The sequence below is a fragment of the Schistocerca serialis genome, chromosome 8 (assembly GCF_023864345.2).
Source record: "Schistocerca serialis cubense isolate TAMUIC-IGC-003099 chromosome 8, iqSchSeri2.2, whole genome shotgun sequence".
In the NCBI taxonomy this organism is placed as follows: domain Eukaryota; kingdom Metazoa; phylum Arthropoda; class Insecta; order Orthoptera; family Acrididae; genus Schistocerca; species Schistocerca serialis.
In genome coordinates this window covers 74,688,717-74,760,805 of record NC_064645.1, presented here as the reverse complement: position 1 = coordinate 74,760,805, position 72,089 = coordinate 74,688,717, and positions in this window count along the sequence as shown.

Genomic DNA, 72,089 nt, shown 5'->3' with positions numbered 1-72,089 from the left:
CGTTTACTGGTAGTCGAAGAATCATCTATATCGTAGAATCATTATTTATTTTACCATAATGAACTTCATAAACGAAATCTGCATCTACACCTATACTCGGTTGTTCAACGTGCGGAGATTGCTGAAGATTGCTTTGTGTACCACTGGCACTGTCTCCTTTTCCTGTTACAGTCGTGAAAGGACAACTGGATGAATGATGGCTGCTAAAAAAATGGTTCAAATGGCTCTGAGCACTATGCGACTTAACTTCTAAGGTCATCAGTCGCCTAATTAAACCTAACTAACCTAAGGAAATCACATACATCCATGCCCGAGGCAGGATTCGAACCGGTGACCGTAGCGGTCGCGCGGTTCCAGACTGTAGCACCATAACCGCTCGGCCACTCCGGCCGGCTTGATGGCTGCTCAGCCTCATATAATGTCACCTTCGTGGTCCTTACGTGAGATGTGCATAGGAGAAAGCAATAAATTACTGAACTCTTCTAGGAACGTACGATCTCGGAACTCTAGTAGGGGACCACATTGTGAAGCCGAACGCCGCTATTGAAGTTTCACCCGCTGGAGTTGGCTGAGCATCTTTCGCGCTTACAAAATAGAGCTGTAACGAAACGGTCTATGCCCCATTCGATCTTTCTGTTTCCCCCATCAGTCCTACTTCTCCACTTTTTCCTTGCTTTATCCCATGTTATTCTGAATTTTCGATGTCCTTCCTCCTGGGACGAAATTTGTGTAGTCCATCTGCCTGCGCCTTTTGTTATCACAATTATGCGTGACTGTGACGACTTTTTCGAAAAGTTTGGGAATCGTCTAGCTTAGGTGAAATGTGGGAACCAGCCTATAATTGACCTACTCAAATGTGAGAAACAGCCTAAAAACAACATCCCGACTGGCTGGCACACCGGTTCTCGTTGAAGATTCGCCGCGCCGGGCTCATTCTGTCTGCGGCAGGCGCGCCTTTTCGAACCCCAGAAGGGGCGTGCGAACTCGCTCTGTTATCCGCGCAGGTCGTGCGTATCTCAGAGTGGCGAACAGTATTCAAGTCCTGGTTGAACAAGGGTTTGTAAGCTACCTCCTTTGTGAATGAAATACGTATTATGTGGTTTCTTATAACGATTCTCAGTATTTCATTTGCCACATTTGCAGTTTGTGTTATGTGGTCGTTCCGCTTTACATCGCTCCGAACGCATACTTTAGATATTTTATAAATGTGATTGCTTCCCGTAACTAGAAATGGACGAACATTTCTCAAAAGCATAGTAGGAAAAGCAGGACAGAGACAAATAAGCACAAGAAACGTCAATGCGAAATAATTGATACTTTGATTCATAGACAATAGACGTAAATAAAAAATACTTAGGGGCGAAAATTAGGAACACAGTAAGACAAGTAACTTAGAAATTAGATCAATAGGGAATTCTGAAGTGTTGGCAGAAGAGCCAACACCGTGTTGCTAGAGGAGGCCGAAATGCACGCTTTTAAGCTCACGCAGACTGGCGTGAGGTCTGGAACAATTAAAGGAGTTTATAGTAGCAAATAAAGTACGTAGTTGATGTAATACTTAACTTTAATCCATAATTGGTGTACACCGCTCTTGACGGTACATTAATAAGAATCTCAATATAAACTGGTAATGGCGCCTTGCTAGGTCGTAGCAAATGACGTAGCTGAAGGCTAAGCTAACTATCGTCTCGGAAAATGAGAGCGTATTTGTCAGTGTAGCATCGCTAGCAAAGTCGGCTGTACAACTGGGGCGAGTGCTAGGAAGTCTCTCTAGACCTGCCGTGTGGTGGCGCTCGGTCTGCAATCACTGACAGTGGCGACACGCGGGTCCGACGTATACTACCGGACCGCGGCCGATTTAAAGGCTACCACCTAGCAAGTGTGGTGTCTGGCGGTGACACCACATTCCTCCCCCGCAAATCGGCGTACGGTTGTGGTATAAGGCTTCCGCCCGCCGTGGGGAGGACCCCATGTTGACGTATGGACGAGGTGGGGAGCCTAACAACAGGCGAGGCTGTGCCACCCGCACCCTCCCATTCGGTCCGAGGGGAGCTAGGAAACGCCTGAAAACCTAGTCCACGGTGCACGCCAACATGCGGTGTATGTGCCCGCAGAGAGACAGAAGGGGCCGAAGGGTCGACCTCCATCAGAACGGGGCACCCGACAGGCGAAGACGACATCTGGTCCGGAGCGGGCAAGAGGTCCATGTCGGAGGACAGCTGATCGCGGGAAGCGATCCGCGGCGCGCGACCCAGGGAGGCGCTTGGCGGCTGCAGCGAAGCGTCCACTGTGGGCGTCGCCGGCGGGAGAACAGGCGGCGGCGGCGGCGGCGCGTCGCCATGGGGCAAAATGGAAGGCAGCGTCGGCAACACCTGGGGATGAGGCGAGCCAGTAGATGGGACCCAAGGGCGCTGACCGGACGGCACTGTCGCTGAAAGCACACGGGGAGCGGCAGAACCCGTGCGACGAAAGAGGCGCAGCTGATTGAGATGCCGACGCACCTCACCAGTGGCCCCCAAAACCCGATACATAGCGCGGCCGAGGCAGCGAAGAATGCGCCCTGAGAGCCAACGCCGTGAACCTCGTTAGTTGCGATAGTATATAACGTCGCCTGGGGCAAAAGCAGGTGTCTGCCGCTGCACAGGAACCTGATGCGGCGGATGCAGCAAAGACATCAAGGTTCGATGAGGACGACCGTGGAGCAACTCAGCCGGCGAGCGACCATCTCGGGGCTGAGAGCGATACGAAGACAAAAAGAGCAATAACGCGTCCTCCCGAGAATGAGACTCTTTCAACTTCAACATCTGTGACTTGAGAGTCCGGACCAATCGTTCAGCGGCACCGTTTGACTGAGGCGAAAACGGCGCGGATGTCAGATGGTGAATACCATTTGCCTTGCAGCATGACTGAAATTCTGCGGACATGAATTGTGGGCCATTGTCAGAAACAATAGACTGTGGAAGACCTTCAACACAAAAGATAGCGGATAACGCTTGGATGGTGGCAGATGACGTCGTGGAAGACATCCGGACAACAAAAGGAAAATTACTGAATGAATCTACCACAACCAACCATCGAGCATTCCAGAATGGACCAGCAAAATCGATGTGTAAGCGTTGCCAAGGGGAAGTGGCTTTCGGCCATGCAAAGAATTTCCTCGGTGGTGCGGATTGTTGTTCGGCACACGCCATGTAAGAAGAGCACCTATTCGTAATCGCAGCATCGATTCCGAACCAAGTACAGTGCTGACGAGCAAGTTGTTTCGTTCGCACTATATTCCAATGTCCTTGGTGGAGAAGTCGTAAGACAGAGGACTGTAACGAACGTGGGACCACGACCCTGGACTGATCATTATCAGAAAGCAACAGCAAAACACCACGTCGTACAAAAAGTCTCTCCTTGTGTGCAAAAAATCTGCGAACCAAAGGATCCTCGATCCGTGACTTTGACAAGGGCCATTGCATAGCAACAAAACGCAGAACGGTAGCAAGGACAGGGTCTGCAGCTGTGGCTGTAGCTACACGACGAAAATCAATCGGAAACGATTCGACCACGTCATCGGTTTCCGAATCAATGAACAGGCAAGCAAGTTCGGAGGAATCGAATGCTCCATTCTCAGCAACAGGCAAACGGGACAACGCATCGGCGTGTCCGTGCTTAGCAGTGGACCGATACAAGATATCGTAGCGGTACTGCGAGAGGAAAATAGACCAGCGAATGAATTTATGCGCTGTACGTGGAGGTACAGGCTTGTTCGGATCAAAAAGCGATGTCAAAGGTTTGTGGTCTGTGATGATGGTAAAGTGACGACCATACAAGAAATCACGAGTGCAATTTGGACGCAAAGGCAATAGGGCGATCATGTGATCCATCTTTGTGCGCAAACACAGCACCGATCCCGAAATCCCTTGCATCTACCATCAACAAAAGGGGTTTCTGGGGATCGAGTGGCGTAAGGCAAGTATTTGAAAGCAACGCCGATTTCAACTGGCGAAAGGCGCGTTCGCATTCCGTCGTCCAGACGACCGGAACACCTTTACGGCGTAAGCGATGAAGCGGAGCTGAAATGGAAGAGGCATGTGGCACATATCTGTGGTAATAATTAATTTTTCCCAGCACACTCTGTAGCTGCTTCAAATTCTGCGGCGATGGCAAGTCTTGTATGGCACGGAGGTGCTCTGGACTCGGATGTATGCCTTGGGCATTGAGTACATGGCCCAGGTAGGGGAAGTCCCGAGCACAAAACACACACTTGTCCTTCCGCAAGCGAAGACCATTTTGTCGCAAGACCTGAAATAATGTTCGGAGATTGGCTAAATGTTCTTCTTCCGTCTTTCCGGAGATCACAATATCGTCCAGATAGTTTGCTGCAGTAGGGACCGAGGCACAAACAGTTTGTAGATATTGCTGAAACAATGCAGGGGCGGATGCACACCCGAATGGCAGTCTTTCGAATCGATACAAACCAAGATGCGTATTAACCATCAAAACTCGCTGGGATTCTTCGTCCACCGGTATCTGCAAGTGCGCATCTGCTAGGTCCTACTTCGAAAAATATTTACCCGGGCACAGTTTGTCAAAAAGATCTTCCGGGCGGGGTAAAGGAAAAGTTGCAGTCACTAGTTGGGGATTCACTGTTGCCTTGAAGTCCACGCAGAGTCTCAATTTTCCGGAAGGTTTTGGCAAAATTACTAAGGGTGATGCCCAGAGAGAAGCCTGCACACGTTCAATCACACCTTGTGATTCCAAATCGTGTAATGTTCTTGCGACCTTATCACGCAATGCGTGGGGAACATTGCGCGCTCGTTCTGAAAAATTTCGGTTGCGCGTTGACTTTCAGTTCCAAATGTGCTTTATAGTTTTTAGCGCAACCTAGGCCTGGTGCAAAAATGTCTGCAAATTCTTCAAAAATGTCTGCAAATTCTTCACATAGACGACAACACTGGCTGAAGGCACAGTCTGGTTCACTGATAGGACCTGATTTACTATAGACAAGTTAAACAACTGAAATAAATCTAAACCAAACAAGTTCACTGCAGCAGAAGAACGAATGACGTAAACAGACACAAGTTTTGTTGGTCCCTTGTATGTTGCAAGAAGGCTGCACTGTCCTAACACAGGGATATTCTGACCGGAATAGCTAGTTACTTAACATTTGCGGCACGCAACGGAGGTGTGCCTAGCTGTTGGTACGTGTCTTTATTGATCAATGAAACAGCAGCTCCGGTATCAAGCTGGAATGGTATCACGTGGCCATGAATGTCCAAATCTACAAAAAGTTTATTGTCCTGCTGACGACAAGAGCGACTGTCTCGTGCAACGTGAACCGACAGTGGTACAGAATCACTTGCGACTTGACGCGCAGCTGCCGCCAAGCCCTCTGCTACGTGTGCGGTGCCAGCAAGCAAATGCAGTGCTAAAATCATGTCCGCGGTGTGCAACTAGACATTCGCGTGAGAATTGCCTGTCTCGCCAAGCTATTTGCTTTTCCTGTAATGAAAAAGGACATGTTCAGAGTGTTTGCCAGGAAAAGCTCAGAACGGACACTCACAACCATTCCAGGCCCTTTGTTTCGCGCCGGAATCGGAATCGAACAAAGAGTACTCAGGCTCGTGAACCTTCGCCCATGGAAGTTCATGTAGTTAATTCCACTCGGCCCAGTGTTACTCTCTCTCACGGTGACTGTGTTCGTCCCAAAAATAGTGTGCGTCGACGTCGCCGGAAATCCCATCCTCGTCGCCATGTGAAGTGTTGGCAGAAGAGCCAACACCGTGTTGCTAGAGGAGGCCGAAATGCACGCTTTTAAGCTCACGCAGACTGGCGTGAGGTCTTGCTAGGTCGTAGGAAATGACGTAGCTAATGGCTATGCTAACTATCGTCTCGGCAAATGAGAGCGTATTTGTCAGTGTAGCATCGCTAGCAAAGTCGGCTGTACAACTGGGGCGAGTGCTAGGAAGTCTCTCTAGACCTGCCGTGTGGCGGCTCTCGGTCTGCAATCACTGACAGTGGCGACACGCGGGTCCGACGTATACTACCGGACCGCGGCCGATTTGAAGGCTACCACCTAGCAAGTGTGGTGTCTGGCGGTGACACCACAAGTTCAATGAAGCAAAATCGATTTGTTCCAGGAAAAAGGCGAAGAGAAGGAAAAAGAAATTTTCTGGAGGGATAGTTGTAGCACGCAGAAAAGTAAAATTATCGGGCGGAGAACAAGGACATGTAGTATGAATATTAAGACTGTACTAGGAATTCCAGCCTTAAACACTGAGTAGACAACAAGCAGATGAAGAGTGTACACTGACTGTCACTATGAATGGTAGGATCCGTCTGCTAACGCGACTGAGCGTAATGGGTGTTGATTTGGGGATCGTAGGGGATACAGCACCAGATGCGATATTCGAGAAGGGCTCGCGATGAGACAAGGCAGAAGAAGCGTATGGTATTCGTTTGAAAGTAGTAGCAACACTGAAGCAAGATGCTGCTAATCTTTTATACAGTATAGCGTGTGCGATCAATATAACTTCGGAAGAATTGTCAACTACACATTTATGAGTAGATAAATGCGAGAGTTATAGTACCGTCAGCATGGTAATGACGCTTGTAAGTGGCGAACCAGAACTATGTGCAGCAGAATCAGCAAGAAAATTAAGGATGTGGATGAAGGGCAGCAGACAGATTCCATATCTCTAGATTTCCGGAAAGATTTTGGCACAGTGTAAGCTGTTAACGAAGGTACGAATATATGGGATAAGTTCACAGATATGTGAGTGGCTCGAACACTTCTTAAGTAATAGAACACAATATGTTGCCCTCGACGACGAGTGTTCCAGACAAGGGTATCAATCTGCGGCTGCTGGCTGATGACGGTGTGGTGTACGATAAGGTGTCGAAGTTGAATGACTCTAGGAAGACACAAGACGACTTATAAAAATTTTCATCTGGTGTGATCGATGGCAGCTAGCCCTAAGTATGGAAAAATATAAGTTAATGCCGATGAGTAGGAAGAACTAACCTCTAATCTTCCGATGCACTTGTTCAAATATCTGGGCATAACTCTGCAAAGCGATATGAGATGGAACGAACTGTGGTAGGGAATGCGAATGGTCGACTCTGGTTTATTGGGAGAGTTTTAGGAAAGAATGGTTTACCTGTAAACGAAACCGCATATAGGACGCTGGTGCGATTTATTCTTGAGTACTGCTGTGTGTTTGGGATCCGTACCAGGTCGGATTGAAGGAAGACATCGAAGCAATTCAGAGGCGTGCTGCTAGATTTTTTACCGATAGGTTCGACCACACGTACGTGTTGAGGAGATACTTCGGAAGCTAGAGTAGGAATCCCTGGGGGGAATGCGACGTGCTTTTCGAGAAACAATTCTGAGAAAATTTAGACCATTTGAAGCTGCCTGCTGAACAATTCAACTACCTCCAAGATACACTGCTCTGGGTGCCATGAAGATACGAGAAATTAAGGCTCATACGGAGGCATACAGACAGTCGCTTTTTCCGTCGCTCTATTTGCGAGTGGAACAGGAAAGGAAATGACAAGTAGTGGTACAGGGTAACCTCCGCCAGGCACCGTAGCGTGGCTTGTGGAGTATAGATGTAGATGTAGATGTAGATGTAGATGTAGATGTTAGGTCATGACCAGTTTAGCTTTAGGAGAGGAAGTTTGTAGTTGAAAATGACGAAGGAGCAAAGTAGTAAAACAAAATGGTAACATCTTGTTGGGATTTATTGGTGTAGGATAAGTACTCGACAATGCATAGTGATGCAAGATGATACAGACCTCATGAAATAGAAATACGCAGCAGCGAATGATGGGTGCCACTCCTCTACTGCCATGAGTGTCAATGTCTTATCGACTGGAGTTGGTCTTGGGCACACCGTGATTTTGCGGCACGTTCATGAAGAGCCACGTCGACTTGACTAGCACGTGCAGAGTTCCTCCAGACTCCCTCAGCGTACTCTCCGGCAGAGCGAGAGTGGATGAGCGGGCGTCGCTCGGCTGTGCTCCCCACGTGATGATTTTTTAGTCCGTGGATGAGTTTGTTCTTGGTTCCCACCTTCTGTCTGGTTCCTATACAGTGTCGCTTGTTAGTTAATCGCAGTCTATTTTTAATCCTAGGTACTGGGGGTGAATACAGTTAGTAAAATTGCATTCTTTCCAAGTGATGTTCGGTTTTCTTCTTGCCTCCTTTGTTGCGTAGGTGATATGCACACACTTGAGTTTTATCGAGATTGGGTTTCATGTGGTTGTAGTTACTATTGGCAGGGTATTCTTCCGGAGTTAATGTTATTTTGGTTTCTACACTACTGGACATTAAAATTGCTACACCACGAAGATGATGTGCTACAGGCGCGAAATTTATCCGACAGGAAGAAGATGCTGTGATATGCAAATGATTAGCTTTTCAGGTCATTCACACAAGATTGGCTCCGGTGGCAACACCTACAACGTGCTGACATGAGGAAAGATGCCAATCGATTTCTCAGACACAAACAGCAGTTGACCGGCGTTGCCTGTTGAAACGTAGTTGTGATGCCTCGTGTAAGGGGGAGAAATGCGTACCATCACGTTTCCGACTTTGATAAATCTCGGATTGTAGCCTATCGCGATTGCGGTTTATCGTATCGCGAGATTGCTGTTCGCGTTGGTAAGGATCCACTGACTGTTAGCAGAATATGGAATCGGGGGGTTCAGGAGGGTAATACGGAACGCTGTGCTGGATCCCAACGACCTCTTATCACTAGCAGTCGAGATGACAAGCATCGTATCCGCATGGCTGTTACGGATCGTGCACCTGAGTCAACAGATGGGGACGTTTGCAAGACAACAACCATCTGCACGAACAGTTCGACGACGATTGCTGCAGCATGGACTATCAGCTCGGAGACCATTGCTGCGGTTACCCTCGACACTACATCAGAGACAGGACCGCCTGCGATGGTGTACTCAACGACGAACCTGGGTGCACGAATGGCAAAACGTCATTTTTTCAGATGAATCCAGGTTCTGTTTACAGCATCATGATGGTCGCATCCGTGTTTGACGACATCGCGGTGAACGCACACTGGAAGTGCGTATTCGTCATCACCATACTGGCGTATCACCCGGCGTGATGGTATGGGGCGCCGTTGGTTACGCGTCTCGGTCACCTCTTGTTCGCACTAACAGCACTTTGAACAGTGGACGTTACACTTCAGATGTTTTACGACCCGTGGCTCTACCCTTCATTCGATCCTTGCGAAACCCTACATTTCAGCAGGATAATGCACGACCGCATGTTTTAGGTCTCGTGCGGGCTTTTCTGGATACAGAAAATGTTCGACTCCTGCCCTGGCCAGCACATTCTCCAGATCTCTCACCTATTGAAAACGTCTGGTCAATGTTGGCCGAGCAACTGTCTCGTCACAATACACTAATCAGTACTCTAGATGAACTGTGGTATCGCGTTGAAGCTGCATGGGCAGCTGTACCTGTACATGCCATTCAAGCTCTGTTTGACTCAATGCCCAGGTGTATCAAGGCCGTTACTACGGTCAGAGGTGGTTGTTCTGGGTACCGATTTCTCAGGATCTATGCACCGAAATTGCGTGAAAATCTATTCAAATGTCAGTTCTAGTATAAAATATTTGTCCAATTAATACCTGTTTATCATCTGCATTTCCTCTTGGTGTAGCAATTTTAATGGCCAGTAGTGTACTTCTTGAAAAGTGAAAATCAAATATATTCATGAAATTTCTAGACGCGATTTTATTTGTGACACTATGTCGTTCCGGTCATAGTTGTTGGCCGCCCATCTTCATTCCTCGTTTAACCTCATTCTCATCGCCATTGTAAGTCCCTGCAGGACATCGATGCGGGGTAGTCTACTTTAGAGGAAAGGGCATGTCTGTAGCTGCATCTTGTTTAGCCACACGGCGTATGATCCAGCTTAATGGGACCCCGTTTAGATTTTGCAACTACTGGACCATCGCAAAATTTCGTAAACGACTGTGTTGTTCTGTCTCTATACAAAATGGTTTTTCGGGCTCATGACTGATGCTTGGAAGTTGGTTAAAACAATAATTTTGCTGTCAGAGAAGTTTAATGCGTGATCGAGAGCTTCTAAAATACTTACAAGTTCCGGAGCAAACATTTCTACCGGTAATGTGCAGCATCTTGTGTTCTTCTGTCGGTGGAAGCACATCCGGTGCCATTTGCTTTCTTCGCCCTTACCGTAATATACTGTCTGCCTTGAAGATTCAGAGAAGCAGTTTACTTCTGCTAAAGTAATTACTCTCCAGCTGCGTTATTGGCAGTTGCTAGTTACTGTGGAAACAGACGCGAACGTTGAGCCATCAGCTGCTTTCGACGAGACCTTCATTTAATTTATCGCTTCAGTATACATGCATCCACCTGCTAATCGATTGTGCATATCTAAAAGTTCCCGAATGACGAAGATCACTAATACTCGGTAGGTCAAACGGAAAAGTTATTAACATAACCGCCATTGATCCTTCATGGATAAGTATGTATTTTCTCACTGCAGACGTGTGTGCAAGTTGGGTTTGCGTGAGTGTGTGTGTCCGTGTGTGTATGTGTGTCTACTGCCGACAAACGCCTTAATGGCCGAAAGCTATAATTGTATGAATCTCTTTATTGAGTTTATCGCGACTCAGCATCTCCGCGATATGGTGAGTAGCAACTTTCCTTCACTGGTATTGTTACATTACAACCTGGATTTTCCATTCTTCGTTTCCACTTTAGATGAAATTACCGCATCTCATGTCACTGGTACAATGAAGTAACCTTGGCAGATCTCGACACCACTACGAATTACACCAAACAGGATAACAATGGCCAGCAAGTTCGTGACAGTGCCTTCGAAACCATTTTGCCATGAGCCTCCTGTGGTTTACCGAAGTTATCGCAATACAAATGAGGTAGACCGAAAGGGGATTCAGTACTCAGTACTCCTGAATACATGTTAAAACGTTTCGTGGTAAGTAGTTATGTTACCATGGTATTAATATCTACCAATGAGAAATGCATTAAGACTATTTGCTTAATAGCATATTGGTCCTCGTTTTGTAGGCAATACAGTAGCGTGCCTGCTTGGCGTGGATTTGACTTGTCTTTGGTAGGCTTCCGGAGGTACGCAGCGAAAGATATACAGGGTGGTCCATTGATAGTGACTGGGCCAAATATCTCACGAAATAAGCATCAAACGAAAAAACTACAAAGAACGAAACTCGTCTAGCTTGAAGTGGGAAACCAGATGGCGCTATGGTTGGCCCGCTAGATGGCGCTGCCATAGGTCAAACGGATATCTACTGCGTTTTTTTTTATCGGAACCCCCATTTTTTATTAAATATTCGTGTAGTACGTAAAGAACTATGAATATTGTGGTTGGACCACTTCTTTCGTTTTATGAGAGATGGCGCTATAATAGTCACAAACGTATAAGTACGTGATATCACGTAACATTCCGCCAGTGCGTGATACATTACCCGTGTTCAAATGGACTGTTTACCAATTGCGGGAAAGGTCGATATCGTGCTGATGTATGGCTATTGTGATCAAAATGCCCAACGGGCGTGTGCTATGTATGCTGCTCGGTATCCTGGACCACATCTTCCAAGTGTCCGGACCGTTCGCCGGATAGTTACGTTATTTAAGGAAACAGGAAGTGTTCAGCCACATGTGAAACGTCAACCACGACCTGCAACAAATGATTATGCCCAAGTAGGTGTTTTAGCTGCTGTCGCGGCTAATCCGCACATCAGTAGCAGACAAATTGCGCGAGAATCGGAAATCTAAAAAACGTCGATGTTGAGAATGCTACATCAACATCAATTGCACCCATACCATATTTCTATGCACCAAGAATTGCATGGCGACGACTTTGAACGTCGTGTACAGTTCTGTCGGTGGGCACAAGAGAAATTACGAGAGGATCACAGATTTTTTGCTCGCGTTCTATTTAGCGACGAAGCGTCATTCACTAACAGCGGTAACGTAAACCGGCATAATATGTACTACTGGGCACGGAAAATCCACGATGGCTGCGACAACTGGAACATCAGCGATCTTGGTGGGTTAATGTATGGTGCGGCTTTATGGGAGAAAGGATAATTGGCCCCCATTTTATCGATGGCAATCTAAATGGTGCAATCTATGCTGATTTCGTACGTAATGTTCTACCGATGTCACTACAAGATGTTTCACTGCATGACAGAATGGCGATGTACTTCCAACATGATGGATGTCCGGCACATAGCTCGCGTGCGGTTGAAGCGGTATTGAATAGCATATTTCATGACAGGTGGATTGGTCGTCGAAGCACCATACCATGGCCCGCACGTTCACGGGGTCTGACGTCACCGGATTTCTTTCTGTGGGGAAGTTGAAGGATGTTTGCTGTCGTGATCCACAGACAACGCCTGACAATATGCGTCAGCGCATTGTCAATGCATGTGCGAACATTACGGAAGGCGAACGACTCGCTGTTGAGAGGAATGTCGTTACACGTATTGCCAAATGCATTGAGGTTGACGGACATCATTTTGAGCATTTATTACATTAATATGGTGTTTACAGGTAATCACGATGTAACAACATGCGTTCTCAGAACTGATAAGTTTACAAGGGTACGTGTAGCACATTGGAACAACCGATATAAAATGTTCAAACGTACCGACGTTCTGTATTTTAATTTAAATAAACCTATCTGTTACCAACTGTTCGTCTGAAATTGTGAGCCATATGTTTGTGACTATTACAGCGCCATCTATCACAAAGCGAATAAAGTGGTCCTACAAAAACATTCATATTTCTTTACATACTACACGAATATCTAATAAAAATGGGGGTTCCTATTTAAAAAAAACGCAGTTGATATCCGTTTGACCTATGGAAGCACCATCTAGCGCGCCACCCATAGCAACATCTGGTTTCCCCCCTCAAGCTGGACAAGTTTCGTTCTTTGTTGTTTTTTCGTTTGACGCTTATTTCGAGATATTCGGCCCGGTCACTATCAACGGACCAACCTGTATGGACACAGGTCACATGGTTGGTATAGCTAATGGGCAGTAGGCTTGTGAGTCAGGACCCAGCGCCAGAGAGGACCTCACATGTGTCTTGTCAGGCTCAGACCAGATGAATTTGGTGGCCAAGGTATCAACTTGGGTTGATGTTCCTGAAGTCAGTGTAGCACGGTGACAGACTTTTGAAATGGACATTTATCTTGCTGGAAGCTGCCGTCGCCACTGGAGAAGACATCAAGCATGAAAGGATGCAGGTGAACCACTACAATGTTCACCTAATCCTCAGCTGACACAGTATCTTCACTTATAACCACAGGAATCCCAGGTAAACATTCCCTCACTTCCCACTGTCCACGGAACAGTGCAAAATTTTGAGCAGCCATTCATCTGGATGACGCTGAATGCAGACAGGACTGCCAACGTCTTGTAACAAGAAACGTCATTCATTGATGTGAAATGTTTCCATACGTTAATGCTCCAATACTGGTGACCCCTTGCCCATTTCAATCATATTATTCTGAGTCGTTAACAACAGTTAAATTTTAACATTAAAAAGTTTTTAAAAAATCGAAGGTGTTATTTGATGAATCTATGAAAATATTAGTTGTCTCATAGACACTTTGTGCTGACTACTATTATAAGAGAATTTTTTCATATTTTAGTGTTGCTATGAGTTTAAAAGACGATTGTCGTGGAGGGGAGTATAGTTTAGGAAAGAAAGAAACACATATTTGATTTATTTTTCAGTGAAAACTGACATACATTAAATATGAATTTCATAAAAACAATTTATCTGTTATTGAATTGTGCTGAATGGCGTGCTCCAAAAAACTTGTGTCTCCGCTAGTACTGTGTCATCATACATCGTTACCTATCTAGCTTTACATAGTGGAGAAGCCTTTTATTCGGAAGTTCCTTTTGGATTCATCTCTTTTTCACCTAACTGATCACAGTTATGCCGCATAAGCAGATTACGGTACCTCTGTCGCATTAAGTAGGTTCTGTGACCAATTCAATGAACAATATAAAGGATGGACAAAGATTAAGGTTGGCATTGGTTGCAATGTAGTTTTGTATGCACTCTTTTCAGATGAACGAATTGTGTACACGTTTGAAGAGCGTCTTCCTCATGGACAGCTAAGGGTGTTGTTTGGCACAGCGACTGCCATCAGTGTAGATAACAGAGCAGTTACTTTCTTGCTGACAGTTCAGAGATTTGAAGGACTGAGCTCAGGCAGACTGGGCAGACAGGCGAGGGATATTCGTCACCATCTACCCCTGCAGGAGGAACGGTTGCAGACAGGCCAAAGCAGCAGGGGGTTTACCTATGTCCCACAGGTACCTGCGTCCATTCAGGAATGTGGCATTTCTGTGCTAAGGGCCATGCCTAAGTATTAAGGCTCCTTCACTGGAACACGTCGGCATGGGGCGCTATTAATTGATCGCTGCAGAGGAGAGAATATTCCTTAGCTCTTGTAGGTAGTCCTGACACGTTTTTTCTCCGTGATCCTTCTTGAAAACACCACGTCGGCTTGTGAAAGACAACATTTCGCTACAGTCGCTCTAATGGGTACGCACAGCTTGATGTCTGCTGACCACATTTCAAGATCTGCTGCATATTTTCGAGGGTTGGTTTGGTTCCCATGCCTATGTTAATGCAGTATTGGTGAATCTATAGATTGACTGTCGAGCTGACTATAACGTCAAGATGTGTATCAAAGGGCGCCTGTTCTATGTCACAATACAGAAAGTTCTGGTGTTAGGTGCAAGGCAGCTCAGGTGTAATTTCGATTTGTTGCCGTTAAATAATAGTTTGAGTTTTCCAGATCAGTTTCCAAGAAAAGGAAGAAGTCCTGCCTGCTGGATGGAGTCAGTATCATTAATTAACAAATGTGCTTTTACTGGAAAAATACAGCAGATTCCTCGCCACTGTCAGATTGTGATTTTTGAAGGACCATATATTTCAGAAGAGAACTAACGAAGAGAATCGAGGGGGAGATAGTAGGTGGAAGGCAGAGAGATAGGACAGCCATGGACTGCTGGACTAATACTTGTAATCAGATGAGTATGTGTCATGTGGTAGCCACAAGTCCACACCATCCATCCGGTGCTAGCTGTAAGGCAGCTCTGATGGAATTTCGATTAGTTGCCAGTGAGTATAGTTTGAGGTGTCTGGCTCAGTTTCCCAGAAAACGAAACAGTCGCGAAATTTCGAGTAAATATGGCCAAGAATTGTCTAAGTTACCATGGAAAACAAGATTTTTCCATGTTTTTCCCAAAAACCACAATGTAAAATAATTATCACCAACGTATAGATAAAATTATCAAGTTTTTCACTCATTTTCATCAGTTTTCGACCATTTTGAGCTAATATTTTCATCATATTTCGAATACTTACACCTTTTTCCAAAGATTCTTCACAATGTTTTCGAAATAGTTTTTAATGGCTTACCATTCGCCTATCATTAAGTCAAATTTTCTGTCACTTTACAAAATATTTACTTTATATTTCGCAACTTTTCATTAGCCAAAAACCACAAACTGTATCTAACCAAAACAGTTTCTAAACAAAAAACAGAGGAAATGCTGCAAGCCTGGAATCTAGGAACAGAATTTTCGGATCATCTCATTTTCACCTCTTTTTTTCTTGAAGATATAGCCAAAAAAAATGGATTTCTTTTCATTTTTCTTATTGATTTATTCACTTAAAAATTTTGTATTAAAATGTATTTTTTCAATATAAAAATATAATTTAAACATAATAATTAATATAAAATGCTGTGTTTAAACTTTGGAGGATGAGTTTAAAATATGATTATGATAGCGCGGAATGTACTGTAGGGAAAAAGAATATATTTCTGATTTATTTTCCAATGAAAACATAAAATCATAAAATGTGAATTTTATAAAAGTTGAAACCATTCTACTTGTAAATATATCACAAACATCATCAACTAATTATTTGGTCATTCCCACATGGTAGTGTATCTATTTTTCTCTCCAAAACTTATCCTTTATCATCATGAAGGCTTGAAGATTTTTTATATATCTCAACAACAGAGATTACACACTTATTACTTTCTATCAATTTCATATAAGATAATTTTTTTTTAAAAATATTTTACACTATTTTTTATTGCAGATTCTGATTCTCCATAAAAAAGTAATCAAGTTTTGTCTGAAACATTTTTGTAAACCATTAACCTACCTGTTACCAACTGTTCGTCTAAAATTGTGAGCCATTTGTTTGTGACTCTTACAGCACCATCTATCACAAAACGAAAAAAGTGGTCCAACTAAAACATTCATATTTCTTTAGGTACTACACGAATATGAAATAAAAATGGGATTTCCGGTTTTTAAAAATCGCAGTTGATATCCGTTTGACCTATGGCAGCGCCATCTAGCGGGCCAACAATAGCGCCATCTGATTTCCCCCTCCAAGCTTGACAAGTTTCGTTCTTTGTAGTTTTTTCGTTTGACGCTTATTTCGTGAGATATTTGGCCCGGTCACTATCAATGGACCACCCTGTATAGTATTGTATGTTTGGTTGGTCAGACCATCATTTGGGCAACACGCCTTTAAAAGATTTAATAGAATAAATGGGATGTACACTTTTCTTTTTCTGTATGAACAGCTGAAATTATTTGCGTTTAAGGGGACTCTCCTGCAGTGAAACAGAAGAAAGAGTAGGCTGTCGCCCCAAACTCCTATTTGTATGCGTTTGTGGCAATGGATTTCTAGAATGCATCTCATCAACTGGACTATAACAAATATCACAAGTCTCAGCTATTTCAGCTGCCTGGGATGTGTCATTCCTAACCTGTTCTTAACGTGTTTAATTCTGTTTCTATGTTATCATTCTCTCGAACATTCTCTTGTCATTTACGTATATCCTTCGTCAAAGCTTTCAGTATGTGTTCTATGACTTCTGCAACAGCCTGTGATGGAATACTCTATCCACAACACACTTTAGTAATTTTTTGCTGCGCTGCTTTCTTTGATTCTGTTTCTAATCTTCCTGCAGTTTGATCGTCATTTTAGAAAAAAAATAAATTCATCTAATTTTCCTTCATGGGCATTGGAGACATTTTATACTTGGGTACTACCTGTTGAAGAGTGGGTTTCAAGGCGTCGTACATTTCTGTACGAATTCAGCAGTACCTCTAATGGTGTCTCTCAAGCCCGATATCTCGTCAGTTATGATTTCTAAATCAGTTCACTGTACACTAGGCACTGTACCTCGGTTTCTAACTACTCAATTTGATTCCTGACCTTGTCTTGTTCCTGCTTCATAGAAGCAAAGTCATTAGCCAGGAGCCATAGCATTTCGTTTACATAACATTAGCGTAATAGGAGCAGGTTTTCCACTGGCAAGTCCGGCAATAGTCTCGTCTATAGCTGGCAGTATAATTTCACTCGTCTCATCTATCGTGTTATTTCAGTCTGCATTGGCGAATTCGCCTGCTGGTACTGATAGATTAATTTCTGCGTTTGAGCGAACCATATTAACATACAACACAGTTAGTCTAAACTACTGCTGATCGTAATACACTGAGTATGTAAATAGTTAACAGATGGTAGTGGTGCACAGCGCATCATCACACTTAAAATGAAATACTCTCTTGAAACGATTCTCGAACACTACCGCAAACTGAGCGGTTTTAATTATGTATATACGCGATCTTACAGCCCTTTTTGCAAAATGTGTGATAATTACGAAAAATTACCAACGACTAAATTTTCTAAGGTCTAAGTGCCAAATAAATTCTGCTTCTGTAGTAAGCAGGACTATGCTTTATTGCAGAATGAGTCAATTATTGTCTGACTTCATGTTGTAGCCATTAACAATGATGTACTTTTACGAATTTACGAACTACGTCTACTTGTAGTTTTATTTAATTTCTCACTTCTGGATAAATTCCGTTCATTAATATATAATGTTTCCCAGTTTTCGGAGAACCATATGTATGTTCCCAGAATGAGATTTTCACTCTGCAACGGAGTGTGCGCTGATATGAAACTTCCTGGCAGATTAAAACTGTGTGCCCGACCAAGACTCGAACTCGGGTCCTTTGCCTTTCGCGGGCAAGTGCTCTACCAACTGAGCTACCGAAGCACGACTCACGCCCGGTACTCACAGCTTTACTTCTGCCAGTACCTCGTCTCCTACCTTCCAAACTTTACAGAAGCTCTCCTGCAAACCTTGCAGAACTAGCACTCCTGAAAGAAAGGATATTGCGGAGACATGGCTTAGCCACAGCCTGGGGGATGTTTCCAGAATGAGATTTTCACTCTGCAGCGAAGTGTGCGCTGATATGAAACTTCCTGGCAGATTAAAACTGTGTGCCCGACCGAGACTCGAACTCGGGTCCTTTGCCTTTCGCGGGCAAGTGCTTCGGTAGCTCAGTTGGTAAAGCACTTGCCCGCGAAAGGCAAAGGACCCGAGTTCGAGTCTCGGTCGGGCACACAGTTTTAATCTGCCAGGAAGTTTCATATCAGCGCACACTCCGCTGCAGAGTGAAAATCTCATTCTGGAAACATCCCCCACGCTGTGGCTAAGCCATGTCTCCGCAATATCCTTTCTTTCAGGAGTGCTAGTTCTGCAAGGTTTGCAGGAGAGCTTCTGTAAAGTTTGGAAGGTATGAGACGAGGTACTGGCAGAAGTAAAGCTGTGAGTACCGGTCGTGAGTCGTGCTTCGGTAGCTCAGTTGGTAGAGCACTTGCCCGCGAAAGGCAAAGGACCCGAGTTCGAGTCTCAGTCGGGCACACAGTTTTAATCTGCCAGGAAGTTTCATATCAGCGCACACTCCGCTGCAGAGTGAAAATCTCATTCTGGAAACATCCCCCACGCTGTGGCTAAGCCATGTCTCCGCAATATCCTTTCTTTCAGGAGTGCTAGTTCTGCAAGTTTTGCAGGAGAGCTTCTGTAAAGTTTGGAAGGTAGGAGACGAGGTACTGGCAGAAGTAAAGCTGTGAGTACCGCGCGTGAGTCGTGCTTCGGTAGCTCAGTTGGTAGAGCACTTGCCCGCGAAAGGCAAAGGACCCGAGTTCGAGTCTCGGTCGGGCACACAGTTTTAATCTGCCAGGAAGTTTCATATGTACGCAGTTTAGCATCTCACATTTGTGTTGTTGGATTCATAGAAAAGAAACAGATATTTATGAAACAGGAGCATTTTGAATTTATCGGTCTATTTGCCGCCACCAATTTAGCTTCCGTTTTTTGCGGCGATAGAATTAAATGGACGAAACGTCTACGGACTGAAGTTTTACGAGACCCAGAATATTGCTCTCTCGGAATAACTTGTTTGGCTTCGTACTGGTGAAAGTTTGGAATTTCTGGAAAGCACCGGATTTATTCGCACCTGGAAATATGACTTCCTTAATGAAATGACACGCACACAATGGCCGATAAACAGAAAGTTATTCCGTTCATACAGTAAGACTAACCACACTTGCACTTTGCAACCTTCCAATATCGTATTAATGAGGTTAGTAGTACCAAATATATGTACATGCGACACTGCTTGAACGAAAATGAGTAATTATTCTAAGATATAGCCGCTTACATTGATGCGTATACCTTACGAGATCATGGCTAGGAGGAGATAAGATAACGAAGGAAGTGACAAAAGAAGTACGCCAGACAAAAGATGGAGAGTGCTTTACAAAGATGACATTGTTTACAATTTATTCCTTCAAATCTAAAACATTATGGATTCATGTTTCGCACATAAGTGTCTTTTCTTTATTGCCAGTGGCGCAGTTTACAATTAGTCCATTATATTTGTCCTTATGAAAAGATAATTTTTCTAAAACAAGGAAGAACTATATAGTTATAATGTCCGCACCGGTGTGTGCTGACGTTTTTATACCACAGAAAACTGCGCAATGTAGAGTTGTTGGTAAAACAGCGATCTAATTCTTTCGGTGGTCGTATGTCCCGAAATGACACTATTTAAGTTTCTTTTATGCTGCCAGTTCCAGGGCCTCCCACAACATCTAAGTAGAATCCCACATTAATTAGATTTCCACATAGCCTTAGATAGTGCATTTCAAATAAATACTCCATGTAACGTTCTAACAGAAAACTTTTTGACCAATTTAAGTAGTCTGATGTATGCAAGCTGCTTGTCGGGCAGTACAGCTAGTAGCTGTTATCGTGAACCATCCAAGTGTTGAAGTCTGCAACTAAGAGAACCATTTATTCGGCGAAATAAACTGATACACTTGAACCAAGTAGTTAATATGAATACACAAAGTCTGTAGTTAGACAAATAGAAAGGTTGGCAGCCATGCATAGTACAGAATGACAGCCACAGTTGTCAACAAATACTGGTCAGTGTTCTTTATAAGAAACCACATGAGACACTGATTGCTCCAAGCTACGGGGGCATGGCTATAGATTGTTGGTGCTCAGAGGGTCCCGCCAGGTTATGTGACAAGAACTCCGTGGATATGACTTCCTCGAAAAGCTCTTCTTGTGGTGACAACTTACAGACCACAATCACACCAGCACTGTCACCCTTGGTCTAGAAGTAGAGTCTTTGAACAGTAATCAAAACCCGCCACCGCTTAAATTTTGATTAATAATCAGCATTGGCGGTCGAAAACTTCTAGCATAAGAAGTCACCATCATTCTGCCAATGGCCATGTCAAAGAGGGCGGAGGAGCAGACAGAGGTTCAGAGCACTCTCTTGTCCTTGGGGTGGGAAACTGCCCCTAAGGGCGGAAGAATCCGTGGTGATCAACGGCATGAGGAGGTAAAAGGCAATGGAAACCACTGCATTACAACACATAACGTGTATTCACAGGACATATGGCCTGAAATTGAAAAAGTGTCATGATGGTGTCTTCATCATCACAAGATTCTGGAACAGTCACCCATTCGGACCTCTGGAAGGGGACTGCCAAGCGGGAGGTGACCGTGAGAAAAAGATTGAATTACCAACGAAAGGATGACGCATTAGGAGTGGTGGCGTGGAATGTCAGAAGCTTGCACGTGGTAGGGAAACTATAAAATCTAAAAGGGAAATGCAAAGGCCCAATCTGGATATAGTAGGGGTCAGTGAAATGAAACGAAAACAAGACAAGGATTTCTGGTCAGATGAGCATAGAATAATATCAACAGCAGCAGTAGATGGTATAACGGGATTAGGATGCGTTATGAATAGAGAGCTAGGGCAGAGAGAGTGTTAGTATCCACAGTTCAGTGGTAGGATTGTTCTTATCAGAATCGACAGCACACCAACAACGACAACAATACTTAAGGTATACGTGCCAACATCGCAAGCTGAAGGTGAAGAGAGAGAGAAAGTATATGAGGATATTCAAAGGGTAATACAGTGTGTAAAGTAAGATGAAAATCTAATAGCCATGGGGGACTGGAATGCAGTTCTACTGCACGGAGTAGAGGAAATGGTTACTGGAGAGTATGAACTTGGGTCGAGTAATGAGTGAGAAGAAAGACTAGTTGAGTTCTGTTACGAATTTCAGCTAGTAATAGCGAATACTCTGTTCAAGAATCACAAGAGGAGGAGACATATTCCGAAAAGGCAGAGTGATAGGGGGCGATTTGAGTTCGATTACATCATGGTCAGACAAAAATTCCGAAATCAGACGTTGTATTGTAAGACGTAACCAGGAGCAGATATGGACTCAGATCACAATGTAGTAGTAATGAAGAGTAGTTTTAGAGGTTACTTAGCAAGAACCAATACATAAAGAAGTGGGATACAGAAGTATTAAGGAATGACGAGAGAAGCTTGAAATTTTCAAGGACTATAGATACAGCAAAAACGAATAGCTCAGTAGGCAGTACAATGGAAGAGGAATGGACACCTCCAGAAAGGCCAATCACAGAAGTTGGAAAGAAAAATGTAGGTACAAAGAAGATAACTCCGAAGAAGATATGAGTAACCAAAGATCAGTTGATCGACAAAAGGAGGGAGTACAAAAGTGTTCAGGGAAATTGAGGAATGCAAAATAGAAGTCGCTGACCAATGAAATAAAGTAAGAAGTGCAGAGAAGCTAAGACGAAAAGGTTACAAGAAATATGTGAGGAAATCAAAAGAGAAAAGGTTTTCGGAAGGACTGACTCAGCATATATGAATGTCGAAACAACCTTCGGTGAAATTAAAGGCAAGACTGGCAACATTAAGAGTGCAGCGGAAATTCCACTGTTAAATACAGAAGAGAGAGCAAATAGGTGATACAGTACAGTGACGGCTTTGTCTGATGCGGTAGAAGTAGAAAGAGGAGTCGATTTAGAATAAGTGTGGGATCCAGTACTAGAATCAGAATTTATAACAGCTTTGGAGGACTTAAGAGCAAACAAAGCAAAAGGGATAAATAACATTCGTCAGAATCTCGAAATCATTCGGGTGAAGTGGGAACAAAGCGACTATTGACGTTGGTGTCTAGAATGTAAGAGTCTGGCGACTTACTATCTGATTTTCGAAAAAATATCATCCACACAATTACGAAAAACTTCAAAAGCTGACTAGTGTGAGATATAACGCACTATCAGCTTAACAGCTCATGCATCCAAGTTGCTGAGAAGAATAATATACAGAAGAATGGAAAACAAAATTGAGGATGTGCTACATGAGAATTAGTTTGGGTTAAGGAAAGATAAAGGCACGGGAGGGGCAATTCTGACGGTGTGCTTAATAATGGAAACAAGACTAAAGAAAAATAAAGACACGTTTGTAGGATTCGTCGACTTGAAAAAAGCGTTCGACAATGTAAAATAATGCAAGATGTAAGAAAATCTTAAAAAGTTGGGGTAAGGTATAGGGAGAGACGGGTTATATACAATATGTACAAGAGGGTATAATAAGATTGGACGACCAAGAACTAAGCGCTCGGATTAAAAAGGGTGTAAAACAGTCATGTAGTCTTTCCCCCTCTACTGTTTAATCTATTAACCGAAGAAACAATGATGGAAATAAAAGAAAAGTTCAGGGGTTGGATTAAAATTCAAGGTGAAAGTATATGAATAATACAATTCGCTGATGATATTGCTATCATGAGTCAAACTGAAGAAGAATTACATGATCAGTTGAATGGAATGTTTGAGAGTAAATCGAAGAAAGATGAAAGTAATGAGACGTAGCGGAAATGAGAGCAGCGAGATACTTAACATCAGGACTGATGGTCGTTAAGTAGGTGAAGTTACGGAATTCTGCCCCTAGGCAGCAAAATAACCAATGACTTACAGAGCAAGGACATCAAAAGCGGACTACCACTGGCAGAAATGGCGTTCTTGACAAAGAGAAGTCTACTAGCATGAAATATAGATCTTAATTTGGGAAGAAATTTCTGAGCATGTAAATTAGGAGCACCGGATTCTATGGTAGTGAAATATGAACTGTGGGAAAAACCGGAACAGAAGGGAACCGAAGCATTTGAGATGTGGTGCTACAGACTAACGTTGAAAATAAGGTAAGGATTGAGGGACTCTGCGCAGAATCGGAGAGGAAAGGAATATGTGGAAAACAGTGACTACGAGAAGGGACAGGATGGTAGGACATCTGTTAAGACATCAGGTAACGTCTTCATGGCCCTACAGGGAGCTGTAGTGACCAAAAACTGTAGAGGAAGACATAGATTGGAATAAATCCAGCAAATAATTGAGGACATACGTTGCGAGTGCTGCTTCAGATGAAAAGGTTGATGCAAGAGAGGAATTAGTGGCGGGCTGCATCAAATCAGTCAGTAGACTGATGACTCTAAAATAAATCTGAGCTCTAAGTAAGGGGCAGTCTGCAACAACTGCGATAGCTCTGTGTCCCTGCTGGAGCCAGTATTCCTCTTCCACCTCTCCAGGAAATGGCACATAGGGTTGGAATCATCACAGCTCATGCCAGCACCACATCGGTTGTGAGAGTAGTGCTTCTGGAGCTGGCTCTGGGTATGCCAATGCTGGAGTTAGATCCAGAAGGGTGGCATCAGCACCTCAATGATTTCAGACTGGACAGGGGGAGATGTAGTGGGGAGTGTGTAGCTTCTGAAAGACAAGTCTGCGGCTGCTGGTGCTGTAAGAGAAGAATTGGGTGGTACTGGAGCCTGCTCAGTGACTGACCGGTCATGGGCGTCCATCATTGGTGCTGGAGGATGGGAGCGTGCTGTGCCTTATGAGGCCTGGGCTCCATGTTGCACTGGCAGTGTCACAGGATGAACCTTGTTCTGGTGATGAAGGGGTGCCTCATGGTGTAGTCCTCATACGTAAGGTAGCTTCTTTGGAATGCAGATGGAGGCCTGAACCCATGTTTCAGAAGGCATATGTGTCTATGTACACATATTACCACATACTTACAAGCAACTTGTATGCAAATGTTGACCTAAGTTTTCATCAGTGTGATATGTAGTTTACCATGATAGTTCTGTTAAACTGGTATAAGACGGCGAACTTAACCTGCAGTCGAGAGTGTTCTGGGCAGCGTAACGCACATACACTAAATTCTTAAAAGTTATCTCCTACATATGAGTAGTCTTGGTGAGCCATGGTAAAAATTGCTGTTTTGAAGAGCGCGTAGTGTGAAGCAGTCGCCCTCCGTATCTGGCGGTGGCGCCGCTGTGGCAATCGCAGCTTTGGTGTCTCCCTCAGGTGGGAAAGGGGAAAGGTTGCCTGTTCACGTGCATTTAAGGGGCGCTATGAGCTCGGAGTCAGTCTGGGAGTCCATGCAGTGAGTCGACATAGTCAGTTGGAAAGCAGACACTCGCACGTTAGTCAGTCGGCCCTAGGTCTCAATCGCTGTTTGGTTCTGGACTGTCGGGTCTGTCGTTACTCCGCTGTTGGACGAGCTGGCAGTCAGCAGTAGGCAGGTCCGCACGGTGCAAGTACGCGTCGGGAGGCAGACGGAAGGCCATTGGTCGGTCGGTCGGCTTGTCGTCGGATGGCGACATGTGGTCTGCTGAGTACTGACACAAGTATCAGTCGGAAAGAGTTGGCAGCCAGCAACAGTCGGGTCCGTAGGGTGTTAGTATTCGCCAGGACCACTGTTGACGAAAGCGGGCTGCCGTTGGTCGTTTGCTCGGCCGGTCGTCTTAGTCTACGACGTCTTCGATCCTCAGGATGAACACCATTTTCCGAGTCGGGATGTGGTTGGACCTTGTAAGTTCGTTGGAAACGAGCAGCGACGTAGTCTCCACAGCGCGAAGCCATGCCGGCGCTTTTGGCGGCGGGCACGCGGTGTTGCATTTGGAAGCGCTAGCTGTGAATGCGACGTTTCGCTTTCCTCCGAAGCAGGATCCTCAAGTTGAGTAATTAGTGACGTCTTTTTAAATCTCGACTGTTATATTTTGTTCGTTATTTGTGGATTGTTGTTTCCTCAGCTGTTCACGCGTGTGATAACAAGTGGTGTGTGTTGTTGTCTAGAAACCGCAGCCTTCTTCCGTAGTCATTTGACAGTGTTGTGACTTTTGTTTTCTGTATTCTTTTAAACTTGTCTTGAGAAGTGTTTGATGCCTTGATCTTGGTGAGGCCAAGTTATAAGGTGTAAGTATCTTGGTTTACTCGACACTGGCCGATATTCTCTGTTGTTTGTGCAGTTGGATCTGACGGTTGGAAATCGGTCAGATTGTCGGTCGGAGTGCTAGTATGTCTGTCGTTCGGAGCTGCCTCTGTCATGTCTGTCGGATTCGGCGCGTTAATGAATTTATTGCTTGGAGTGTAGCGGCCTAATTCCTGAAATATGTTTTGATCTTGCCTATCATCTTGAGAGGCGGTATCTGTTTACTGTAGAGCATGTTAACTTGTTTGGCCAACCTTGTATAATTTTTATAAGATTGCATTTCATGGGCTTTTATTTAAATGGTCATTTTAGTATCTAAAGTTGGCACCATTCCACCGTAAGACTTTTCTTAGAAGTTAAAATCAAGTTGCATATTCGGTGGCAAGTTAATATTTTAATCTTAGTGTTTTGTAGCGCTTCCATCCCTCCTACGGGGTGCATAGTTTATGTGCTTGTGTGAATTGTTAAACCTTTTAGTTTAAAGTAATCTGGTGTGTTGCGGATTTGCACCAGTGTAGTCTTTCAGAGGTTGTTGTGAGCGGTCGTGTCAAAAAAGGGGCGGCAAGGTTCTCAGCCCAAAAGCTCATACAGTCAAAAATTTGTTCTTTCTGCCTCTGAATAAATTCTAACTTGATATTTAGAGGGTGCTTTCTGTTTATAATTTTAATCCGTTCTTAAAAAAAAACGCTTTTAGGAATAAAATTCCCATTTGTTAGAAACAATTTGATTCTCATTTCATCAGTTACTCCCTGGCAACTACTTCCACGCTCACATAGTGTGATTAAATGTGTTAATGTTCTTGATCAATCGCTAGTAAATAAAATAAATTTTTAAGAATATTGTCTGAAAAGAAATAAAGTACGGTTCACTTGGTCTTTACTGAAAAGTTTTATTGTTCATGGGAAGCAGATTCAATTTTTTTTGATAGCCTGATAACACTGTTGGGGACAGGTTTTTTTTGAGCAAGCATGCCTGCAGTAGCTACAGAGTTATAGCTGACACCACTTCTTCGGGGATAATATCATTTTACTGCCACAAACCGATGGTTTTTATGTAACACAGTTGGATAGAATTAATGATCTGACACCACCGAAGACTGACATATTTTCATTGGCAACATTGACATTAACTGGCACACTTCAGAGTGGAGGTACCTGGTGGGATTGCCAAGCACTCATTCGTGAATAGGATGCCACTACAGTAAAATCCCATGACATGTCATGATGTGGTAGCACAGAATGGTGTATCACCTGGCGCTTTGTAACTGACCCAGGGGGGAGCAGCCCTCCCACTGCATTTGTTTAACCAAATAAAATGCTTATGCAATCACTCCTATCCATTCCCATCCCAGTGTCAGTGGCAACTGTTTAAACAGCACAAGTGGACTAGCAAACTGGGTGGGGAAAATTATTTAATCATTAAACATGAGCATAGATCAAGGGTACTTCAGCCATTTTAAAATTGGATTTTTTTTAACTTCCTGCCATTTTAAACTTACACACATAAACTATTTTAAATTTTTTCAATTGTCCTCCATTTCATGCTTAGAACAATTGGTATAGTTCCACCCTCTAGAATGCTTTGAATTTCCTGCCATTTTTTTAAATTCACACTAATTTAAACATAGAACATTTGGGCTACATCTACTATATCGGATTTTGATGTCATAATTATGTGACAGAAGTGAGAGTGAAATCTGGTAATGTTGAATGGTAGCATTAGAAATCTGGCAACAATGTTGCCTTCGGTCATTTCCTGACTTTATGTTAATTTTCCGCCAATTTAAACACAAGACAGTTGGGTTATTTCTCCCATCATAGGCTGTGATTTCATTGTGGTGGGAAAGAAGTGAGTGGAAATCTGATGACATTGATTAGTGTTATAATAAATCTGACAAAGATGCAGACTGGGATGGGTCCCACATTTCCCTTCTACTGAAGTCTACTGCTTAACAGTGCTGCTCACAACTGACTCATATAATCCACATGTGTTTTGTACTGTTGGTAGTTCTGGCTGCGCCCATAGTTATTACGCTGATGCCACTTATCGGTCAGGAATAAGATCAGTCTCGGGTCTTTTTATGTTTATTTTTTTAATGTACAGTATATTGCAGATGATGCATTTTACAGCTCCAAAGCAATATATTGTTCAAGTCCACTGGCGCCTTCGATTTCAAATTAAAATTTTAGTTTGTTACACGTTCTATAGATCAATTGAACGTTTCTACATCGACACGCTACAACATCTAAATGATGTTGAAGTCAGTTTGCAGGATACGTCTACATGATTATTGGTAACAATAAAGAACATATTATCATTTTATTCCTACTCGTGCAAGTACACCTAAAAACAAGCTGTTTTTTTGCTGCCAATTTTTAAGTAGAAATTCGTCAGTGGAATAGAAGGGGCTGTCTAGGAGATCACAGTCGTACTGTGACTGTCTTTCACGGCATGGATAATACACTTGAAATCCTCCTGGGGGAAAGATAATGACTGAGTAATTAATAATATTTATTTCCAACAGGTTGCGGAACCTTTCCTTTCGCAAGACGGTTAAACTGAGACCTGTGTGCACTTCAGTCCTTTGAACATCTTACTACAACTCCTTTTCACTCCGTAACACTGTCTATTCTTTCAATGTTAGACTAGATTTTTTTTTACCAAACCTTGTATCAGAGCTAAACGTAGTGTAGGGCCAGAATTTCACACGAATTACAATATTTTTCGAACATGGTACCATAAAGTGTTCTAATTACTGTCGTTTGATACCCAAATCCAACTACATTCAACGTCGCAGTGCTGTTATAAATATACTGCCTGACGTTTCTCTTGTGACCTGGCAAATACAGCACTGAATTGTAGCAGCGAACTGTGTATTCGCGAAAGTTGTTTTGTCACAGAACTTCAGAGAGGAGGTAATTGTAGAGTCAGTTCGGAAAGTTGTGCATAGCAGAGAAGCTCTTTGACGTACACTTGAGCGATGTATGTAAAAGCGTGTCGAGTTTCAATGAACTTCTCGCATTGTTCCATAGCATGTTTTATATGCATGGCTTACCAAACTCTGTTACGAAAGTATTGTACGCCCCATTATGAATAGATGAGGCTGCCAGCGGCGTTTTCAGTTCGGAATGTCGCAGCACAAAGTGTGGTATGTAATTCTCATCACTAATCTCCAGGACAAACTGCATTGCCATTGCTCATATATCACTAGAAATTTGTCCGCCTATTCGGTATCCCTTGAGAAAGATCTAGGTTTTGCGTTTATAAATGAATACATTATTGTTCATAGCAGGGAAACTTTAACACATTTGCTATTAATAGCCATTTTGTACTTCTGTTTTTGTATTTGAATTTCGATTCGTTGTTACAGTCACCTGAAAATCATGCAGATGAGAACAAATCCAGTTTTTGCAAATGAATGTTTATATTCTTTTCAAATTAAACATGGTTTACTTATGTATCCTAGAAATGGTCAGTGGTCGGTACTGAAAAGAAAATTAATTAATAGTACATATTTTTTAGAGCTCCAACTTTCCTGTGAGCACATTTCAGCCATTTAACTACTAACAATTGTAGGGTAATGATTTATCAATTACTTTCATTTTTCTCTTCTGTTCATGTTACCAGTTTACTTTGACTTTCGTTTTCTTTATTGACTGAATCTTGGCGTTCTTATATTTTTGAAAATCTCCGATTTTCACTTCTTTCTTCTAGTACTTCCACACACTCTTAATTTCACTACGTCTTCCTTTTATTCTTGGTCAACCTTGAAGTTTACTTTGTCACATTAATAAATTGTCACTGAAGTTCATGCCAGTCACCATTTTTAGGGTTCTCATTTTCTTCTCTAAAGTCTTCAGTATTTCCAACTGTAATACTAGCTCAACTGGAGATGCATTTTATTATATTTTGGGTTTCCATTTTGTTACAGATAGAAGAAATCATATTTTACCCTTAGGCAAATTGCGATCTGAATGAAATTCAATATTTTTGGTCACTTTAACAGCTATAATTTCTTTACTTTTCTTTCTAAATTTGTTCAGTGAAGTCACCGAGAACCACTTTAACGTAGATTTATATACGCTGGAGGTATTAGCTTCTTAAATATGCCAAAACTGATTTACTTTCTGCAGATTTCTTCTATTGTCCTCATTTATAGGCGCACAGTTATTTATAATGGTGCATTTTTATTCTTGCACTTCATTATTATCATGGACCATAGAGATGGATATTTTCATTTAACATCTGTTACGTTATAAATGATGGTTGATTACATAACATGCTGGTCCAAACACTGGCGTCATTTCCACTATTCTTACTGCTGCGATCCCGTTGTGGAGTCTGTAATGCCGTACATATACTACATTTTGTTCCAAGACTCTCTTTTCCTGCACCACTCGAATATATTTATGATTTATATGCAGAAATAATTCTAATCCCTTGAATTTTCCAATTTTCAGGAGAGACTTTAATGGTGCAAAGTAGTACTTGTTCTCTTGAACCTAGATGACGACATTTCATTCCATATTCTTTTCACAGCAGACGCTGGGACTCCCTAGAATCCTATGTGCTAGTGGGTTACAGGACACAACGGTGGATTTCTTATCGGAGTTACTACCAGTGGCAGTGCATCCGTTATCGAACTTTCGATTTTGCAAGTTGTAAATTGTAGAGAACAGGAAATCCAGGATCATCCCTGAATTCCCAAATAAGCCAAGGTAGTTATCCAGAAATATTGCCAAATCCAGCCTCCACTAACATGTGAAACAGGTACTGCCGGGGTACCACCTGTAATACGTAAAACTGTCGTGTCCCTTGTCCATGGGCAACAGGCTGCCTCTTTCGCCAGCTCCACTATTCAGAAGTCTATCTGCCTCTCTTTCGCTGTCATTGAGGTCTTCACCTTAACCTTGGCAACGGGCCTAAACCCACACTATCAACAAAGCCTGCTGAACCAAGATTTCTTTTAAGAGGTGTCACTTCTCTATCACTCCACCTTTATTCTGGTTTCTGACAGGGAAATTATGGGCCTTTAGGACCAGGTTTTAATTTTATTAATTTTTCAAATAATTTCTTTCTAAGTTTTTTATTATTCTATTTAAATATTTGTGGTATAGTTAATAGTGACGTTACAGTCCTTTTGTTATTTCTTACTTTATGTCACTGAGCATATTTTCATTTTTAGTTATGGACCTCTATATGAAACATTCCTCTTGGGGACTGCATATTTTCTTTATTTGTTAATATCACTCAAGACATGTATGTCTGTTTCCATCCTAATTTCATTTTTCTTTATTAGATGTTCATTATTTGTGGAGTGGGTATATTCAGACTTAAATACCACATATTATTTGTAGCTGATATTATAGTTTCTTTCACTCATCACGACATACAGGGTGTTAACTGGCGTGCAGGGAACCTCTGTGGAATGGATAATGGGCTTAAAAAAGGAGCAAAAATTTCGTATATAAATACTTTCAATTGTTTTTCTTTGTTGCAGACACATTTTTGTTGCTTCATGTTTACGTCTTTTTTTTCAAATTCCAGCTTGGCTCTACGGGTACTTTTTCCTTTAAAATGTTGATGGTTAAATGAAATGCTCGAAATGTCTTCCATTAGTTCTGACACAGTCTTCTAAATACCGCACCATGGACAGTCTTAACCGCCATCGTATTCCAGATATCTGCTGTCTCTACTGAAACCCATCTTCCCGAGCTGGCGAAGAATGACAACATTCGCAGTAGATTTTGATTGCAGTATGTCTTCTATATGCTTCCCAAAATAAAAATCCAATCGACTGAGATCATTAGATCGAAGGGGCATTGCTTGTGGAACAAAATGAGGTGGTACCATATCGCGCATGAATCTCGTGATCTGATGTAAGCATAGTGGAACCTCTACCAAGAAGACATTTAAACAGGACACTGAATATTCACTGTATGCTGCCCCAGTCTGCAATCCATGGAGAAGGTCCCATTATCTGTTCCAGTTATTCCAGTCCACATATTAATGCTACAATGACGTTCATGTTTTCTTTACGGAACGTAACAGGATTCTCATCCGACCACAAATGACTGCGACGTAAATTCTGCGCTCCATTTCTGGTAAACTTTTGCTTTGTCAGTGAAAAATGTGGTAGAACGGAAATCATATCTTATTTGAATGGTCTTATTATTCAGTATATGTGTATCAGGAAATCATTCAGAAGACAAACGTTCGGCTTCAGACGCATTGTAATTGGCGGGTCCATATATCACGTGCCTGTCCACCATGTGGTGATTAGCCTGCATACTAGCAAAAAATGTACAATACACACTGTCCCAATAAGAATACAGCCGAGCAGGTGTCACACCCGTGACCGGAAGTCAGACACGTCACCCTCCAGCTGAGGTCAGTGGCGCCTCTTTCGGATAGAGCCGATTCGATTCCTGGTAGGAGACGAATGTTCACTACACACTAAATACTAGTCCAACATGAACCATAGAGTAAGTCTCCACCACAGATTGTGTTCTTAATATCAAAAGCTCTTGTTGATTTACTTTCACCGTGACAGATAAATATAACAAGGTTTTGAGTCAACACTCAGAAAACAAACAAGATGTGACAAGGAAACATACCTTGAAGCTGAAAAACTTAAAACAAAAGGACAGAACCGAAGCAAATTTTTAACAGTCTTTCACGCAGGAGGATCGTACAAACATACCGCCGTTTGAGTCTCGTACAGATTCCCGTATGGAGGACATAGTGATAGACATCCCTGGGATTGTGAAGCAGCTGAATGGGTTGAAAATTAATAAATAGCCAGGTCCTGATGGGATTCCAATTCCAGGTCCCGATGGGATTCCAATTCGGTTTTACAGAGAGTACTGTACTGCATTGGCTCCCTACTTAGCTTGCATTTATCGCGAATCTCTTGCCCAACGTAGAGTCCTGAGCGACTGGAAAAAAGCTCAGGTGACCCCTGTATATAAGAAGGGTAGAAGGACGGATCCTCAAAGCTACAGACCAATATCCTTAACATCGGTTTGTTGCAGGATTCTCGAACATATTCTCATTTCGAATATAATGAATTTCCTTGAGACAGAGAAGCTGCTGTCTATGCATCAGCACCGCTTTAGAAAGCATCTCTCCCGCGAAACGCAAGTAGCCCTTTTTTCACATGATATCTTGCGAATCATGGATGAAGGGTATCAGACGGATGCCATATTCCTTGACTTCGTGAAAGCGTTTGACTCGGTGCCCCACTGGAGACTCCTAACTAAGGTACGAGCATATGGGATTGGTTCCCAAGTATGTGAGTGGCTCGAAGACCTCTTAAGTAATAGAACCCAGTACGTTGTCCTCGATAGTGAGTGTTCATCGATGGTGAGGGTATCATCTGAAGTGCCCCAGGGAATTGTGGTAGATCCGCTGTTGTTTTCTATCTACACACATGATGTTTTGGAAGGATGGATAGCAATGTGCTGCTGTTTGCTTGTGATGCTGTGGTGTACGGGAAGGTGTCGTAGTTGAGTGACTGTAGGAGGATACAAGATGGCTTGGACAGGATTTGTGATTGGTGTAAAGAATGGCAGCTAACTCTAAATATAGATAGATGTAAATTAATGCAGATGAATAGGAAAAATAATCCTTTAATGTTTGAATACTCGGTTAGTAGTGTAGTGCTTGACACAGTCACGTCGATTAAATATTTGGGCGTAACATGCAGAGCGATATGAAGTAGGACAAGCATATAATGGCAGTTGGGGGGAAGGCGGATAGTCGTCTTCGGTTCATTTGTAGAATTTTGGGAAGGTGTGGTTCATCTGTAAAGGAGACCGCTTATAAATCACTAATACGACCTATTCTTGAGTATTGCTCGAGAGTTTAGGGTCCCTATCAGGTCAGGTTGAGGGAGGACATAGAAGAAATTCAGAGGCGGGCTGCTAGATTTGTTACTGGTAGGTTTGGTCATCACGCGAGTGTTACGGAAATGCTTCAGGAACTCGGGTGGGAGTCTCTATAGGAAAGGAGGCGTTCTTTTCGTGAATCGCTACTGAGGAAATTTACAGAACCAGCATTTGAGGCTGACTGCAGTACAATTTTACTGCCGCCAACTTACATTTCGCGGAAAGACCACAAAGATAAGATAAGAGAGATTAGGGCTCGTACAGACGCATATAGGCAGTCATTTTTCCCTCGTTCTGTTTGGGAGTGGAAGAGGGAGAGAAGATGCTAGTTGTGGTACGAGGTACCCTCCGCCAGACACCGTATGGTGGAGTGCGGAGTAAGCATGTAGATATGTAGATGTAGATGCAGAAAGTGTCTCTAAAAAAAATAAAAAATGGCTATATGCATATCTGAAATCTCCTTCGTAAGTCCTGTATCCCTTCGCCAGAGCTTTCGCACAAATTAGCTAACACCCTGTACTCCCAATAGACAGAACGGTAAATAGTGCACACTGTGTCTCCATATAGTTGATATGCCGGGAAATTGGAGCGCAATCGGGCAGACACTGCACAGTGCAGAAAAATCATTCGACAACTGAATGCTGTAACTCCTCAGAAACCACAAGTCAACATCCTTTGATCAAGCGATGTGGCACAGTGGTCCATGTGAGAAGACGGTGGTTCTAGTATTTATCCCCTCATTCAAACTAAACCTTTCTTTTGATATCCACTCTGGATCCATAAATCGCTTAGGGGAAATCATTAGTATTTGGGGAGGGGGCGGTTGGGGAAGCTGTGACGTGCTTTTGTCTTCCTTCCTTGACTCGTGATACCGCTTCATCTGCAATAACCTCGTCGTTGATGGTACGATAAATTATAATCTTTCTTTTGTTCCATATGTGGGCGTCCTCTCACCACACGTCACAGTAGACAAACTCACTCCACGGGGAATCACACAACATATGGAAAAATAGTCTCGTCCACGATGAGATATGGAGTGAAAGTTCAGAATGGGGAAGGAAATCGTTCGTGACCAGTTCGTCATGCAGCTTGAACACTTTGAGGAAATCGTGGAAAACCTAATATGGGTGGACGAAATTTTGAACTCCGCGCGTTTCTTTTACCACCTGCGCCACAACGGTCACATTTGAACGGAATTCCTTCATTCCCTTGCCTCATCGATTCGCAACTGCTGGACGCCACATAAATGAGGTTCTTTCCAGGAGAAATTAATTAAAACTCTGGGCAGGGAAACAAAGGAGGTATTTACGTAGGCCAGTGGGGCGTCCCTGTACCCATCCTCACAGACACGTATTGCTCTGCCCGCACCACCGTGTCCTCACCGCCATATCGAGTGTATTCGCCTCTAACTTCATTACCTCGTATTTACGAGACGCGACGGAAGTTCTGGATCTGACGACGGGGCTGCTCCGCTGTAAACGCCACTGACGTTTCAATTACTCGCCTGTTAAATCTGGCATTTGTCTGGAACGTAATCCCCGTTTTATGAAGCGTTTGGAAACGGCGTGCCTCACATTTCCACCGGACGCACGCCAGTCTGCTGTTTTAATCTCAGCAAAACGTAGAATCCCTGAATTTGCATACCGGGACTCTGCGGGACGGAAATATTGCGCCCCGCCGTCGGGCGACCGACCACCCTGAGGCTTTGTCCCGCCTCCGCAGCCCTTGTCGAACTTTGTGCCGCTTATGCGGTTTTAATACGCTTTTACTCTAAACGAAGTTCGCGGTTTTAATAACTAAATATGTTTCTTTGTATTCAGTAACGGGGTACTGTAATCGGTTTCAGCTTGCGTGAAGCTTAAGCACAAATAGACTTGGAAATAACATTGTTTTGCTTAGCATGAATGGGAAATTCTCTTTCGTGCTCAAAGCTGCATGTGTATCGTAGTGCTCCTGTGAATTCACGCAATGTGTTCTAAGGTAACTCTCATTGTACTAAACATCCATCTGTCAGGGCATGTAATACACTGTCCAGTCACATAAGTGAGACCACCGCCAATGTTGGACGTCAACGTGCAATAACCAATGACGAACGGCAGATGTCAGCACTAGCATATACAGGGTGTTACAAAAAGGTACGGCCAAACTTTCAGGAAACATTCCTCACACACAAAGAAAGAAAATATGTTATGTGGACATGTGTCCGGAAACGCTTACTTTCCATGTTAGAGCTCATTTTATTACTTCTCTTCAAATCTCATTAATCATGGAATAGAAATACACAGTAACAGAAAGTACCAGCGTGGCTTCAGACACTTTGTTACAGGAAATGTTCCAAATGTCCTCCGTTTGCGAGGATACATGCATCAACCCTCCGTCGCATGGAATACCTGATGCGCTGATGCAGACCTGGAGAATGGCGTATTGTATCACAGCCGTCCACAATACGAGCACGAAGAGTCTCTATATTTGGTACAGGGGTTGCGTAGACAAGAGCTTTCAAATGCCCCCATAAATGAAAGTCAAGAGGGTTGAGGTCAGGAGAGCGTGGAGGCGATGGAATTGGTCCGCCTCTACCAATCCATCGGTCACCGAATCTGTTGCTGAGAAGCGTACGAACACTTCGACTGAAATGTGCAGGAGCTCCATCGCGCATGAACCACATGTTGTGTCGTACTTGTAAAGGCACATGTTCTAGCAGCACAGATAGACTATCCCGTATGAAATGATGATAACGTGCTCCAATGACTGTAGGTGGAAGAACATTGGGCCCAATCAAGACATCACCAACAATGCCTGCCCAAACGTTCACAGAAAATCTGTGTTGATGACGTGATTGCACAATTGCGTGCGGATTCTCGTCAGCCCACACATGTTGATTGTGAAAATTTACAATTTGATCACGTTCGAATGAAGCCTCATCCGTAAAGAGAACATTTGCACTGAAATGAGGATTGACACATTGTTGGATGAATCATTCGCAGAAGTGTACCCGTGGAGGCCAATCAGCTGCTGATAGTGCCTGCACACGCTGTACGTGGTACGGAAACAACTGGTTCTCCCGTAGCACTCTCCATACAGTGACGTGGTCAACGTTACCTTGTACAACAGCAACTTCTCTGACGCTGACATTAGGGTTATCGTCAACTGCACGAAGAATTGCCTCGTCCATTGCAGGTGTCCTCGTCGTTCTAGGTCTTCCCCAGTCGCGAGTCATAGGCTGGAATGTTCCGTGCTTCCTAAGACGCCGATCAATTGCTTCGAACGTCTTCCTGTCGGGACACCTTCGTTCTGGAAATCTGTCTCGATACAAAGGTACCGAGCCACGGCTATTGCCCCGTGCTAATCCATACATCAAATGGGCATCTACCAACTCCGCATTTGTAAACATTGCACTGACTGCAAAACCACGTTCGTGATGAACACTAACCTGTTGATGCTATGTACTACTGTGCTTGTTGCTAGTACTGTAGAGCAATGAGTCGCATTTAAACACAAGCACAGAAGTCAACATTACGTTCCTTCAGTTGCGCCAACTGGCAGTGAATCGGGGAAGTACAGTACATACTGACGAAACTAAAATGAGCTCTGACATGGAAATTAAGCGTTTCCGGACACATGTCCACATAACATCTTTTCATTATATGTGTGTGAGGAATGTTTCCTGAAAGTTTGGCCGTACCTTTTTGTAACACCCTGTATACAAGGTGTCTAGAGGACACGGAAAAGTGGCGTCGTTGTAACCTGGGAAAACTGTTTGACCATTGGCTTCCCGCCCAAAGGTAGAAGCATTTCCGAAAGGGCCAATTTTCTAATCCGTTCGCAGTGTTTAAATATGGCGTTGTGCAAAATCGGCGCCGAGGCACCTGTGATGCACCAAGGACCGTAGATGACGAGGTGAATGACGGCTCCGGAGATGTGTACTGGCGAATAGGCGTACCACTGTTGGGCAACTCATCGCCCAGATGAACCAAGGATCTACCAGCAGTGTCTCCACAACAACCGTTCAGCGAACATTGCTGCTAATGGGCCTCGGCACCACGTGCCTGTTCATATGTTGAGAAGGCTGGAAACTACACACCAATACCGAAAACTGGACGTTCACTGAGTGGTGACAGGCGGCCTTTTCAGATGAATCACGGTTTGTGCTCCATCAAACAGATGACCGTTGAGGTGTACGGCGTGAAATGTCAGAAAGCAAACGAGGAGGAAGCTTTGTGGTCTGAGGAACGTTTTAGTGGCATTCTCTGGTGATCTCGTCGTCCTGGCACAGTGGATCAACACATGTATATTCCTATTCCTGTGGACCATATCCGTCACCAAACGCAGTTTGATTTTCCTCAGCACGTTATCATCTACTGTTCCGTGCGACTTCTTGAACGCTGAGGTGGGTAGTAATAATACCGTTAATTAGACCATCCTGAATAAGTGATACTTTATTAATTACAAGAAAACTTATCTTTGCTCGCCACGCTCGACTGTAGCTATGTAACTGCAGAGGCGGACTTGCGGTTCAGAACACAGTAAATGAGCAACGATTACTGAGTGGCAAATTGATACAAGTTCAGAATGGCCGCACTGTGGCTTCACTAGAATTACTAGAAAGCACAAGTTCGTAGACACATGTTGGCATAGTTCTTATGACGTTTGAGTATAGGCACAGTTCACAGGAGACGGAAGTCTCTTCACTCCCCGACGGCTGTCGCGGCTGTTGTCTTGGCGAGTAGGCAGCACAACGACGTTACTCCGACAGGAACTTCCTGGAAGTGGGTAGGATCCGACCTCCACCAGAACTGGCCTCCTGGCGTCTGGCGACGCTTTTTCAGGACAGAGGCCAGGCGGTGACGTCGGAACTACGGGAGGCACAGTGTTTTCCTAGCATCACAATGGCGCCTTATGATACGGCTTTACTGTACAATATCTCTGTAATGGTCGATACATCTTGCGCCGATCTCGATACTCGACAACACCGCATCTACCACCAGGTCAATGCAACGTGTCATATAGCTCGCACTGTACGTGCGCCGTTGAGAGTGCACCACCATGAGTTTACTGTACTCCTGTGCCACGAAGTTCACAGGACTTAAACCCAGTCGAGAATCAGTGGGACCACTTCGATTACGCTGTTCGAGTCACGGATGCTCAACCGAGAAGCCTAACGTAGTTGGGCACATACTGGAGCTGGCACGGCTCCACATCCTTGTTGATACCTTCCAAAGCACCACTGACTCTCTTCCTGCACGTCTCGCAGTGGTGGCTGTTCAGGCGGTTGGAGGGTGGTAACGTTAATGTGACTCGACATGGTATATTGACAGTACTGCGAGACCTGGTACTTAGGGAAAGGCAGGTTGCGGTGTGGATGGGGTCGTAATCATTTACCGTTGGTTGCTCAGTTTTTTTAAAATCATGTACACTTAATTTGGAAAGAATTGTAAATGAAGTTGACAATAAGGAACAATTATCAAATTTGACTGCTGAGACACAACGTCTAATAACAAAATTCTTTAGCAAGTTGCACTCATGGCTGAAGGCCTTATTGATCAGAAATTCAAATTATTTGTCGGCTGAGGGACTCAATAGTAATAACTCAAAAAACAATCCGATGGCCGAAGGCCTGGATAGCAAATTCTTAAGAAGCAGTAAAACTTCTTCTACAGATATTTAAAAAACAATCATCAACATTTCAGTGTTAAGATATATTGTCTAATTGAAATTTCTTAAGACAATTTACACTCACGGCTGAAGGCCTTATTAACCAGAAATTCAAATTCTTTGTCGGCTGAAGGCCCAAACAGTAATAATTCAAAACTAAAATATTAAAGAAAAATCGTCACAACCCGACCAAATCAAGGTAGAAGTGGGCCTCAGACAATGCTCCAAGGATCGACCTGGGAAAGCCGCTCAACTTCGTAAATGATGAGACAGGCAGCCAAGAATCGTATTCACTTAATCGGATGGCAACTCAAACTAGTGACAGTTTAAATGCAGACCAACACTCTTGAAAAATCTACTCAACGTTTGATAACCAATACAACGATGGAGTAACCAAGGAAAGGCGTAACTGGCGGACTGCAAACATCCAGAAGCAGAAGGAACCACTACGACCAAAGTAAACCAAAAGAAACAAAATATCCGAACCACAATGAAGGAGCTGTCAAACTACACGTCTTACCGGACAGCAGCGGCAAGGCAAGGAAAGGTACACTACTGCGAAGATACGCTAACCTCTAGGGCAGGTAACTGGTACATTAGCGGCCGCTAGGTAGGAAAATTCCGCTGGTTGAAGTTCACCAATAAGGAATTTAATGATTAATAATAAGAAGTGGAGGATGGCTAGTTAATTTCGCCAACTCCAAACACTGCACTCGTTGCTCTTCCTCAGCAACCCTGTGAGCAGCAACGCACAAACAAGTGGTGTGATCTCAAAATAGTGAAGGTTTCACTGCTGGTTAGTGTTCACTCAACTCAAACGTCCTGGGTCCGTTGGGCAACGAGGCTGTGGCCCTCGCAACTGCAGCCCCTCGATCCAGCAGTGCCTGCGTGGCGCCAGTGACCCCGGCATGTCCTCGCGCTGCTGGCGCTCACTGTTGCTCAGTCCCAACTGACCTCCCCAATACACTCACACCCAGAAGGCACCTGACGCCCCACCAAAAATAGTACCACCATACTAGATATCGACAGCCGATGCTGCTGCCACACGAGGACAGACAGCGCTAGCAAACGTAGTGGCGCCAGTACACATAAGAAGAAAACGAGACGCCACTATCCCTATTACGTTAAGCCAACATATCAATGGCACCAACGAGAGCCGCAACACGGCTCATACTGGAATTAAATTGGTATCGATCTCTTAATTTAGTCCCTGAGCATAGTTTCGTTGTTCAATTTCTCATTTTCATAAAGTACCGTATGCACCCTTACGTGTGTGGTACTGTCGCATTCTAAACAACCTGTCATTAATTTTTTATTTACTTTTTCTAATTAAAACATTAAAATTAAAATGTTTCATAATAATGTGGTCAGCACACCGCTCTCCCGGCCGAATGACACTTTCCGAAACTGGAGGCGCTACTTCTCAATGAAGTAACTCCTCAATTTGCCTTACAAGGGCTGAGTCCACCCCACTTGTCGACAGCGCTCGGCAGACCGGATGGTCATCCATCCAAGTGTTAGCCCAGCCCAATAGTGCTTAACTTCGGTGATGAGACGGAAACCCGCGTTGCCATTGCAGCAAGGCCGTTGGCACCAATTTATAAAGGTAACTTTAATAAAACCAAGTTATTGTAACAAGCATGTAAAAAAGAAGTCTAGACGAAAATAATTATTATCTGTAACCTCAAAGAAGTGGCATCTCCCTCTCCTTTTGATTTGCTTTGCTTTTCAGCTTCGCCTCAAGTTACACTACAGTTGTACAACGGTACACTGTGCGAAAAGTTGTGGCTAATCAAATAGAGTGCTAGAATGCAGTTATACTATTTCTGACGTTCTCTAACGACAAGCTTAGGAATAAATGGAAGTATTATTCGAAATGAATTTCAGATGCTGAGATTAATCAAAAAATCACCCGATTTTGCAAGCACAGGTTGCTTGCAAAATGCAAAGAATCCAGACGCATAATTAAATGACTATAGTCAGTAGAAATCCTTGGGTAACAGAAGAAATATTGAATTTAATTGATGAAAGGAGAAAATATAAAAATGCAGTAAGTGAAACAGGCAAAAAGGAATACAAACGTCTCAAAAATGAGATCGACAGGAAGTGCAAAATGGCTAAGCAGGGATGGCTAGAGGACAAATGTAAGGATGTAGAGGCCTATCTCACTAGGGGTAAGATAAATACTGCCTACAGGAAAATTAAAGAGACCTTTGGAGATAAGAGAACGACTTGTATCAATATCAAGAGCTCAGATGGAAACCCAGTTCTAAGCAAAGAAGGGAAAGCATAAAGGTGGAAGGAGTATATAGAGGGTCCATACAAGGGCGATGTACTTGAGGGCAATATTATGGAAATGGAAGAGGATGTAGATGAAGATGAAATGGGAGATACGATACTGCGTGAAGAGTTTGACAGAGCACTGAAAGACCTGAGTCGAAACAAGGCCCCCGGAGTAAACAATATTCCATTGGAACTACTGACGGCCGTGGGAGAGCCAGTCCTGACAAAACTCTACCATCTGGTGAGCAAGATGTAAGAAACAGGCGAAATACCCTCAGACTTCAAGAAGAATATAATAATTCCAATCCCAAAGAAAGCAGGTGTTGACAGATGTGAAAATTACCGAACTATCAGCTTAATAAGTCACAGCTGCAAAATACTAACACGAATTCTTTACAGACGAATGGAAAAACTAGTAGAAGCCAACCTCGGGGAAGATCAGTTTGGATTCCGTAGAAACACTGGAACACGTGAGGCAATCCTGACCTTACGACTTATCTTAGAAGAAAGATTAAGGAAAGGCAAACCTACGTTTGTAGCATTTGTAGACTTAGAGAAAGCTTTTGGCAATGTTGACTGGAATACTCTCTTTCAAATTCTAAAGGTGGCAGGGGTAAAATACAGGGAGCGAAAGGCTATTTACAATTTGTACAGAAACCAGATGGCAGTTATAAGAGTCGAGGGGCATGAAAGGGAAGCAGTGGTTGGGAAGGGAGTAAGACAGGGTTGTAGCCTCTCCCCGATGTTGTTCAATCTGTATATTGAGCAAGCAGTAAAGGAAACAAAAGAAAAATTCGGAGTAGGTATTAAAATTCATGGAGAAGAAATAAAAACTTTGAGGTTCGCCGATGACATTGTAATTCTGTCAGAGACAGCAAAGGACCTGCAAAAGCAGTTGAATGGAATGGACAGTGTCTTGAAAGGAGGATATAAGATGAACATCAACAAAAGCAAAACAAGGATAATGGAATGTAGTCTAATGAAGTTGGGTGATGCTGAGGGAATTAGATTAGGAAATGAGGCACTTAAAGTAGTAAAGGAGTTTTGCTATTTGGGGAGCAAAATAACTGATGATGGTCGAAGTAGAGAGGATATAAAATGTAGGCTGGCAATGGCAAGGAAAGCGTTTCTGAAGAAGAGAAATTTGTTAACATCCAGTATTGATTTAAGTGTCAGGAAGTCATTTCTGAAAGTATTCGTATGGAGTGTAGCCATGTATGGAAGTGAAACATGGACGATAAATAGTTTGGACAAGAAGAGAATAGCAGCTTTCGAAATGTGGTGCTACAGAAGGATGCTGAAGATTAGATGGGTAGATCACATAACTAATGAGGAAGTATTGAATAGGATTGGCGAGAAGAGAAGTTTGTGGCACAACTTGACCAGAAGAAGGGATCGGTTGGTAGGACATGTTCTGAGGCATCAAGGGATCACCAATTTAGTATTGGAGGGCAGCGTGGAGGGTAAAAATCGTAGAGGGAGACCAAGAGATGAATACGCTAAGCAGTTTCAGAAGGATGTAGGTTGCAGTAGGTACTGGGAGATGAAAAAGCTTGCACAGGATAGAGTAGCATGGAGAGCTGCATCAAACCAGTCTCAGGACTGAAGACCACAACAACAACAACAGTCAACAAATGCTGGGAGATCAACATAAATAGGTAAGTCCGACATTTACGTTTTGGTTAGCACTCTTGAATAATTAAAAATGCTTTGTATAGAACAAACACTCAGTTTTAAAAACGTCAAAACACAAATCGCCATGAGCAGCCCAATCATATGCTGTTCATTTCAGACCTCAAGGAGCCGTATCATTTAGTCAACTGCCACTCCACATTTATCACTCTCGAAGAACGGCGACTCTACTCGAAACTGCTCAAACTCGTCAAACAAACACGCAGCGACAAAAGCTCCAAAGTAGAAGTCGTGGATGAGGTGTCAGAACAATTTTCTGATCCAAATCACTATTCGGCAAGTTGACGGTCTGTCTCCATCATCTTTAATATAGTTTTGGACAAGTTCTTCAGAGGACGCGATTATGAGCTTGAAAACGAAAACTATAGGAAACCCACAAGTCCTGGAAGACCTAAAAAGTCATCAAAATTTCTCACCTATCTTTCGCAAAGAATAACTCCGTACTAGGAGACGACAAGAAGATAGCAATCAAATATATGCAGAAACTCTCGAGGCATGGGTGAAACAATGGGTCCCCAGATATCCTTCTCCTTCTTCATCCTCTCAAAATATCCTACTTATCATTAAATATGGACAAGTAGACGAGCCATAGGTCAAGTAATTAGGAGAAATCTTTGAAAGTACAGGGGAAGAGAAAATGGCACAGAATATTTGCGTGTAAGAATTTGGAAGAGTTTTCTTTTAAATCTAAATGTAAAACAAGAGGTATATGTCCATATTCACAATACTTAGTCACTATAAGATAGTTATGAACCCTTAAGCCGTGTACGCTAGCTATACACTTACACCCTACAGAGAAGGTGATGTGGAAGTCATCCTTAGAGAAGTACGCTTAATTCGAAGAAAGATATTCCGCCCTAATGAAACAGATAGTGGATACAGACTGCAATCGCATAGAATAATCGCAGAAGTACCTAACGTCGCTAAAGACCTCAGGAAATGAGAATTCAAATTTCATGTAGATATCCACAGATCACAACGGAAGTACAGCGTACATAGAATAATTCAGAACCGTAATTTGGCTCGAACAGCTGGAAAAGGATTTGGAAGAGGCTCATATAACTCCAACAGAAATTTTAATGAGAAACTCATACACGCTCAATAAAATTCTTTGGGATATGTGACCGCTGTGTCAATGGGTAAAATTCTCCGGCGTGTAGACCACTATTGCAAATGGCCTTCCTCATAGTGTTTCTGCTAACAGCTAGCAAAAACACCATGAGAAAGGCTATTTGTTACATTGGCAGAGACATCGGAATATTTTACACACTGTGATCACATGCCAAGAAGAATTTTATATGAAAATTACTTACTGTGACAACGGCCGTAGAAGCATACACTTACGAGAAACTCATACAGTCAAAAAACAGGCAGAGGGGAAGTACTGTCACAGAATGAAGTCACCATTAGACCAGGGACAAAGTGGACTGAAGGAAGAAAGAGAATACAAGTAGGAAAAACGAGAGCTGCCTGGGAACTCCGAAGACGCCGTGACTAATAACGAGATATAATTTCTTTTTTTCCTTTCTTCTACTACCATCTACTTTATAGATATATTTCTGATGACGTAGAATATTTTTCATTTGGTTATATAGTATAGAACATGAAGTGTGATTGACTATGTTCACTTTGCTGTTTTCTATACCAATTCCTTATCTAAAAGCTTGGATTTTTTTCCTGATGATCTTCCAGATAATTTTATTAAATGTATTGTATGAAACGAAATGCAATAGGCAGAAGTGTTGTAAGAAGTATGGATGCTACGCAACTTATTACCACCACCAGACCAAACAGGATTTAAGGAAAAGAGTAAATATTAATGCCAAGGACACGACTCGATGCACTTACATGATTCATATCAGCAACTTCAAATTGCATCTACCACCGTCGCCACATCACGCCGACCCAGAACAGATAAGACTCAAAACCATTCCCCTCTTCGAGGAACTCACAACTGTAAACAAATTAATTTTTTTTTTGCTTTGTAATAGACTGTCTCTTAAAGTTTCTCTCCGTAAATAGAAGTATAGTAGCCTGTTCGCCATTGGTTCAGGTTAACGTATTACAGGGATCTTTGAATCTAACGGCTGTTAAATAAAGCGATATTTGAAACTTCCTGAAGATTGTGTGCCGGACCGAGAAGTAAAGCTGTGGGGACGTAGCGTGAGTCGTGCTTGGGTAGTTCCGTTGGTAGACCACTTGCCCGTGAAAGGCAAAGGTCCCGAGTTCGAGTCTCGGTCCGGCCCACAGTTTTAATCTTCAAGGAAGTTTCATATCAGCGCACACTCCGCTGCAGAGTGAAAGTCTCATTCTGGAAAACGATATTTACATGACACTTAACGTCATATTTCCAGTCATTCATGCTTAGATGCAAATTTGTCTCGATTTAACTGTTACTGGTAAGCAAAATTACAGTACACTGTGTCCTTACTTATCATTAACATCAGAGTGTCTTACTGTTTTCACCATTAAAGGATTTTATTATCATGATATTAACAGGATTAGAAAACTTCTCATACAGAGGCTTGTTTTTGAAGTTTCCAGAAGTAAAACGGGTTCTTGGGGTTTATAAATTATTAATTTACTTCATGCAGTTTTTCTTTGCACATTTTCTGATTACAAATTCACCGTCATAGTAAATCCCCAGGAACCGTTTTCTTCACAGACTGACTCGTAATAGCTACGCGTGATCCGACACCATCCAGTCCCATCTAATAATAATAAATGCTTTACAGAAAACTCGTTACATTGTAGAAAATTTCATTTACATTCCAAATCTTTATACGTTCCAGTACAATAACAGCAGGAATTTTTATAGGTGTAACTAATTGGATGCCCCGTTCGATCTATTTGCCCTCTTGTCTACCGCTTCTTCCACCTTTGGCAACGATTTTCTTAATATTTTCCAGTGCTAAGTAGCATCGTGAATCGGAACCTACCTTATACTGTAAGACCCCCTACAACAAACTGTGCCAATTAGTTCCGATGTCGCCCATAATACTACCCAAAGTTTCTTGAAACAAGATAAAAACTGTTTCGTTTAGCCAGTACTTACCAAAGAATGTGATTTCATAAGTTGGGAAAAACATTAGGTTCCTTTTCCTAAGTTTAAATTTCCAAGAAGTATATTTCTGCGATAATCTCTTGAGAGATAAGATTTTGTTTTGTCAAGGTCTTCTTTTCTTTTTTTCTGAAGAAGAGTCTTTTGCCCAACGTCATTTTAGTTTCCTAGAAGACTCAGCCGGCGGAAGATTTTATTTTTGATGAAGAGCATTTGTTTTACCACAAGACAGTATTTGGTGATAACTTGGGATTTCTAGAGGACTTCTAGAGTATTTGAAGCGGAATTTAACTCCTCATTTATCTTTAGTTTAGAAAGAGAAAGCAATAACGGAAATAAAAGAAAGAGTCAGGAGTGGAATTCAAATTCAAGGTGAAAAGATGTGATACGATTCGCCGATGACAATGCACCTTAAGTAGAAATTAAGAAGAATTACAGCATCTGCTGAATGGAATGAGAAGTCTAATGAGTAGAGAACATGGATTGAGAGTAGATCGAATAAACGCGAAAGCAATGAGAAGAGTAGAAATGAGAAGAGCGAGAAACTTAAATCAGGATTGGTGGTCACGAAGTAGATAAAGTTAAGCTACGTAGGCAGCAAAATAACCGATGGCGGACGGAGCAAGGAGGGCATCAAAGGAAACTAGTACTGGCAAAAAGGGCATTCATGGCCAAGAGAACTCTACTAGTATCAATCATAGGCCTTAACTTGAGGAAGAAATTTCTGCGCATGTGCGTTTGGAGCACAGCATTGGACTGTGGGAAAACAGGAACAGAAGAAAATGTAAGAATTTGAAATGTAGTGCTACAGAAGAATGTTGAAAATTAGGTGGACTGATAAGATAAGGAATGAGGGGGTTCTGTGAAAAATCGGAGAGGAAATGAATATGAGAAAAACACTGACAAGTAGAAGGGACAACATGATAGGACATCTGTTAAGACATCAGGGAATGACTTCCGTGGTACCTGGAGGAGCTGTAGAGGGCAAAAACTGTAGAGGAAGACACAGATTGGAATACATCCAGTAAATAACTGAGGACTTAGGTTGCAAGTGCTACTCTTAGGTGAAGTGGTTCGAACAGTAGAGCAATTCAGGCCGGGCCGCATCAGAAAAGTCAGAAGACAGATGACACAAAAAAAAGCGCTAAGCTGTAGGAAGGATTTAATTTCTTTCGCCCATTGGAAACTTGTAGTCTTATGAACTGCTGTGAGTAATGAAAATTAGCGATATACTCGACTTTAAATGCACATTGATGTGTAGTTTCCGTCTCAATGATCGCTCGGAAGATCTTAGAGATTGACCTTCATCCACCAAGAATAGCAATTCTTGTCGGAATTAAAACTCACTGTTATTGAGAAGTCGGGTCGCTCGCCTCCATTGCATGTTGGTTGCGGTATCGTTACGACCACTGTTCATATACTCTGCTGTGTGTCTGCAAATGGAACACTATTCCCTCTAGACACAATGGACAGTTCACATCGATATGCGATTAAGTCAGACAGCTTCATCGAAAACGTGCTCAGTGACACGTCGAAACACGTTAGTTCGTTCCAGCCAGCATGTCACCTCTCCACGTCCAAGTGTTTCAGTGCGTCGATGCATACAACAAACAGCTCGCCACAAATACATCACTTTACTGCCGTCACTTAGCGGTGGGTAGTCACCGAGCGACTGTTCTGCGCTATCTATAGTGCTCCAGAGCCAGCATTGTGCTCTTGAAATAGAGAAACTATTGTCCGGAAAAAGAAAAACGAAACAATAACATGGTCAATTTTGAGGACTTAAAACTAAGCTTTATGCGTCGCTGTAAAGAATGAACTGAAACTAGCGGTAGCCACTTTGAATTTTTCTGAGACCATGCTGACTCTACAGGATGGTCAAAAACGGTCTGACAAGTTTATAAGGTCGTTGAGGAGTAGGCTGCGCTTAGAAATAATTGTTAACAAAAAATTTCGATTCATTACGCTGTTTCAGATTCACTTAGCACTGAAGTTACCCAATCAGATCTTTGCAGGTGTAAATTCAAGCACTTCCACCCGCTAAAATTCGGTACTGCACAGACAGTAGGGGATCCGTGAGTTACCACGTTTTCAAATGCTCATTACCAGTTAAAATGTGTCTTTTCCGGAAATGATAAATTTGTGAGCAGAAGGTACGTTCGTTCGGTCTAATGAAACCACACGAAGAACGAGGTTTTCCGACACTATCTCCGGAAACCCCGCTGAATTTCATCACGCAGCCTTCAGTGCTAATTAATTTAGAAATAGGGCACCGTAGCAAATTTATTCCTTAAGTATTCTTTCTCAGTACAGCTTACGCTGCAACATCCTTACAAGCTTTTAAGAATGCTTCTGACCACCCTATATAAAGTGTACGTTGTTTAAGTTTTTAAGAAGGCTAAGTATTCATTTATGACCTGTAATCGCTTATCACAAAGAATCAGATTAAGATTCTCCGCCTTCTCAATATTCTGATGCAAAATATTTTTGACTTCCTGAAGAGAAATACTTGTTAACACAGAGTGATTGTGGTGTTTGGTGCTAAGCATATTGCACACAGGAAGTTACGGAAGATAAGTAATTCACTCATCCTGTCTGGACTGGCTGCATATAAAAAGGTACTGCTTGTACAACAAAAGAATAAAAGACGTAAATGTGACAGCTCTATATTAGCAGTGGATTCATGTTTCGAAATGAGTGACAGATTTATCAGCAAGAGTATTCCAAGGATGGCTACAGTGTATTGTGAAGGAGATCCAACGATATCTCGGCAGTCCTGCCATTCGTACGGCTGCTGCGATTTCTGTTCCATTCAAACCGAAATACCACGCATTTCATCCTATTTCACGTACCTAAAGCCAACAAAAGCAGCGGCGAACAGTAAATGGGCTTCGAAGATAATGATACAGCACTCCAGAGGTATTTTCATTTTGTAAGTCCCATTTACTTGTAAAAGAGAGTCAAAACCATTTACCAGAACAAAAGAGCACGCTTTACGCTGTCTCTGACATGATTTAAAAGGTATTATGTGTTTTGGCTACAGAAATACAGGATACATCTATAACTCCATAAAAACTCTGCAGTTCACAATTAAGAGCATGACAGAGGGTTCATCGAAGGAGCTTCAAGCTGTTCATATCGTTTCAATTTCGAACAGCGCACAGGAAAAACGAACACTTAACTCTATCCGTGCGAGGTCTGATTTCTCTTATTTTATTATAACGGTCCTTTCTTCCATCGTAGGTGCTCGCCAAAAACATATTTTCGCATGAAGAGAAGAAAACTGATCATTGAAATTTCGTGGAAAGAGTCTGCCGCAACGAAAAGCACTTTTGTTTTAATAGTTTCCACCCCAATTCGATATCGTATCTGTAGCAGTCTTTCACCTGTTTCACGATAATACAAAAAGAGCTACCCTTCTGCGAACTTTTTCGATATCTCCACCAATTCTGTCTGATGTAGATCCAACATCGCACAGCAGTACAAAGGAAGAGGACGGACAAGGCTTTGTGTAAGCAGTCTCTTTAGTAGATCTGTTAGTCTTCTAAGTGTTCTGCCAGTTACAGTCTTTTGTGCGCTTTCCCCACGATATTATCCATGTGATCTTTCCAATTTAAGATGTTCATAAGTTTAATCGGTAAGTATTTTGTTCAGTTCACAGTCTCCACCTTTGTGTGATTTACCTTAAAACCGAAATTTAGCGTATTCCTTTTACTGGTAGGTGGTCTACTCATGTGGATGATTTCACACTTTTCATTATTTTGCCAGTTTCCACTTTTCGCACCCTACAGACATCTTGCCAATATCATTTTTAGGTTTTGATGATCTGATGGCTTTGCGAGAAGATAAATGACAGTATCGTGGTATTAGTATATACTTCATTTTATGTTGATATAGAAATGTTTTCCATGCTTGATAAGTTAAATTTGATGGTTTGTCTGAAAGCAAAGCAGGCTTGCCAACTATTGGTATGTAATCGTCAGTTATTCGTAATCGTCAGTTATTCTTATAATGATTGGACTCACTGCAGTAGGATTTCCAGCATACAGTTAAACATAGTTTCTTTGTCTGACGTAATTAGTCACTACTGCTTTCTGGGTCCATGGCATGATGAATGTATTCTCACAGTATATTTCGTAGGACAAATTTCGATTTGATATATGTATGTGTTAATTATATTATGTTGACACCATTTTGACCTCAGAAATCTTCGTAAATACATTAGATGACCATATGCAACTGTTTGTTTCCAAATAGATATTAATGTAATAAAATTGACTGCAAGAAAGTGCTGCACTCATTCAACAGGATAGATGCTTCTGTGACAGACCTGCATGATTTGTTTTGTTCTTAAACAATTCGCTGTGTAGTGTGTGGAATATATACTTTCACTATATATGGTAATAACAAAAGGCGATGTGCCATGTACCGTTAGTGTTCCAACCGACTGCTCCTATTGTATGTTACTAATATGTGTCAGAAATTATTTCACCACTGAGGTAAATCATTGTTCAGCAGTGTTTTAGTTTGGTTCAGTTCCATTACTAGGAATCCATTCGGAAGAATCCTTATAAAAGCTCTGTCTATGTCTATCTAACTGAAGATTAATCTTAGTCTTTTACTTAGCAGTTTTAATCTAGCTAACAAACAGATTCTTTGATTTGAGTTTGTTTGTTAGACAACTGTTTTGTCAGATCAGGCATGCCTTGGTAGGCACGTTTTAATGCTGTAGTATCAGCGATTATTGCCTTTTCCTACATGATATTTCATTTTATGGTAACGTTGTATTTGATATGCCTGTGGTCAAACCAGTCAATATAGACATTCCGCTTAACTGTGTTGACATTTATTGTAAACTTGTGTTTAGATGACAATAAAATTTTCACTTCTTGTATCATATCCGATAAACTGTGAATTATTGTGGTATTTGGATCGTGCATGAGACTAGGGGGCGGACTCATGTCCTCGCTTTGGGCGACAGGTTTCAACACTTAAATTTACTGCGTCAGTGAATTTGCAACGCCAGCAGTGGATTCTGTGCCCTCTCTCAGTTTCCATGCTTGTGACTTTTCCTATTTTCCCAATAGCACGTGATATGACTGAAGTCATATGCAAAAACACATATTTGAATTTAATGTTAACACACAGATAACAATGCTGTTGAGCAAGAAAGTTATGAACAGACGACATTACTGTGATCAAAGGATAAAGAAGCGCCACGCCACTTCGCTTGTTTGGAGCGTGAAGTCGGCCATCTTGTATAAATTGCTTCTCTTATATTGTTAATCCCCATAAAAATTTTAGATTTGAAATACACAAGTATACTCTACGCACAGGCAAAGGAAATAAAAAATGTAGTGCTTAACTTTTGTATTACGAAGTAAGGTAGCGAGCATTCAATTTTGATTTTAAATATTTCATTGTTTTTAATAAACGTTGCTGTTTTTAATGATTATCAAATTACTTTGGGTTGTTCGTCTGCTGCTCATCCATTTTTTTCGGCACTCGGCAGTTTTATCCGACATGAAAAAATATAAGACAAGTCACAACAATGTGGTGGTAGTAATGTTTACATACGATGTATATAAAAAGTTAATAGAAGGTCCTATCACAGTGTCATCATTGTAGTTAATCCCTCAAATTAAATAATATTAATAAAGTGAAATGTTTTACTGTTGATTTTTCGGGAGTTAGGACACACCACGGTGGCGACAGCAGGAGAATAATACTGGCAATTATTTCAAAGGAATATTGAAACAAATGCTGCTGTGTTGCACAGAAATTATTGTACCCAAAAATTCATATTCTAGGGGAAGTCATGCGCAGACAACATCGTAGGAGAGCGTAGGAACTTGGTGACGCGGACCGTGAAAATATAACGTTACAAAGCAAGTGATGCAAGACGTTCGAATCCCGAGTAAAATAGGGTGAGCTATCAGGAAAGACAGCTAATATAGAATATGTACAAGAACCAAGAGGGAATAGTAGGAGTGGAAGACCAAGAACGAAGAGCATGGGTTGTAAAGGGACATAGTCTGTCGCTCCTCCTCTCCATCTATACGTCGAAGAAGTGATGACAGAAAAAAAAATTTCAAGAGTGGAATTAAAATTCAAGGTGATAGGATATCAATGATAAGACTCGCTGATGACATTTCCATCCTCAGTGAAAGTGAAGAAGAATGAAATGAATAGTCTAATGAGCACACAATACGGACTGAGAGTAAATCGAGGAAAGACGAAAATAATGATAAGTAGAAGAAATGGGAACAGCGAGAAACTTATCATCATAATTGGTGATCACGAATTATTTTAAATTACGTAATTCTGCTACCTAGGCAACAAAATAACCCATGATGGATAGAGCAAGCAAGACATAACAAAGCATATTATCACTGGCATAAAGGGCATTTCTCGCCAATAGAAGTCTATTAGTATCAAATATAGGTCTTAATTTGAGGAAAAAATTTTGAGAATGCACATTTGGAGCACAGTACCGTATGACAGTGAAATATGGACTGTATGAAAACGGGAAAGCAAGAGAATAGAAGCATCGGGTTGTGGTGCTGCAGAGGAATGTTGAAATTTATGTGGACTGATAAGGTAAGGAATGAGGAGGTTCTCCACAGAATGGGCGAGGAAAGGTATACTTGGGAAACACTGACAAGAAGAAGGGACAGGATGATAGGACACCTGTTAAGGGATCAGGGGATACCTTCCATGGTTCTAGAGGCAGCTGTAGAGGGTAAAAACTACAGAGGTAGACAGAGCTTAGAATAAACGCGCCGGCCGAAGTGGCCGTGCGGTTAAAGGCGCTGCAGTCTGGAACCGCAAGACCGCTACGGTCGCAGGTTCGAATCCTGCCTCGGGCATGGATGTTTGTGATGTCCTTAGGTTAGTTAGGTTTAACTAGCTCTAAGTTCTAGGGGACTAATGACCTCAGCAGTTGAGTCTCATAGTGCTCAGAGCCATTTGAACCAATAAACGCAACAAATAATTGAGGACGTAGTGTGCAGTTCCTGTTGTGGGATGAAAAGGCTGGCACAGTACAGGATTTCGTAGTGGGTTGCATGAAACAAATCAGAAGAATGGTGACTCAAAAAAAGTGTTTGGCGTAACAATAGCAGTGATGATGGGAGTTCGTAAAAGAGAAAATTACTATACAGGTTTGATTTTGGAAAGACATATATGTACACCCAACAGCGCGCCTAGGGTGCGCGAGTTTCAGGTCATCAAACCGTCCATATCCAGAGGCTTAAATAGTTTGGACATACAGATGTTTCACTTACAGTAGGTCAGAACCATAGTGGCCATACAAGCGAGTGAAACAGAGCACAACTGCGATTATGCAGTATATTAGTAAAGTAAATACATGACCTTATTCTCTGCACATTCATTTGAGGGAGCGAAGGAGGAGCAAATGGCAAGTGATACATTAGCTTTTTTGAAAACATCTAATACTTAAATTTTGTACAAAAATTGTATACACCAGCGAGTAACTCTAAAAGAATTGATTATGTATTTGGGTTTAAATAATGACGCATTAGATGCACCCGGCAGCTGTACTTAAACCGTAAGACCAAGCGACCACTGGTACTGATTCTCCACATTTTGCTCAATGACCTTCTAAGTGTTGCCGCTTCTTTCGCAAAGCGAACAGTAGTACTGTGCATTGACGGTCTTCCGTGGAGGAACGTAATGCGTTAGGTGAACACCATCACAGTCGTACACGAGAATCACCATAAATTTAGACCGCTCCATTCGCACCATCAACAAAACAGGCTATGCTAATGGTATACTACGCCTTCCACATCGTTGACAACGGGTCCTACACGACGCTGGTGACTACTTTGAAGGACAGTAACAGGTGCAAACATGTAACTCTTTTATATAGTTTGTGAATAAATAGTTGCCACTATTTAAGTTCCAACCCTCGTATTAATAGTCGTATTTAACTGCTCTACTGCTGTGAAACCGTTTGTCAGTTTGTTCAGAAACTGTTCCTGCGCTTGAAATCAATTGCGTTATTTGGTTCGACATTTGTTCGCGTCTTGTAGCTATATCTGAAACATGCGTAGTAATTGACTGTAAATATTGGTTAGTTAGAACGCTCTCTGCCTTGGTGTTCATTTCAGATGGCTTAGTTTGAATAGTAACTACTTTTGCAGAAACATCGGTAAGAGTCGTGGCTAAAATTTTTAACTGCCTTACTGCCTTAAGATTTACCCTGATGGATCCGTGACTGCCAAATGCGAATCTGTTGCTCTGCTACTAAAAAAATGTTCTGAAATGGACTGGGAACTTGCTTCTTGTTCACGCTGAATTTTACTGTACTTTGAACGGGTCGTAACCATGAACGAAGTTCGCTGTTGGATGTTAATGTTCCGTCCTGTATTCATCCTAACGGAACAACACATACAGTAATTCATGCACTTTAAATGCATGACATTACAATTATTGTGTGACTAATTACTGCATTAACTACTGTGAAACAAATAAACAATATTCTGCTTCTTAGCATGAGGAGATCTCATTCACAAAAGTGGTACAGGTGAACTACAGTAGAACACTAACGGTATTTCCTTGTATGAATTACTGCCGTCTCATGAAATTCATCTGTGGTGGGCCAGTCTGCTCAGCTCTTGCGATGGCACCAGGCTCCACAGCAAAGCATACGAAAAGTTACACAGCACAGATTAAACACTATATAATTTACACTACTGGCCATTAAAATTGCTACACCACGAAGATGACATGCTACAGACGCGAAATTTAACCGACAGGAAGAAGATGCTGTGATATGCAAATGATTAGCTTTTCAGAGCATTCACACAAGGTTGGCACCGGTGGCGACACCTACAATGTGCTGACATGAGGAAAGTTTCCAACCGATTACTCATACACAAACAGCAGTTGACAAGCGTCGCCTGATCAAACTTTGTTGTGATGCCTCGTGTAAGGAGGAGAAATGCGTACCACCTCGTTTCCGACTTTGATAAAGGCCGGATTGTAGCCTATCGCGATTGGGGTTTATCGTATCGCGACATTGCTGCTCGCGATGGTCGAGATCCAATGAATGTTAGCAGAATATGGAATCGATGGGTTCAGGAGGGTAATACGGAACGCCGTGCTGGATCCCAACGGCCTCTTATCACTAGCAGTCGAGATGACAGGCATCGTATCCGCATGACTGTAACGGATCGTGCAGCCACGTCTCGATCCCTGAGTCAACAGATGGGGACGTTTGCAAGACAACAACCATCTGCACGAACAGTTCGGCGACGTTTGCAGCAGCATGGACTATCAGCTCGGAGACCATGACTGCGGTTACTCTTGGCGCTGCATCACAGACAGGAGCGCCTGCGATGGTGTACTCAGCGATGAACCTGGGTGCACGAACGGCAAAACGTCATTTTTTTCGGATGAATCCAGGTTCTCTTTACAGCATCATCATGGTCGTATCCGCGTTTGGCGACATCGCGGTGAACGCACATTGGAAGCGTGTATTCGACATCGCCATGCTGGCGTATCATCTGGCGTGATGGTATAGGGTGCCACTGGTCACACGTCTCGGTCACCTCTTGTTCGCACTGACGGCACTTTGAACAGTGGACGTTACATTTCAGATGTGTTACGACCCGTGGCTCTACCCTTTATTCGATCGCTGCGAAACCCTACATTTCAGGAGGATAATGCACGACCGCATGTTGCAAATCCTGTACGGGCCTTTCTGGATACAGAAAATGTTCGACTGCTGCCCTGGCCAGCACATTCTCCAGATCTCTCACCAATTGATAAACGTCTGGTCAATGGTGGCCGGGCAATTGGCTCGTCACAATACGCCTGTCACTATTCTTGATGCACTGTGGTATCGTGTTGAAGTTGCATGGGCAGCTGTACCTGTACACATCATCCAAGCTCTCTTGGACTCAATGCCCAGGCGTATCAAGGCCATTATTACGGCCAGAGGTGGTTGTTTCGGGTACTGATTTCTCACGGTCTATGCACCCAATTTGAGTGAAAATGTAATCACATGTGAGTTCTAGTATAATACACTCCTGGAAATTGAAATAAGAACAGCGTGAATTCATTGTCCCAGGAAGGGGAAACTTTATTGACACATTCCTGGGGTCAGATACATCACATGATCACACTGACAGAACCACAGGCACATAGACACAGGCAACAGAGCATGCACAATGTCGGCACTAGTACAGTGTATATCCACCTTTCGCAGCAATGCAGGCTGCTATTCTCCCATGGAGACAATCGTAGAGATGCTGGATGTAGTCCTGTGGAACGGCTTGCCATGCCATTTCCACCTGGCGCCTCAGTTGGACCAGCGTTCGTGCTGGACGTGCAGACCGCGTGAGACGACGCTTCATCCAGTCCCAAACATGCTCAATGGGGGACAGATCCGGAGATCTTGCTGGCCAGGGTAGTTGACTTACACCTTCTAGAGCACGTTGGGTGGCACGGGATACATGCGGACGTGCATTGTCCTGTGGGAACAGCAAGTTCCCTTGCCGGTCTAGGAATGGTAGAACGATGGGTTCGATGACGGTTTGGATGTACCGTGCACTATTCAGTGTCCCCTCGACGATCACCAGTGGTGTACGGCCAGTGTAGGAGATCGCTCCCCACACCATGATGCCGGGTGTAGGCCCTGTGTGCCTCGGTCGTATGCAGTCCTGATTGTGGCGCTCACCTGCACGGCGCCAAACACGCATACGACCATCATTGTCACCAAGGCAGAAGCGACTCTCATCGCTGAAGACGACACGTCTCCATTCGTCCCTCCATTCACGCCTGTCGCGACACCACTGGAGGCGGGCTGCACGATGTTGGGGCGTGAATGGAAGATGGCCTAATGGTGTGCGGGACCGTAGCCCAGCTTCATGGAGACGGTTGCGAATGGTCCTCGCCGATACCCCAGGAGCAACAGTGTCCCTAATTTGCTGGGAAGTGGCGGTGCGGTCCCCTACGGCACTGCGTAGGATCCTACGGTCTTGGCGTGCATCCGTGCGTCGCTGCGGTCCGGTCCCAGGTCGACGGGCACGTGCACCTTCCGCCGACCACTGGCGACAACATCGATGTACTGTGGAGACCTCACTCCCCACGTGTTGAGCAATTCGGCGGTACGTCCACCCGGCCTCCCGCATGCCCACTATACGCCCTCGCTCAAGGTCCGTCAACTGCACATACGGTTCACGTCCACGCTGTCGCGGCATGCTACCAGTGTTAAAGACTGCGATGGAGCTCCGTATGCCACGGCAAACTGGCTGACACTGACGGCGGCGGTGCACAAATGCTGCGCAGCTAGCGCCATTCGACGGCCAACACCGCGGTTCCTGGTGTGTCCGCTGTGCCGTGCGTGTGATCATTGCTTGTACAGCCCTCTCGCAGTGCCCGGAGCAAGTATGGCGGGTCTGACACACCGGTGTCAATGAGTTCTTTTTTCCATTTCCAGGAGTGTATATTTGTTCAATGAATACCCGTTTATAATCTGCATTTCTTCATGGTGTAGCAGTTTTAATGGTCAGTAGTGTAATATTACACTTAAAATGCACCCAATATTAGAGTCCTTCTTACGGTTGACACTTTTACTGGTTGCATATATATTTTCTACTCAAAAGTAATAAAGTTTTAATTATTTCTTCTTTATGGAATGTGTAATACTAAAAGGTCTGTGTAGCCTGTTGAATGCCTAAGAATCCTTTATCAGGATTGAGTTTACCTAGCAACTTTTGAAAGAGTTTCTATATTACTAGAATTTTCACAGTAGTCGTACTCTGAAAGTGCTGGAACTGTGGTGTCGAAAGTATAGCACGCACCACCAGGCTGCACCACAGGTTGCGATAGGTCGACAAACCACTCCAGAGACGGCGTACAGCCCCTGCGATTGGCGCGCCACGAAGTCGCAGTGGTGGCGCCGCCAGACAAGCGATGCGCGTCACGCCACGCCACAGAGGGCAGTTCCAAGGGGGCTCTACTACCGAGAAAACGCCTTATGCTTGTGATTTCGCTTCTAGCGAGTCAACACCAGCCTGTCTTCAGTGAACACTCTTATAGGACAGGCATGAGCTGTTTACCATCCAACCGTAGCTTCTGGAATAGCAGTTGAACTTTAGGATCTGCTGCCTGAGCCGATTTGTACAAAGCTGCGTATCGGTAAATAAATGATTATGTTCTTGTCACTAATCATTATCAGTGTTTCAATGCTCTCCCCGTTCTCCTTTCATGGTGTTTACCTCAGTGCACTATAAATAGTTTAGGGTGGCGAGTAGTAAAAACTCCTTCTGTGGTTGTGTCAGAAGTACGATACAACGGCTATCGACGACGATGGGATTAATTTTTGTTTTGCCCACCCATCCATCCTTGTTACTTGTTATGTATTTCTTGCTGTTTCTTTTTATATGTTTAGTTCACTAGTGTGTGGACGTTTGACCCAGGATAGACACTGATACTGAGACGAGTGTATTATTTTGTGTGCGACATTTAATCCAGTTTCCTTACAGACATGGATTCTACGTCATAATATGGTTCTCTAATGTGTGTTGTTTAGCTACAGGGCGAGAAAATTTAGCAGGTGCTGCTAGCCGTGGTGCAGCTATCACCACAACAACAACAGCTCAGGAGCCTGAGCTGCAGCCTCCATCAGCCATTCTACCATTCCGCTGTTTCAACAAACAGCACGAGGACTGGTTGGAATGATTTGTTGATGAATCATACGGAGGCACACCCATTGCAAGATACGAAGAGTAAAGCATTTTTTCTTTATGTAATGGGAAGGGAAGTTTATATGAAGAGCTTATTTCAATAGTGGTACAAGTCCATTTTTGTTCATTCTGAGATACAGATTCCTAAAGTTAAAAGAGCGCTGAAAAATATATATGCTTGAATATTTCTGGTACCTCAACTGCAGATTTTTCAGCGCACTCTTAACTTTAGGACTCTGTATCTCAGAATGAACAAAAATGGACTTGTACCACTATTGAAGTAAGTGAAAGTGTTTCCATAAAAACAACCACAACAAAGTCTGAGAATTTAGTTAGAAAGTTAACCACTTACTTTGATGAACGAACGAACACATGCGGTTGCTTCCAGGTTAAAGTTTTTCAGCCATCAGTGGACAGCAGGTCAAACTCATAAACAGTGGATCACTGATTGCATTCATGTCGTGTCTCCAGCCAGAACATATCGTCGTCTGGACACAATATTATGGCGGTCCACCTGGCTGCCTTCTTCAGGTGAGTAGTATTGTGTCCAGATGATGTCCAGATGACGATATGTTTCAGCTGGAGACCCGACAAGAATACAGTCAATTATTACGCCAGGAACGTTTGCAGAGCCACAGTGGATCACTAAATTACAAGGTTTAACTGGGCAGAGAAAATTTTTGTGTCGTTGTGCAGAATCATATAGTGATGTCATGCTGCCTAACGCTATAACTCAAAATATTTTTGACAGTAGAACGTATACAGTTCAGTGCCCGTCCAGCCCTTGCGACACAACGTGTGATGCGATGTACGGAGATAAATAGTTCCATGTCGGTACGGCAGGATGCCGGTAGACAGGAAAACATAGCAATGACTTGCCCAGAATGCTTTAGTGCCCAAGTCGCGAAGCTATTTGTTATTTTTACAACACAAAAGGTCATTACAATTAATTGAAACCCTCAGTTGCCGACATGTGTTGTTGATATACCTCGATGAGGACAGCTGAAAATATGTGCCCCGACCGTGACTCGAACCCAGGATCTCCTGCTTACATGGCAGACGCTCAATCCATCTGAGCTACCGAGGACAGAAATAAATAGCGCCACTGCAGGGATTTATCCCTTGCACAATTCCCATGAGACCCACATTCCCAACTGTCCATAATTCTACATATGTAATGCGCCTTATAGATATTTGCCCAACCGCTCGTTACTCGCGCACACTTTGGAGATTCCCGTAAGAGTATGGTATCTGTTCTTTCGAGAACATTTACTATCTTCATATATATACAAAAGGTCATTTTTCATCAGTATGCAAGAAAAAGCTGCATTGACATAAAATTGCCAAGCAACATGCCACTAAACCATTTAGAATCACTAGTGGTGTCACGGCACGGCCTGTAACGGAACAGTGCGACCAGGTGACTGTGGTAAATGTCGTGATAGGTGGCCCGTGTATAAACCTTATAAAACATCTGTCGGGTGATTTTCATGTGCCAAACAAGTCACGCCGAGGCAAACACAAGTCCACTTCACTTGTAACGCATCGTAGTAGTTCTCAGCAATAGGCAGGAAGTAATAGTTCTCTCTTAAGAGTGGAATGTAGTTGAAACGAGGTGCTTGTTACTTTGATAGTAGATATGAAAGATGTCAAATTGCAACTGGACACTTGTGCTTCAGCTACGCTTCTGAAAAAACTTACTTACCAACGATTAGGTTCACCAATACTGAGTCCAGCTACGCATGTGTTGTTGGCTTATAATGGAGAGGCAATTCCGGTTTTACGAACTTCCAGTATGTCAGCTACATTCAAGGTGCAGCGAAGACAGTTGTATTCACAGTACTTTCTGCTAAATCTTAGCAGGATGTTTTTGGCTTAGATTCTTTGACTTTTCTGACTGTCAGTCCTCAAGTAGTGTTGCATATTTCAACAGATGTGCAGACAGAGAACCGTCAATCTCCGTGCGAAAAATTCAGTGAACTTCTTAGCGATGGTGTTGGTTGTGTGAACAGTTTTTTTGCTCATGTGTCACTCAAAGACAATGCACAACCAAGTTTTATGGAGGCAGGCAAGTGCCCATTGCCGCTGAACAATTACGGCAAAATAAATTGATGAGATCATTAAGCCACTCAGTACAAGTCAGTGGTCTTCCCCAATAGTTATCTTTCGCTGACCTTCAGAACGTCTTCAACTGCGTGTTGATTATAAGTCGACTGTGAACTCTCAGAGAGTGTTATAAACGTACCGTTTGTTCCTCCAACAGGAATTGAAGGACAGATTAGTCGAGGATCGTTATTTTTTTGGGACAGACTTGGCGGATGCTTACTTCCAATTGGTAGAGCCTCTGCACCCGTGATTTTTCAGCGCTTTTTAAAGCAAGTGACTGTCAAACTAACTTCTTGCTAAAAATATTTGGATGACACTGTCGTATCTGGACTTCCAGCAGCAGAACATTTAGCCAATCTCGAGAGCCTTTTTCAAGTACTGTTATCGGCAGGCCTCAAGCGTCTGCAAGACGAGTGCTCTATTTTGCAGATGGAAATGTCATTAATGTGCAGGGTATTCACCCCACGCACACTCATTTCCGAGCCACCAAAGATTTAACAGCTCCCAAAAATCTAAAGCAACTGCCAGCAGTGTTACACAAACTGCATGACTACTTCTATTTCATTCCTTTCACCTCTCAGATTGCAGCTCCGCTTCACAAGTTACGGCATACGGATGTTCCGTTTGCATGGACCAAGGAATGTCAGTTGGCTTTTGACCAATTGAAATAGGTGCTACTTAGTAACACGTGCGTCATATGTTTCAATCTGGCTAAGCCAGTGGCGTTAGTGGTGATGCTTTTTCTATTGGCCTATGTGCAGTTCTGTCGCATCGTGTTGAATCAACGGATTGTCCAATAGCATTTGCCTCCAAACCTCTAGCTAAGATTCAGGAAAGGAACACTGGCCGTCATTTTCGGTGTAACCAAGTTTTATCATCATCTCTATGGAAAGAAGTTCTATTTGGTTACAGAACATAAGCCATTCACTTCACTCTTCCACCAAACCACGCCTGTTCCACCACAGACGTCACAGAAATTGCAAGTATGAGCTTCATTGTTGTCGAACTGCAACTATGAAATTTTGTAACGCCATACGGCCCAAGATGCGAAAGCTGGCGTGTTGTCAAGGTTACCGGTGTATGATGCTGATCAGTTTGACTCCTTTGAAGCATCTTGTTGCTAGACAGGTGCTCTGAACACCTCGGCAATCTCCAATTTTCCCGTTGACGTCCGTCGCATGGCACAGGAGACAGCTGAAAATGCGGATTTAAGCACTCTGTTGAGTTACATGCGCACAGTGCGGCTAAGGCGGGTGAAAGACATCGTTCGGCCGGACGTACATGGATATTTCACTCACCATTAAGCCTTGTCATTACAGCGCGGTGTTTTACCGTTTCACACTGAAAATGAAAAGGTCCAGGTCAAAATGCCACACACCCTTCTTCAGGATTTTTTAAGTTTCTTGCTTCAGAGACAAGGAGATGTTGTGAGGACAAAGCACGCTCTCAGCACCATTGTTCTTGGCCTCAGATGGACGCCAAGATGCTGCGTGCATGGAGCAACAGGGGGCTGCACCTCAAGGCTTTTCTGACCTGCCTCGCCCCGGCGATCCCTGGAAACGCACCCACATTGGTTTTTCTGGACCTTTTTGAAACACGTGATGGCTTATTCTGGTGAATGCCTTAAGTCATTTTTCCTTTGTGATTCCGATGAACGCTAACTCTACGACGTCGTCCAGTACCATCAGAACACTTACTTCATTTTTTTGCATCGAGAGCTTGCCGGAAGTTCACCTCACAGGAATTTGATAAATGCGACCACAGCATCGGTCCACCCACTATCAAATGGTAAAGCTGAACGTTTCGTGCATATATTCAAGCTGCAGATGAGTAAATCCCGTGGAACCCACTCACAGGAGCAGGCCTTGCCATTGTTTCTGTCCACCTATCTTGCGATGCCTCAAAATGGACCTTCTCCGGTCAGAACTCCTTCACGGCCGCCGGCGTCGCACTCTGCTTCATGTGCTGCACTCACCAACGAAGAGTACCGATCAGTAAAATGATTCTCATTGTCAGATCCAGGACGCAATACTCTTCAGGAAATTCTGGCCCAGACAGTGATGGGGACCGGGAACCGTTTCATGTGTCCTTGGACACACGTTCTTGGTTTCTTCCCCTACAGGGACACTGCTCAGAAGACACCAGAATCAGTTTCAGCCTCTGCAACTCCATGATCCTGCTGCTGCGTTTTGTTTTACAGTTTCAGCACACAGCCAGGAACCAGGGTCGTGGCTGTCTGCCACAGAACTGATGGCATCTCAACCTGGAGTGCTGCTCATGGAGGTGGACGCACTCTCATGCCCGATGTCATCATCACAGCAGCCCGTGTCGCAATGGGCGATGCCTCTGCGCGCTACCACCTTCTTCTCTGAGGGGATCCTCCACCGTTTGAGACACTGGCCCTAGTTGCAGACACGTGCCGTCCCTGCACTCCGACAGGCAGGGCGAATGCTTGCTTGCGGATGGGAGCCTGCCACTGGCTTCAGTTCCCATCCCACCTGCCGTGCCTGCAACCAGAGCTCCCCCTCGCCGTCAGTTCACACCGCAACCACGGCCAGGAGGTTTGGGGAGAGGACTGTGATGCCCTGAGACAGCATGTACTAGCAGACAGCACCACCACAGGCATCAATAGGTTGACAATTCAATCCAGAGATGGTGTATAGCCCAGCGAGAGTCGCACCAAGAAGTCGCAGTGATATACGCCACCGCCACTGCAGAGGGCAATTCCAAGTCAATTCTACTACCGTGAAGACTACCTTCTACTTCTAGCGAGTCCACGCCAGCCCCTGTTCAGTGAACATTCTAGTGGGACAAGAACTGTTTACAGTCCAGACTTAGCTCCAAGAACAGCAGTTGAACTTTAGGATCTGCTACCTGATACTATTTGTACAAAGCTGAGTATTCGTCAGTAAATGTGCGAGTTCTTGTCACTAATCACTATCGGCGTTTCAGTCCTCTCCTCGTTCTTCTCTCATGGTGTATCCCTCAGTGCACTATAATTAGTTTAATTAGTTGAGGATGGAGACAAGTAAAATTCCCTTCTGAGGTTGTATCGAAAGTGCGATACTACAAGAACGTTGCAGCTTCCTTTTGCTTCCCGCCGCTGGTAGACTCTGCTCTTCCCTGAAACGTTCAGTATATATACAGCTCCTTAGACAGACGTGACCAGGCATTAGGCGCAGTAGTGCACTGTTATGATTCTTGAACGCTGATGTCGCATTGGGAGGAATTACAGACAAAATGAAAACGTTACGAGGAAAGGAGACCTAATTCCGATAGAACTGCAATGTGCGCAGGCTCGAACTGGCACTCATTTATCAAGGAGACGACCCTCTGTGTGCGTAGATGTGAACACTTATACACTTCAGCGAAGTTCGTTGCGAATGAAAAACAGCTCACTTTTTCATAGACTTCGTGTAGCTTTCGCTAACATTAAGATGAGTTTTATACGCCTTGGCGATTAAGTAAACTTCTATCTTTAAAAAATATCTCAATGACGGCTCTTCAATAATTTCCGCATACTCTTTGAAGTCTTTTTTCGCTATTAACAATAGACGAAAGTTACAGTCTTCTAATATCGTGGTCTTTATCCATGCCCCAGCTCTTAATTCCTTTATCTACAATTCTTACAAGAAATATTTAATAAAATTAACACAATAATAGTTCGTAACAGTTGCACTTCTTGTTGCCAACATACAGATGTCTTATTACAATGGGTAATGCTGTCCACTTCTTACATTGCAAAGGGTAAAAGTATAAATGGCCATATCAATTCGTGGAAACTATGTCACCAGGGAACATTCAGTTGCTGATGAGACTGACAATTGCGCACGTCTGAGCCTGAAACCTTTTCCAAGGAGCATGAAGGCTGTCCCAGAAATTGGAGAGCTGGACTGAGAGAAGAAAAGCGGAAAGCGAGGTGCAGAGGAGCAGGCGAGAGGCTGTAGGTGACGCAGCGATAATACGTCCATATGGGTTAAGGCCTAGGAGATAAAATAAATTTCTTTTCTGTATGTTTCATTTAGATGTAGCATAATGTTTAGCAGAAGAAAACTGAACTGCTATGGGTCAGCAGGGCACTTTAGGTGGAGGAAAGGGTCACAGGTATTCTCTGGTGAGATACGCCAGGAGACAAGATGATGCGGTTGTCATCGGAGTGGAAGCATTGCAGAACCATCAGCTGTAAGGGGAAGAGTTCCTGAAGCAAGAGGATGCAGTGAACACAGGTCGATATACATGGCATTCAACGCGTGGGAGATTCGGAACGACCTGAGACGGCTAGACAAAGCCTTTGAAAACTTTAGGCATGGGGTAGAGAATCACTGGGACTTATGAGAAGTTGAGGGATGAGATGAAGCAAGTTCTGGGGGCTACACCGCATACAAAAGAGGAGAGGCTTGATCAGTAAGGGGAACCGATTTTTGAAAACAAATTTTGGGACAGCTAATAAGGAGCACATCAGAAGGGTGAATAACGCAGTGGAAGCATTGAAACAACGGGTGAAAGGCAACAAGGCAGCAAGTGAGTGGCACACCACGCAAATTACGATTATGGAGAAAGAAGTGTGGAACAGTACTTGGTTACTTTGGCAGCAAAATGATGGGCTACACAACAAATATATAAGAATCAGTAAACCGGACCGTTAAGAAGTTACAAACTGAAGTCGAAATACAATCATCAAAAAAAGTTTCCTATCACCCCACTTCCCAGATCTCCTGAAGATAGAAGTTGACTGTGGATATTGTATCACAGACACACTCCCTTTGACTGTTCAGAGATGTCACTAAACCCGCCCAAAGATGTAAAGAACCATGCGTGAGCAACGCCTATTAGACGGAAGGGATCCAGCAGCCGATCAGTTCCAGTCATTCCACCAGGAAAGAGGTACACGGTTCGTTTTGTCTGTAGTTCAACCATGCCTAGAAGGTCAATACCGCCGTTCTATTGCGTCCGCATTGTTACTTTGTGCCAGGAAGGATTGCCAAAAAGGAAAGTGTCTAGGGGTCTAGGAGTGAACCAAAGCGATGTTGTTCGGACATGGAGGAGATAAAGAGAGACAGGAACTGTCGATGACATACCCCGCCCAGGCCGCCCAAGCGCTACTACTGCAGTGGATGACCGCTACCTACGGGTTATGGCTGGCAGGAACACTGACAGCAATGCCACCATGTTGAGTAATGCTGTTTGTGCAGCCACAGGACGTCGTGTTACGACTCAAACTGTGCGCAATAGGCTGCATGATGCGCAACCTCACTCTTTACGTCCATGGCGAGGTCCATCTTTGCAACCACGACACCATGCAGCACGGTACAGATGGGCCAAAAACATGCCGAATGGACCGCTCAGGATTGGCATCACATTCTCTTCACCGATGAGTGTCGCATATGCCTTCAAACAGACAATCGTCGGGGACGTGGTTGGAGGCAACCCGGTCAGGCTGAAAGCCTTAGACACACCATCCAGCGAGTGCTGCAAGGCAGAGGTTCCCTTCTGTTTTGGGATGGCATTATGTCGGGCCGACGTACGCCGCTGGTGGTCATGTAATGCGCTGTAACGGTTGTACGATACGTGAATGCCTTCCTCCGACCGATATCGACAGCATATTGGTGAGGCGTTCGTCTTCATGGACGACAATTCGCGCCCCCAACGTGCACATCTTGTGAATGACTTCCTTCAGGATAACGACATCACTGGACCAGAGTGGCCAGCATGTTCTCCAGACATGAACCCTATCGAACATGCCTGGCATAGATTGAAAAGGGCTGTTTATGGACGACGTGACCTACCAACCACTCTGAGGGATCTACGCCGAATCGCCGTTGAGGAGTGGGACAACGTGGACCAACAGTGTCTTGATGAACTTGTGGATAGTATACCACGACGAATACAGGCATGCATCAATGCAAGAGGACGTGCTGATGGGCATTAGATGTACCAGTGGGTACAGCAATCTGGTCTACCACCTCTGAAGGTCTCGCTGTACGGTGGTACAACATGCATTGTGTGGTTCTCATGAGCAATAAAGCGGGCGGAAATGATGCTTATGTTGATCTCTGTTCCAATTTTCTGCACAGGTTCTGAACTCTCGGAACCGAGGTGATACAAAACATTTTTATGTGTCTATTTGACAAGGAAGTAGGGGCAACAAAGTGGTTAGTTCCTGGTGAATAGTGTGTGGGAAGCACGAAGTGCAGTATCAGAGTTTCTGAAAGCTATGCAGCAAGTTGTGCAAGGCCAGTTATTATTGAACTTGTCACCAAAAAAGTACCTTGATGGGCTACGGGAAGTCCAAAAAGGGCTACTACCTCTGACTGGTCTTGGAACCTAGCCATAAAAAAATTTTATTTTAACCAACCATAGCAGAAGCAAGGGCTGGTGGAGCAAAGGTACCAGTTTTGTTTTCTTTTCCAGTAGCACAGAAGCGGGCATGATACTGATTTTATCAAATTCGTGTGTATCATGTTAAGTGGGGAATGCTGGAGAAATTTGTCAGAGTAGAGGTACAATGATTATCAATGGCAGTAGAAGACAAGAGCAGGAATGTGCAAATAGAAGAAACAGAGGTACAAAAGTTTTACAGGGATGAGATCACAGTTTGTCCAAACAGAATAGTGAGATGTGGTCAGGATTCTTACACAGTGAAGTTATTGCTGGGTCAGAAAGCGGAAAAAGATTTGCAAGAGTGAGATGATTAGGACTGAGTTGTACTGCTAGAAGTATGACGCCCATTGGTTAAAAAATGTGATAGCAGTAGGTAATTGTTTGAAGCAGGGGAAACTCACGACGTCAAAAAGTTTAGAGTAATACGTTACTGGATTACTGATAAAAGCGACATCATATGAAATAGTGGGACCTATTTTCTATCAACCAGCCATAATTTCGAGTGTAACACATCTAAGTAATTCGCAGCCTCAATTGCAATGATCATTGGAATGCAAAAATTGGATACCAATCCCGAAACTACGTTAAACCAGACTTTGGGACTAAAGCTAATACAGTCCATTCACAAATTCATCAACGAGCAGGAGAGTCGAATCTAAGAGGAGCCAATGTTGCTGCATGTGAGTCACTACAGGGAGATTCAGTACTAGAGGGAAACAACGTTGACAATATACCAATTCCCGCAGTAAAATTCTACAGAGCGTAGTCGTTGTTTATATTTAAAATAGTGGAGTGATGAAAATGCTTGGATCCAGCCAATTTTTGCAAATTCCGGTGAACTGGGTTCCCAGAGCCTAGGAGGCAGTAGAGAACTGTAACAATAAGTTGACCAGAAGACTAAGGCTCTTAGGATAAGTAGTGTTCAACACAACTTGGTGGTAGAAGCAACCCTGAAAAAGCATAGCAAAGCTAGTTGTGCCAGGCACCAGGATCTGTCGCTCTAGAGTTCAAGGATAGTCTAGTTAAGGCGACTCGAGGCACTGGGTCTCGTTGAGAGGGAGGACAATGTAACACACAGACCAGATTTTGTCTGAAACTCATAAAGCAGGAAGTAGATTACAACAGAAGCAGCTGCAGATGAGCGTGGATGTTATGTCCTACAATATACAACAAAGCCGTCACACTTTTCAGGTCTAACCAGCAAGAGAAGGTGTGTAATTAGCTGACACTGCAGTACCTAAACAGCAGAAGACGGAAGTCTACCATCATCGGCAACTGTGGAAGTTTTTAGCATTGGGTGGCAAGGTGTAGCAAAGCCTAAGCAAGTGCAGCCTGTGAGCATAAAATACGTAGCTACGTTTGTACTGAAATCATCTTGTTCTAATACTGCGGTACCGCTACGTTGATGTGACACTTGTAGCGCCATCCGGAATGTTGTGTGGGGTCCGCAGTTCGACCTTGCTTCAGGGTAGTGTGCCCTGAGACGGAAGCCGCCGAGGCCCCAACACCGCAGGGCTAGCCAGGTCCTGGAACATAGTGTACCTGTCACACCGCTTCTACAGTGGGTCGTGGCCACTGTAGCGCTGGAGACATCAGTCATGCCTCGGCCACTGCTGCTTTGTCTGGCGAATCTGGAGGATGCAGATGACACGAGCAGTCTCGTGCACCACCGCTCGGCCACTCCTCGCTCTGTCAGCGTTGCTGGATATCCCGCACACACAAACGGGAGCCTTGAAAACAAATAAAAAAATCACACAAACCAACTCTTAAGCTCAGTGGTTACATTCATTAAAAAAAGTATACAGTACATATCTTTCGATTTGGTCGTGGTCATACCCTGTCGTGCACCTTGCTCTCCTTCAGGTTCAAACAGCTCTAAGCACTATGATTGTTAACATCTGCGGTCATCAGAGCCCTAGACTTACAACTACTTTAACCTAACTAACCTAAGGACATCACACACATCAATGCCCGAGGCAGGATTCGAACCTGCGACCGTAGCAGCAGCGCGGTTCCCTACGGAAGCGCCTAGAACCGCTCGGCCACAGCGGCCGGTTCTCCTTCAGGATCACACGCGGCACGGGAAAGATTTTCCACGATGTACGAAACGTTAACAGGGTGCAACTAACTTACCCAAATTGCATATCAGGATTAAACCTCAATGTGGATGCGGCTCGCAAACCCTTAAACGGGCAACGTAGCAGATGCGGTACTACTAACACTTCAACCATACCGCACCGCACCAACCAGCAGTATGGTGGGGTAGACAAGAGACAAAGTAACAACTGTTGCAAGACCACTTCAGTAAGTCAGTAAGAGCCGGCCGAAGTGGCCGTGCGGTTAAAGGCGCTGCAGCCTGGAACCGCAAGACCGCTACGGTCGCAGGTTCGAATCCTGCCTCGGGCATGGATGTTTGTGATGTCCTTAGGTTAGTTAGGTTTAACTAGTTCTACGTTCTAGGGGACTAATGACCTCAGCAGTTGAGTCCCATAGTGCTCAGAGCCATTTGAACCATTTTTTGAAGTCAGTAAGAAAATATTTGGGACGTTAAAATCTTGGGAGGGCCACACCAAACCACAGAATGCCGTTCCAAGTTAAATTATGAATATACTATCGGCAATTTAGCCATGACAAGTAGAACCGTAAAATAGCATAAGAAGTGAACTGCAATTAACACGATTCATAAGCGTCCGCCTGAAAAGCTCCGTAGTCAAAGTTTCCTTTACTACAAACAGTTAACAGTACCTCCAAAGTTCACTCGTGGACACTATCAGAGTGTAAATTACTCATTATACCTGTAGGTAACAGTTTAACACGCTGGGAGCCGAGTTAGGTCTCTTAATAAGACAAGCAATGATTCGGTCCCTCACTTGGATCCACCTTCGATCCAAAACAGTCATTTACTTTAAAGCAGCTAAATTGATGTTGTTGTTGTTGTTTTGTTGTTGTTGTGGTCTACAGTCCTGAGACTGGCTTTCTGCAGCTCTCCATGCTACTCTATTCTGTGCAAGCTTCTTCATCTCCCAGTACTTACTACATCTTTCTGAATCTGCTTAGTGTATTCATCTCTTATTCTCCCTCTACGATTTTTACCCTACAAGCTTCCCTCCAATGCTAAATTTGTGATCCCTTGATGCCTCAGAGCATGTCCTACCAACCGGTCCCTTCTTCTTGTCAAGTAGTGCCACAAACTCCTCTTCTCCCCAATTCTGTTCAATTCGTCCTCATTAGTTATGTGATCTACCCATCTAATCTTCAGCATTCTTCTGTAGCACCACATTTCGAAAGCTTCTATTCCCTTCTTGTCTAAACTATTCATCGTCCATGTTTCACTTCCATACATGGCTACACTCCATACAAATACTTTCAGAAACGACTTCCTGACACTTAAAGCTATACTCGATGTTAACAAATTTCTCATCTTCGGAAACGCTTTCTTTTCCATTCCCCGTCTACATTTTATATCCTCTCTTCTTTGACCATCATCAGTTATTTTACTCCCCAAATAGCAAAACTCCTTTACTACTTTAAGTGTCTCATTTCATAAGCTAATTCCCTCAGCATCACCAACTTAATTCGACTACATTCCATTATCCTCCTTTTGCTTGTGTTGATGATCTTATACCCTCCGTTCAAGACACTATCCATTCCGTTGAACTGCTCTTCCAAGTCCTTTGCTGTCTTTGACAGAATTACAATGTCATCGGCGAACCTCAAAGTTTTTATTCATTCTCCATGGATTTAAACACCTACTCCGAATTTTTCTTTTGTTTCCTTTACTGCTTGCTCAATATACAGATTGAATAACATCGGGGAGAGGCTACAACCCTGTCTCACACCCTTCCCAACCACTGCTTCCCTTTCGTGCCCCTCGACTCTTATAACTGCCATCTGGTTTCTGTACAAATTGTAAATAGCCATTCGCTCCCTGTATTTTACCCTTGCCACCTTTAGAATTTGAAAGAGAGTATTCCAGTCAACATTGTCAAAAGCTTTCTCTAAGTCTACAAATGCTAAAAACGTAGTTTTGCATTTTCTTAGTCTAGCTTCTAAGACAAGTCGTAGGGTCACTATTGCTTCACGTGTTTCAGTATTTCTACGGAACCCAAACTGATCTCCCCGTGGTCGGCTTCTACCAGTTTTTCCATTCGTCTGTAAGGCATTCGTGTAATTATTTTGCAGCTGTGGCTTATTAAAGTGATAGTTCGGTAATTTTCACATCTGTCGACACCTGCTTTCTTTGGGATTTGAATTATATGGCAATGCCGATATCAACGCACTCCTCCCAAGAAGCGCTCTAACTGGAGACTGCAGTACCGGTGGAAAGCTTTCACCACTCACAAGTCTGATATACGCGCCACCAACGTGCACCTTTTTAGATTTATTATGTTCACCTCATACACCAAACTTAACGTAATACTTCGTCGGAATCGAAGGGCTAAACCAAGAAATCACTTTTCAGCCCTTGAAGGACCCCACGATGATCCCCATCGGTACAACACCGGCCCCCCACAACAGGATCTTCGAGCCCACGGCGTTCCGTTCCCAACCGACAGCTTCTGCGGGACCCACCGACCAAGCGGCCTTGCCCTCCGGCACCGACGTTGCTCCCCACGCACAGTCCAGAGCTAACTCCCAGTAAACCCCCTACTTCCTCGATATCTCGCCTCGCGGCGCGCAGGGACGCAACTCGCTGAAGGTATGCGGCGACCAGAGACTCCAAGCCGATCTCGATATTGACATCGCGACGAATATTGAG